The sequence below is a fragment of the Sus scrofa genome, chromosome 7, assembly GCF_054392235.1.
Source record: "Sus scrofa isolate SSC_HxYL_T2T_F1_AM1 chromosome 7, Sscrofa_HxYL_maternal_Yorkshire_Landrace_v2.0, whole genome shotgun sequence".
Lineage (NCBI taxonomy): Eukaryota > Metazoa > Chordata > Mammalia > Artiodactyla > Suidae > Sus > Sus scrofa.
Genome location: NC_139389.1, coordinates 24,305,124 through 24,366,071, shown reverse-complemented (window position 1 = coordinate 24,366,071; position 60,948 = coordinate 24,305,124). Strand labels below are relative to the sequence as shown.

The 60,948-nt window shown below is 36.9% G+C and overlaps 4 protein-coding genes and 1 pseudogene across 4 annotated transcripts; 4 read left to right on the top strand and 1 right to left on the bottom strand.

The window, feature by feature from the left end:
* Positions 1-4,569: 4,569 nt before the first annotated feature.
* Positions 4,570-5,538, top strand: LOC146401380 (putative olfactory receptor 2B3). The gene has a single exon (XM_084970488.1). The coding sequence runs from the start codon at positions 4,570-4,572 to the stop codon at positions 5,536-5,538; it is 969 nt and encodes a 322-aa protein (XP_084826614.1).
* Positions 5,539-14,818: 9,280 nt separating this feature from the next.
* On the top strand, positions 14,819-16,153 carry LOC100521732 (olfactory receptor 2B11-like). The gene is made up of 2 exons (XM_021082041.2): positions 14,819-14,840; positions 15,198-16,153. Exons 1-2 carry the CDS (start codon positions 14,819-14,821, stop codon positions 16,151-16,153), a joined length of 978 nt encoding a protein of 325 aa, XP_020937700.2.
* Positions 16,154-27,409: 11,256 nt separating this feature from the next.
* LOC110258793 (olfactory receptor 2J3-like) lies at positions 27,410-28,340 on the bottom strand (annotated as a pseudogene).
* An 11,814-nt stretch (positions 28,341-40,154) lies between these two features.
* Positions 40,155-41,114, top strand: LOC110259095 (olfactory receptor 10C1-like). Its single transcript, XM_084970355.1, has one exon. The coding sequence runs from the start codon at positions 40,155-40,157 to the stop codon at positions 41,112-41,114; it is 960 nt and encodes a 319-aa protein (XP_084826481.1).
* Positions 41,115-54,096: 12,982 nt separating this feature from the next.
* Positions 54,097-55,035, top strand: LOC146401379 (olfactory receptor 2B11-like). Its single transcript, XM_084970354.1, has one exon. It carries the CDS (start codon positions 54,097-54,099, stop codon positions 55,033-55,035), a length of 939 nt encoding a protein of 312 aa, XP_084826480.1.
* Positions 55,036-60,948: the final 5,913 nt, after the last annotated feature.

Sequence of the window (60,948 nt, the reverse complement as noted above, 5' to 3'; positions counted from 1 at the left end):
ATGTAATAATTTATAAAATGATTATATTCTGTATATGATTTTATAATTTATAAAAATGTATTATACACAAGAGAAAAATGAGTGAAAAAAACACATTAAAATAATAACAAAGAATTTTATTTAAGGTTGTATCTATGTTGATGCTCAATTCAGTTTCAATTTTATATTAGGTGATAACATATTAAGTTATAAATTGAACACATCAATTAATTTTCAAAACTATTCTTGTTCCAATCCCTACTATTTCTACTAGTTCTATCTCAGTGAATCTATGCTAACCTTAAACTTCGATGCATTAATTTATATATTGTGACATTGCATGATACAGTTTCTTAATTTGTAGATCCCTAGTAGGTTTAGTCCAAACACATACATCACAAAAATCAACGAACAAAAATACTATTTTCCCATATGCACCATCAATGGACTCAGTATTTGACCCTGAGACCACTTAAAAGAATGAGGTATATAATTTATTTAGACTTGTACTCTCCTGATTAAACAATTCCAAACTTATTTTTTATGGTTTATGTTTCATGACTATTATGTTCACCTTAGTTTTTAGATTTGTGAACGATCTACATGTCACTGTTATGTTACCAGTGCTGCTGGGAATAGAGTTCACTTATTTCCTCTCTGGACACAACGACCAATTAAACTTGAAGGGACTCTCATATCCCTGGAGCTAAAATATAGGATAGAGCATTGTATGAATAATAAGCCCTCTATTTAAAGGTACAACCCCCTTTCCATGACTCTACCAACATTACTGGTATCTATACAATCAGCTTTTCCTTGTAAAATCCTTTAGGAATCTCTGGAGAAGAGCCTGAGTCAATTAACAGTGCCTCAGTGACTGAAGACAATATCTATAATAACTGTTACTTCATCTTAAGGACTTTCCTCATTTATGTTCTGATGCTGTTCAAATTATATGCTAATTTCATTCTCAATCTATGGGCAAAGGATAAATGAATAGGAACGTCACTAGGGTTGAAAGCTCAGTAAGTCATTGAATTTATCAACCTATCTTTGGACCAGACTTCCTTCGAAACATGGCACACAGAAAGGCATGGATATCTCTCTGACATTTGGGGAAAAAAGGTAAGTAATGTCTACTGCAGAGAATTACATTACCATGAGGGGAAAAAAATCGCTCAAGATCATCTCACCCACATCCTTGCCTCTGATTGCTTCAGATTAAATAATCAAAGTGTTTGATTTGTTTCCTAGGAATTTTGAAATAAATGCCAAGTGTTTTCAGTGATTCCAAACCTCCTGTTTCATTACACTCTTTATTTTATTTTTTAATTAAAGTATAGCTGACTTACAGTGTTATATTAGCTTCAGGTACAAAGGGAAATGATTCAGTATTTTTTCAGATTATTTGCCATTCTAAGTTATTACAAGATAATGGCTGTAAAGTCCCTTGCTATACAATATATTCTTATTATTTATCTACTTCAAACGAATGTTCATTACATCTTCAAGCAAAAGAAGTCAGTGGAATTTTTAAGCAAAAAAAAAAAAAAAAAAAAAAAAAGAATTAGTAGAATTTTAGGCTTCTTCTGATTAATAGAGGATATAGAAATAAAAAAAGAGTTAAGATGACAGAGGACCAAACATGGTTGTCAAGAAGTGAGTTCATTTTTCTGATAATTTAAAGAGGAACTGATGGATGAGCTGACACTAGTGCCATATAAAATGTGGGGAAGAGTATATGTGAAAAAAAAAAGAAGTAGAAAAAATAAAATACGAGTCCTCCTATTTCCCATGCCTTTTAAACAAACAAATATCTCCCACTAGCCATTGATTTCACTTCCATTTATTGAAAACTATGATCTCAGTACCATGCCAGAAACAAAGAGAAAGTGACTTATAGTTTAATCATTTCATATTACAATATTATAAAATTATAATAAGCATTTACCACCAATAGTAATTTGGTTGCCTGCTTTACCATATACATGACAAGTGGAGATAATGATATATTATCACTACTGACAATTACTGCTAATGATTCATATTATTGATGCTATTAGTGATAACTCACATTAATTAAATGCCTACTATGTTTCAGGCATTGCTCTAAGTTCTATGTGTATGTATTGTCTCATTTGAGCTTCACAACAACTCTCTTACTATCACCAAGAGATTTTCTTTCTTAACGTGGCACAAAAATATTTGCTACCTTACCCACGATCACACACCTCAGAAATAAAATGATGGCAAGTTTTAAGTCCAGAGGCAGTGTTCTTAACAGATACCATTTTTTTTTTTTTTTTTTTGCTTTTTAGGGCATCACCCATTGCATACAGAACTTCCCAGGCTAGGAGTCAAATCAGAGCTATAGATGCTGGCCTACCCCACAGCCACAGCAGTATGGGATCTGAGCCCTACACCACAGCTCACAGCAGCACTTGATCCTTTACCCGTGTCCTCATGGGTCAGGTTCATTACCACTGAACCACCACGGGAACTCCAATAACAGATAACTTTTAGGTATTTATTTATTTTGCTTTTAGGGCTGCGCCTGTGGCATATGGAAGTTCCCAGGCTAGAGGTCTAATCAGAGCTGTAGCCACGGGCCTACACGACAGCAACACAGGATCAGAGCCACATCTGCGACCTATACCACAGCTCACTGAAATGCTTGATCCTTAACCCACTGAGCGAGGCCAGGGATCAATAACTTTTAAAGATGATTATTTTTACATTGCTAAATGGATATTTAATAAAATATTTGTGGTTGTTTTGACTTTTGTTTTTTTAATGATGAGAAAGCTGCATATTTTTTCAATTTTCACTTTTATTTTTTTTTCTCCCTCAAATTTCTTATTCATAACCATTGATCACTTTTTGTTGGATTTTTGGCCTTTCCTCATAAATGCTATGTAATAACTTTAATATTTTAATATAGTAACCATTTTTGCCACAAACACTGCACATTTTTCATTCTATATTTATCTTTTATCTTTGCTTTTTTTGTTTGTTTGGTTGGCATATGGAGATTCCCAGGCTAGGGGTCAAATCAGAGCTGTAGCTGCTGGCCTACACCACTGCCACAGCAATGCCACATCCGAGCCACGTCTGCAACCTACACCACAGCTCACCACAATGCCAGATCTTTAACCCACTGAGCAAGGCCAGGGATCGAACCTGCGTCCTCACGGATCCTAGTCAGATTCATTTCTGCTCTGGGCCATGATGCGAACTCCTATCTTTTATCTTTGTATAAATCTTTTGTCATGTGAAAGTTTAAAATTTACATGTTACAGTCAGAAAAAAGTCAAATCTCATATCCTCTTGTGTTTTTCAACTGAAAGTATATTACTGTTATTTACCAAGGAATAATGTATATCTTCAGCTAAAAACCTAAAATTAAAATCACATGTAATGGAAGCAGTTACAAATATTATAACCACATTCAGCCTCATGTAGACATCCCATGGTCAAATTATACTTCATATATCAGTCTAGTAGCACTCTCTATTTTTATTGTAAATTATATGGTATCAGTCATATCAATGACCTTGGATTTAAACATTCAAAGAAGACTGAAGAAGTTTGATCTACATAACTAAATAACTGATAACTTCCACAGACTGCAAAAAATCGACTTGATTATTTGACTTTGATGTTCCTGTTTTCATTTATAACCACTGTTGTGTTACATGTTGTCATTCTTGCTGTGCTATATGTATATTTGAGGGAAAGCATGGTATAAAAAATAGAATGGGCTTTATATCCTGCCTTTGAGCATTGAACCCACCATTACTGAGTGTGTAAATTATTCTCACTGAGTCACAGTAGAAATAAAATGTAGAGCATACCTGTTTATCAGGATTTTGTTGCGAATTATTTTAGGCACTGAGTAGTGTCAGTCACATGTTAATCGGGCAATGATTAAATGATCAGTTTTACAATTTTCATCAAGATATTTGGAGATACAGGGAGATGTCACCTGTGATCATCACTATAAATCACAAGTAAGTCATATTTTTATTTCCTTGAATCAAACCATCTAATAGTCATGATAGCTCTTTGCAGGAATGTTCATGCATGCATATCATTTAAGAAAAAGAGACAACCAAAAAAAAAAATGAAGATGTCACTAAAACAGTAGATGTGTAGAATCAATTGTAGACCTAGATGAAACTTTTAAAACCACTGCTCAGCATTTTCAGCCCGAATTAAAAGTAATTGATTTAAAAGTAGTATTTAATCTTGAAGTGCTTATTAAGGTAGCTTAGGATGTAAGAAAAAGGTAAGGAATTAAAATGTATTGAGCACTTACAAATGTCCGTGTTTTATGCATAGAAGTCTACATTCGTGGCATTTAAATGTAATGATTTACTTCTTAAAGTCACACATAACTACTAAAACCAGAAGACCTACTTTCTAACCATATGATAAGTATGTTGTATTTTTACAAGGGCTCCACTTAATTTACTATAAATTATATTTACTATGGAATCATTTATTTGATTACAATAAGAGTATCCGATAATTTCTGACTGACAATTTTCCCGTTTTATGCTTTCAGGAATGAAAAGTTAGTGAGTCACCATGAATCGGGCAAACGAGAGCTCCTCAAAAGAGTTTATACTACTTGGCTTCTCAGACAAGCCCTGGCTACAAACGCCCCTTTTGGTGCTCCTATTAGCATCATACGCAACCACCATCTTTGGCAATGTGTCCATCGTGATGGTGTGCATTCTGGATCCCAAGCTTCACACTCCCATGTATTTCTTTCTCACAAACCTCTCCATATTAGATCTCTGTTACACCACGAGCACCGTCCCTCATATGTTGAAAAACATTTGTCAGAACAAAAAGACCATCAGTTATGGTGGCTGTGTGGCCCAGCTCATCATCTTCCTGGCTCTGGGTGCTACGGAGTGTCTCCTCCTGGCTGTTATGTCCTTTGACAGATATGTGGCCATTTGCAGACCCCTCCGCTACGTAGTCATCATGAACCCCTGGTTCTGCTTCAAGATGACAGCCTTCTCCTGGCTCACTGGCTTCAGCAACTCAGTGTTGCAGTCCTCCTTGACCCTTAACATGCCTCGCTGTGGTCATCAGGAAGTGGACCACTTTTTCTGTGAGGTTCCTGCCCTTCTCAAGTTGTCATGTGCTGACACAAAGCCTATTGTCTCCGAGCTCTTTTTCTTCAGTGTGTTAATTCTGCTAATTCCAGTGACATTGATCCTCATCTCCTATGGCTTCATAGCTCAAGCAGTATTGAGAATCAGGTCAGCCGAAGGACGGCGAAAAGCTTTTGGAACGTGTGGGTCTCACATGGTTGTGGTCTCTCTCTTTTTTGGAACAGGCACATACATGTATCTACAACCACCTTCTTCCACTTCTAAGGACTGGGGAAAAATAGTTTCCCTTTTCTATGGGATATTCACACCCATGTTGAACCCTCTCATCTATAGCCTTAGAAATAAAGATATGAAAGAGGCCTTCAAGAGGCTGGAATTATTAACATTTTCTATAAGAAATAAGTGTTCCATTGTGACAACAATCTTCTGAATCTGTCCTTATCCTTGAAAATGATAATAGTCTTTTAATTGATTTTTCATTTTTTCAGGCTCTTATGATTGTATTGAATTCAGCCAAAACTTATAAAACTTGCTTCAGGAAGCAATGCTGAAGACATCTTTTCTTTTGTTAAAAAAAGATTTATTATGATTTATTTACAATGTTCTGTTAATTTCTGTTGTACACCAAAGTGACCCAGTAATACATATGTATACACCCTTTTTCTCACATTATCCTCCACCATATTCCTTTACAGGTGATTAGATATATAGTTCCCTGTGCTATACAGCAGGATCTCATTGCCTGTCCACTCCAAATGCAAGAGTTTTCATCTACTAACCCCAAATTCTCGGTCCATCCCACTCCCTCCCTCCCCCCAGCAAACACGAGTCTGTCCTACATGCCCATGATCTTTTCTGTTTTGTAGATGGATCACTTGTGCCATATTTTAGACTCCACATATACGTGATATGGTGTCTGTCTTTCTCTTTCTGACTTACTTCACTTAGTATGAGAGTGTCTAGTTCCATCCATGTTGCTGTAAATGGCATTATTTGGTCCTTTTATGGTTGAGTAATATTCCATTGTTTATATGTACCACATCTTCCTAATCCATTCATCCATTTAGGTTGTTTCCATGTCTTGACTATTGTGAATAGTGCTGTGATGAATATATGGGTGCATGTATGTTTTCCAATGAAATTTTTGTCTGGGTACATGCCCAATACACAGAAATAGATCGCATTTCTATATACTAACAATGAAAGATCAGAAAGAGAAATTAGGGGAACAATCCCATTTACCATTGCACCAAAAAGAATAAAATAGCTAGAAATAAGCCTTCCTAAAGAGACAAAAGACCCTTACTCTGAAAACTATAAGACACTGATGAAAGAAATCAAAGAATACACAAATTGGTGGAAAAATATACCAGGCTCTTAGATCGGAAGAATCAATGTAGTCAAAGTGACAATACTGTCTGAGGCAATCTACAGATTCAAGGCAATCCCTATCATATTACCAATGACATTCTTTAGAACAGAACATTCTAAAATTTGTATGGAAAGATATCTTTTCTAAGTTAAAAGCTCCTTTGCTTTCCAGAAGTTTCCTCCATGTACTTTGTTCCTTTGTTCCTTGGTAAAATTTCTTCCTATCAATGTCAGACTGTCCAAGACACTTAGATGGTTTACCTTCCCACTTATGTACTATTTGTTGGAGAACCATTTTGTCTACCACCTTAGTTAGGAATTTCCCCATCTTTATGATTAAATGACCAGCGATCCCAAGCCAAAATTTTCCCATAATCACCCCAGTCCTCAGTCACTTTACATCCTCCCATCCCTTTATAATTCCATCATATACACCTTCCAGAACAGTTTCAAGTATGCAGTTTATGTCAAATCTATCTGGCTTTAAACTAGCTAAGTGTGTGTATCTCATACTAGAAATTTAAAATATCAATTGAGTTTTATTTCCAACTCTGTTTTCAATTCATCCCATCATTCTCCACGGATAGCATTTTCCCCTTTTCTTTCATTTTCCAATATTTATTTGTCCCAAATCCTTATTTGTTCCAAGTTCTGCACCAACCAAACACACGTGATAGCCCATAAATGATGATGTTTTTTATAGAAATGTTCACTGGAATACTTTTTTCTAATATTTAACTGAATAAATTCATTCTTCTTTGGGGTAACCTCTAAATAAATATTTATTGATATTTTTAACACTAGATAGTACTAGACCAGAGGGAAAATAATTGCAGTTATTATACTGAAAACAAATTTTTTTTTTGTCCTTTTAGGGCCATACCCATGACATATGGAGGTTCCCAGGTTTGGGGTCATATCGGCCTATATCAGAGCTCCAGCAATACCAGCTCTGAGCCACTTCTGCGACCTACACCACAGCTCACTCAACACTCGATCCTTAACCCACCGAGCATGGCTATGGATTGAACCCAAGTCCTCATGGATATTAGTCAGGTTTGTTAACCACTGAGCCATGACAAGAACTCCTGAAAAAAATATTCTAATTCCCAGAGGAAATGACCCTTAAATTCAGACATTTAAATGATTAGTTGCAGTTAGTAATATAAGGACATAGATGGAACAACATTTTAGGCAACAGAGAAAGGGTTACAAAGCATTTTATAAATTACAAGTAATTTAAAATGGTTAAGAAAGAGAGTACAAGAACATATAAAAAGAGCCTGGAGATGATAACTGAAAAGTCTAGACTTTATCCAGTAATGAAAGCAGAAATGTTAGAGTACAGAAAGTACCAGCACCAGTATAAAGTAACTAAAAACCTAAGTGCAGAATACAGCTCTTATATAATAATCATGTGTTTACTAAATGAGACATGTAATAAGCAGTAAGAGATTCAAGACACAAAAAATAAATGAATATCAATTATATCTCGTGTAAGTGCCTTTTTTAAATTTCCAAACCTGTTTCTACCATTGCCATCTCTTTTTGAATATGATAGACATTTCAAACTCAACACCATCAAAAGCTAAACACCTGCTCACCCTTCACCACAAAGCTCTTTTCACTATTTTAACAAATGGATTCACCTTCTGTTTACATTTGCAAATCAGAAACCCTGAACCATATCTTATGCCATTCACTCCTTAGTTTTTTAAATCAAAGCCATTTCCAAAACATATCAATCATTCCTCTTTTGTACCTCCCATCTCTCCATTCCTTTCTATCTTCACATTTCTGGTACCATCACGTTTTACCCATAAGTTTACCAAATTATTAACCTACCTATCATTATGCACTCCTGCCAACTCTTTGAAATACACTTTTTTAAAATATAGCCAGTGATCATTTCACTGCAAATACAATCATCCCATTCTCTTCACCTGTACTGAGATTATCAGTGGCATTCTATTGTTCACTAGTTAAAAACAAATACTCACTTACTAGCAATACAGCTCTCTTCTTTTTTTCTGGCCACATCCATGGCATGTGGAAGTTCTGGGGCCAGGGATGAAACCTATCCCACAGCAGCAACCCAAGCTGCTGCACTGAAAACGCTGGATCCTAAACCTGCTGTGCCACAAAGGAACTCCCATACAGCTTGCTCGTCGCTCTCTCTGTCTTTTGCACTTACCATATTTCCTTAAAGCATAGAACCTTTGCACATACTGATCCTTCTACCTGGAATACTCCTCCCATCAATATTTACCTAATTACTAATGGCTCAGGCCTCATTAGAAAAAATTTTTGTGGTCTCTCTCTGATTCAGTGAAATACCCACAAATTTACTTGTTCATTATGTACCTCTCATTTATGGCACTTTTACTTTTAAGTGATCATTTGATAAGTGCCTTTACCTCCTACTAGACTGTAAATTCATCAAAAAGTCTACAAACAGTAAGTGCTGGAGAGGGTATGGAGAAAAAGGAACCCTAGTACACTGTTGGTGGGATTGTAAATTGGTGCAACCACTGTGGAAAACGGTATGGAGAGTCCTCAGAAAACTAAAACTAGAACTACCATTTGATCCAGCAATCCCACTCCTGGCCATCTATCCAGAGAAAACCACAATTCGCAAAGACACATGTACTCCGATGTTCACTGAAGCACTATTTTCAATAGCCAAGACATGGAAACAACCTAAATGTCCATCGACAGAGGAGTGGATCCAGAAGATGTGGTACATATACACAATGGAATATGACTCAGCCATTCAAAGGAACGAAATACCAGCATTTGTAGCAACATGGATGGACCTAGAAATTATCATGCTAAGTGAAGTCAGCCATACAATGAGACACCAACATCAAATGCTTTCACTGACATGTGGAATCTGAAAAAAGGACAGATTGAACTTCTTTGCAGAACAGATGCTGACTCACAGACATTGAAAAACTTATGGTCTCCGGAGGAGACAGTTTGGGGGATGGGTGGATGTGCTTGGGTTGCGGGGTGGAAATCCTGTGAAATTGGATTGTTATGATCCTTATACAACTACAGATGTGATAAGTTCATTTGAGTAATTAAAAAAAGTAAAAAAAAAAAAAAGAGCATGGAACAAAGTTTGGTTTTTCTCACCAAAACATTCACAGCACTTAGTTGTGGAGGCAGAAAATTAAAACATCAATTGTCAAAACTATGGATAATTTTAGCTAATATGCAAATTTTCATTTATTCTGTTAAAAGAATTTTCAGAGATGTGAAACTCTCTAGGGCTAGGAATGGTGGTCATATGAAACTCCATGGTGGGATATATACTTAAATTCTCAAAAGCTAAGGAAATTGTATTTCCCTGTAAAAATGAAAATCTAGTGATTGTCACATATAGTTATTAATAATCCTTTCTCTTTTAAAAGTTACATAAATACATTATTTATGTAATTATAAAGATAATAAGAGACATATAATAATATGAGACATATTTATGAAAGATATTATGAGACATATTTTAGAAAAAACAAACAGTTTTATGGAAAAGAGTTCATCCTTAAATTTACTATATTTAAAGTTTACCACTGTTGGCATATTAGTTTATTCATCTTTTCTGTCAATGGAGGGTTATAATTTCTTTTTTATGTGCATTATATCTTGATAACGTACCTAGATTCTTTTTTATTTAAGGTTCTTTAAATTCTATAGTGCTTTACAATTTTCAAAAGTTTCACACACGTGATTTCATAAAATCCCATAATAACCCATTTTTCCCCTACCCATATATTGCTCTCTCCTCCTTTGCTCTCCTCACTGGGAACTACTCATTTGTTCTCTACATCTGTGAGTCTGCTTCTTTTTTGTTATAGTCACAATTTGTTGTATTTTTTAGGTTCCACATGTAAGTGATATCATACAGTGTTTGTCTTTTTCTCTATGACTTACTTCCTTTAGTATAATGCCCTCCAAGTCCATCCATGTTGATGAAAATGGCTAAATTTCATTCTTTTCTGAATAGCATTCTATTGCACATATACATCACATCTTCTTTATCCGTCCATCTACTGATGGGCACTTAGGTTGCTTAAATACCTTGGCAATTATAAATAATGCTGCTATGACTATTGTGTGCATATATCTTTTCAAATTAGTAGTTTTGGTTTTTTGATTATTTTTTTTTTCAGATACATACCCAAGAGTGGAATTGCTAGGTCATATGATAGTTTTATTTTTAGTTTTTTTGAGAAATATCCATATTACTTTTCACAGTGGCTGCAGCAATTTATATTCCCACCAATAGTAAATAAGGGTTCCCTTTTCTCCACATTCTTGCCAACATTTTATACCTGAATTCTTTAAAACACAGATTAAATAGCTGTCTTCAAGTGGAAACAAAATAGTGAGATTCTAAAAATTCATGCACTTGATGGATCAGAAAAGAAGAAAAAAATTCTTAGTTCCAGATAGTAATATATAAAATTGAAGACATTGTTTGAGAAAGAGAGGTGAATTAAAATGTAATATCTAGTGATTAGAATTTTTATTTAAGAACATTAAAAATGTACCTGCTATTGAACTTTGAGTGGATTAAAATACCTCCTAATATATGCTTTTACTTGGATAAATAGTTAAAGGAAAAAAGAATAAGGGAAAAGTGAAAAGAGAATAAGCCTATTTCACCAAAGGATTATAGTTCCAAGAAATCTACATATAGAAACATAAAGAGAGTCGTGTCTTTACAAATACTGTGGATGTGGCCACTGGAACTCAAAGCAGACTTAGATCAAATAGATTAGATGCTAAGTTTTAGAGAAAGTTATACTACCAAATAAAGATGACTCTTAAGCCTTGAGATTTAAAATAACCCTTGGACACCAATCTTCGTTAAGTAGGAAGGAAGTTGAAAAAGCAAACATATTCATTATTGCTCTTTTCAGATATAGACATTGAGGTTAACAGACCTACAAAAAAATAAAAACCAATAGTATGAGGAATAACTGGTATAAAGTAGCTGGGGACCTACTTCAATGAGTAGACCATGGGAATATTTCACAGCTCAGAGTTGGAACTCTTCACAACTGCTCATGGTTTTCAGAATTTCTGGATAACTTTGTTCTTCTATGTATCTCTAAAGTTTTCTCTTTCCCAGTGGGGGTTCTTTATTGGCCATCTTCTTCCAGTTCTACTGATTGAATTTTGGGGCATGTGGAGGACAGATAACTTGTCTATTTAATTCACAGGTTTATTAGCCAAGCAGAGACCCTGAACTTTGAACTGCATCTTATTAATGGATGAAAAATGTGTATATGTCTCTTTTCAGAAGGAGACAGATGTATTTTCTGTGGAGGAAGAATAAATGAAATATTTTGTGACTAAAAGGCAGACAGTGGTAATCTTGAAGGCTGACCACAGATATTTGGTTTCTCATACCTTCTAGGAATAGGGTAGGATTAAATTTTCCCTCCTGTTGAACTCAGTCACGGTCTGTGACCAGCTTTGTTAATCAGTGTGAGTTAAAGTCACAGCCTTCAAGACTAGGATAGGGAACAGTTTCACCTAATTTCATAGAGACAGAGAGAGTTAAACAAAATGAGAAGGCAGAAGAATATGTTTTAAATGAAAGAATGAGAAACAATCCCTGAAAAACTCCAATGAAACAGGGGTAAATAATTTACCAGATAAAAAGTTCAAGGCAATAGTAATAAAAATGTTAACTAAGCTAGGTAGGGAGTGCAATATAAGAACACAGACTTTCACCAAAGAACTAGAAAATATAATAAAGAAATAGTCCGAGCTGAAGAATACAGTAACTGAAATGAAGAATTCAGTTCACTAGGGGGAATTAACAACAGATTAAATGATACAGAAGAATATATAAGCAATCCAAAAAATAGAATAATAGAAATCAGCCAATCAGACATCAAAAACATTTTTTGTTGTTGTTGTTTTAAATAAGAATGGTTTAAGAGAATTCTGGGACAATGTCAAGCACACTACCATTCGCAATGCAGGAATCCCAGAAAAAGAAGAGATAGAGAAAGTGTCAAATGTATTTGATGAAATTAGGGCTGAAACCTCCCTGAACCTGAAGAAAGAAACAGATATTCAGGTACTGGAAGCACAGGGGTTTCCAAATACTGTAAGATATCACTCATATGTGGAATCTAAAAAACAAACAAAAAACAAAACAAAAATAAACTCACAGGTACAAACAAATTAGGGTTACCAGAGGGGAAGGGTTTGGGGGCATGGGTGAAACAGCTAAAAGGGGTCGTGATGGCAACTAGACTTGTGATGGTGATCACTTGCTAGTGTATACAGATGATGAATTACAATGTTGTACACCTGAAAGTTACGTAATTTTTTAAAAATAATAAATGAAAATCTGTTTTGCCACATATCATATTGCCCATTGTGCATTATTTCACTAACATTTCAATCATTCTGTAGCCAAGTTTACTGAGACACTGAGAATAAGCACCAATCTCTTATTTCTCTATTACAAATAAATGTCATTACAGCAAATTTTTGTAATTTTTCAATGTTAATATTTGAAGCAATGGAGAAAGTTACGTGTAGTGGGCATTTGAAAATATTTATTGATTGAATAAATTAATGAAACTCTGTAAACTGATTTCTTCTTGATACAATTTTTTATTATTTAAATCATTTGTGAGGAGTTCCCGTCGTGGCGCCAGTGGTTAATGAATCCGACTAGGAACCATGAGGTTGCGGGTTCGATTCCTGCCCTTGTTCAGTGGGTTAAGGATCCAGCGTTGCTGTGAGCTGTGGTGTAGGTCGCAGACGTGACTCGAATCCCGCGTTGCTGTGGCTCTGGAGTAGGCCAGTGGCTATAGTTCCAATTAGACCCCTAGCCTGGGAACTTCCCATATGCCTTGGGAGCGGCCCAAGAAATGGCAAAAAGACAAAAAAAAAATCATTTGTGGAACTTTAACATAGTCAGTGTTAGGTCAATCTATACTATGCTAGGCTATTGGAGGAAAAATATTTGAAAACAAGAAATTTTAGTTCCTTAAAAGTCATATTGGAAGGTGACTGCTCCTTCTTTCTCTATGTAAAATTAAAATTACTCAACATGTATTATATCAGGAAATAATATCCCAAGAAAAAGTATAAATAAAAGAAAATTGTATCTTGACACCAAAAATAATTGTCTCGAATTTTCCCTGAAATTCAAGTAAATAGTCTATGAAATTATTGAAGTAGGTTGGCTTTTCTGGGATTCTTTTAGTCCTGAGCTAATTTTCCACAACAGGAAAAAATGCCAAAATTTATCATTTCATTGTACTGGGCAAGAAGGAACTTAGCAGTATTATACCCTCTAGGGAATTTCTAGTGTTTCTTGACAAGAATTTCCACTGAGGTTTATTATCTCAATGGAAAAAATGTACCACAGCTGTATAAAGAGTAAAAACACTTCCTTAACAATTATTTTAGAATAAAATAGGTTTCCACATCTGAACATATTTAGGATCCTTCAAATCAAATGAATAATTTAAGGACTTATGATAAGAAGACACTGAACACAGAGAGAATATTCAATATTTACCTCCAACTATCATTTCATCCTGATGGAAAAAAAAAAAGATCAGTGTCAATTTTTGCAAGAAAGGGAAATACTACCATGTAATATCAACACTGATTTAAAGAAGGTATTGTATGTGAGTGGGAGCGATCTGTTCAGCTTAATCGACTTTACCATTTTGCACAACCTCATGCACTTTGTGATAAGAGTGATAAGAATAATTTGGGGAAATGAAAGGGAAGAAAACGCAATCTTTACAAGACTTCTTTTGGCAGAGATAAGTACAATGTTAATATTTGGATACAACCTAAAGAAAAATTAATTAGAAGATACAGATGCATAAATCAACCTGGACACTGTACTCAATGAAAATAACTAACCCAACATAAAGTATTACACTTGCAAAAGGGTAGCCACACATATTGAACTAATTAATTCTCATGGCACAGAAAGATTGTTGTGATCATTTCTGCTGTACAACAAAGTGACTTGGTTATACACATACACACATTTATTCCTTTTCAGATTCTTTTCTCATAAAGCTTATTACCGAATATTGGGTAGGCTTCCCTGTGCTATACTGCAGGTCTTCATTGACTGGGAATCATTTTAACCGTGTGTTTTCTTCTATGACAAGTTTTATCTTTGCAAAAGTCATTTTATGATTTGAGATACAGGACTAAGGAAAAGCGCTCTCTCTTGCTGTTTCTATATGAAGCAGACCAATCCAGCTAGAGTTCTGAACTTACCTAAATAAACTCAGAAATTCAACCAGAGAATAATAAGGTTTAGCAGACTAAGGATGAAAGAAATGAACACATGTGGTAAGTCAGCACAGGTGATTTTGGGGAAACATTCTTCCATTTCATTATTTTCTCAAATATAAGAAAAACTGTGGTATCCCTTTACTTAATCATTATTCTATAAAAATTTTCTATATTACATTCTCTAGGTAAAATATAGAGATTTGTTAATCTTCTTTTAGATGTACTACAAAGTAATAATTTGGGGCATTTTGATTCATAAGTTTTCATCTTGCAAGTATCAATTCACATCACTGGAGTTACATCACAGAGAAAATCCCTTCATAACTCACTTTATTTAACTGAATAAGTTGACCATCAAGAATATTTAATACTGAAATATACATCTTCATTTTGACTTAAGTCCATGAACAAGAGCAACGACAGTCTTGAATGCAAGAAATGTAAGTACTCCAAAGGTTTTCATTCTCTTGGGCTTCTCTGACCATCCCTGGTTGGAAATGCCACTCTTCATAATAGTGCTTGCTGCTTACATCCGCACACTAGTAGGAAACATCTCAATTATAGTGGTATCCAGAGTAGATCCGAATCTTGACAGCCCTATGTACTTCTTCCTTTCCAACCTCTCCTTTCTGGACCTTTGTTTTACCACAACCACCATCCCTCAACTGCTGCTAAACCTCTGGGGCCCAGATAAGTCTATCAGCTACGGAGGCTGTGTGACTCAGTTTTATATGTTTCACTTTTGGGGGGCCACCGAATGCATCTTCTTAGCTGTGATGTCCATGGATCGTTACATGGCCATCTGCAAGCCTTTGAGGTACCCAGTCATCATGCATCAGCAACTCTGTATCTTCCTAGTGGTCATGGCATGGCTAAGTGGTTTGGTCAACTCCTTGCTTCAGTCATCCCTCACCATCCAGCTGCCACTTTGTGGCAACAACAAGGTAGATGATTTCCTGTGTGAGGTCCCAGTGATGATCAAGATGTCATGTACTGATACCACATTCAATGTAGCTATGCTCTCCATTGTGGGAACATTCTATTCCCTCGTTCCCTTGTCACTGATTCTTGTCTCCTATGGGTTCATCGTAGCTACAGTGCTCAGAATTCAGTCCTCAGAGGGAAAGAAGAAGGCCTTTAACACATGTAGTTCTCATACTATTGCTGTATCTCTCTTCTATGGGCCAGTAATTAGCATGTATGTGCAACCTTCTGCTGCTAACTCCCAGGATAAGAACAAACTCATGTCCCTATTCTACAGCTTGGTGACTCCTATGCTTAATCCTTTTATTTATACTTTGAGGAACAAAGACATGAAAGGGGCAATGATGAGGCTTCTTGTCTCATTGTACCATCAAAGAAGAGGATAAACATAGCTATTTTTGTACTTCATACTTTCCATATAGGACTTAGAAGAGCCTCTGTTCTAAATTACCTCTTGGTTGTGCCTCGTCTCAAAATTATCCCCAAAGACGTAACTTTTTACTATGTAGCTATCATAAGAAATAAAATAAATATATGGTACTAAATTTAAACTAAACTTATAAAAATATTAAAGATTCATATCTGTATAAATTGTGTCTTAACAAACATATTGAAAAATTTTCTTAAATAGATGTTTAAAAAAATATCTCTATGTTACAAGTTTTCCCAAGTATAGGCACATTTGATGCACCTGGTCCTATTTGCTAGAAAGACTGTTTTTCAGCTTTGGTACACATCAGAATACTTATACTTTAAAAATCACAAACATGACTCCACTGCAGATATCTTGCATCAGAATTTTGAGAAATCATGTCCAGAAAACTATTTTTAAAAACTTCCTCAGTTAACATCAATTTAAAAGTAGAATTTGTGAGGACCATCACAGGAAAATATTTTTGAGATATTCTTTAGAGACAAAAGTCAGACAGGATCTGACATATGGGAAAAGATATAGCTCATCTACCCACTCACCACCCGCCCCCCAAAAAATAGAAGATAGTTTGTTGAATATGTGAAGAATCTCAGATGCTCCAAGCTTTTAAGAAAAATTGTAAACCCACAGGCAGAGAATTTAAAATCACGACTCCTAGCAAATGCTAAGGCAAATGCAAAAAGACCAAGCTGAATATCTAGAAGATACGCTTCCTAATAATTAAATGTTCTATTAAATTCAGCTACGTACTTTGATCAGTAGTATCATTTATGTGCAATAAAATTTTCAAAATTGGTTTCCTAAAACTAAATTATACAACAAAGAAATTGATAATTGAATTGTTACTATTGATAACTGAATTATCAGTCTGAGTAAGCAAATATCTTAGAATACCTTAAAGCGAACCAAAAGCAAAAAGAAGAAACTGCAAAAAATATGTAAGAAAATATATGATTTAGAGAAAAAACACATAAAACTAAATACAAACAATAGGACTGGTAGTTGGATTAAAGCAGTAGATGGAAGAGAAACAATTAAGTAAATATTAGGAAAAATGCTTGAGAGTGAGATGTTCCAGCCATACATTAGGCACCCCAGTCCTGAAATCTGACAATGGGAAGATAAACCCCCTTAGCTGGTTTGGAAAACAGTGGGGCTTACAGGAGGGCTGTAAGAAACCAAGACTTCACTCTTAAAGAGAGAGCAGTCATCCTGTCAAAATGCAGAGGCTGCAGACAGAAAACTGCCTGGGTGTTTTGTCTACAAAACACCTTGGGAGGAGCAAAGCTAGCTCCAGGGAGGAAACCACTTTCAGGATGGGAGTGAAAGCAGCTCAGTGGCATGGCACAACCACTCCAGCTCCAATCCAGCCTCCATGGATACTGGAAAAAGAGTGAAACCAGCACAGAAGAGCAGCCCCAAGCCCTCAGGCCCTGGCAAGGACCCATTGCAACAATCCAAGGTATCCAAGGTGGAGATAACCATCACACCCAGCAGAAACCCAACTCAGTTGGGGCTCCTCTTACAGCCGCCTGGGCCCCAAACCTACCCCCAGTAGGATGGTAACAGCCAGTGAGAATAGGAGAAACGCTGATTCCCACTTGGCTCTCACTCTAGCCCTTCCAACTCACACCAAGGTGGCAGCTGCCAGCACACACCAGGAGAAGATGTAGCCCATGTTCACCTCAGATCCAGCTCTTCCACCAAAGCCACTGGGCACATGCAGAATTCACAGGGATGCCTCAAGACTGGGATAGGAAGCTGTTTCACCTAATTTTCATAAAGACAGAAAAAGTTAAACAAAATTAGAAGATAAAGGAATTTGTTCCAAAGAAGAAGAAAAAATCTGAAAAAAAGTGAGTGAAACAGACAAATATGAACAAATTAAAGTTCAACAAAGAAATCAAAACTATTTTTAAAAACCCTAATTTATGAGAACAATGACAGCTCTGAAGAATTCAATAAACAACTTCAAAAACAGACTCAACCAAACAAATGAGAGAATTGGTGAATTATAAGACTTATTTAAAATCATACTGTCAGGAGAGCAAAAAGAAAAAAAATTAAAAAGAAAGAGAAAATCTATGTGAATTATGGAATACCATTAAAAGATACTATCTATGAATTACTGGAGTCCCAGAAGGAGTAGGAGGGAGAAAGTAGCATAAAGTTTATTCAACAATTGTAAAGATATACTCAGTCAACATCAGAGCACTTAAATATATTAAGCAAACACAAACAGAACAAAAGAGTAAAATAGACAACAATGTAACAAGAGTAGGGGACTTTAATACCTCACTTAGAATCAAGAATGGAACTATCATTAAAACAAATCAATGAGGACACAGGATTGGAAATATACTTTAATCCAAATGAACCTAACAAACATATATAGAACATTCCATCCAACAACAGTAGCACAAACATTCTTATCACGTGTACACAGAACATTTTCCAAGATAGATTGGTCATATGTTAAGTTACAAAAGAAGACTTAGCAAATGTAAGAGGATTGAATTCATAGCAAGCATCTTTTCTGACCACAATGGTATATGAAACTAGATATCAATGACAGGATGACAACTGGAAATTTTACAAGCATGTGGAAACTAAACAACACACACCCGAACATCCACAGGTCAAAAAAATCAAATGAAGGAGTTCCCATCATGGCGCAGTGGTTAACGAATCCGACTAGGAACCATGAGGTTGCGGGTTCGGTCCCTGCCCTTGCTCAGTGGGTTAACGATCCAGCATTGCTGTGAGCTGTGGTGTAGGTTGCAGATGCGGCTCGGATCCCGCATTGCTGTGGCTCTGGCGTAGGCGGGTGGCTACAGCTCCGATTGGACCCCTAGCCTGGGAACCTCCATATGCCGCGGGAGCGGCCCAAGAAATAGCAACAACAACAACAACAACAACAACAAAATCAAATGGAAAATCAAAAAAATATTTTAATACAAATGAAAACAGAAATACAAAATACCAGAGTTCCCATTGTGGCACAGAGGAAACAAATCCTACTAGTAATCATGAGCTTATGGGTTCAATCCCACTGGTCTCACTCAGTGGGTTAAGGATCCAGTGTTGCTGTGAGCTGTGGTGTAGGTCAAAGACACAGCTGGCATCCTGCATTGCTGTGGCTACAGTTCCGATTCAACCCCTGACCTGGGAACCTCCATATACTATAGGCTCGGCCCTAAAAAGCAAAAAGAAAAAGAAATACAAAATACCAAAACTTACAGGATGCAGCAAAAGCAGTTCTAATTTCCAGTCTATTTTATTGATAGTTATTCAACGTTTAGTTGTAATTTTGGTATTTTCATGAGAGGAGGTGAGCTTAAGTCTTTCTACTCTGCCATCTTGTCCCAATCTCCAGCAAAAGCAGTTCTAATAGGTAAGTTTATAAGGATAAAATGAAAGAGAAAGATCACAAACCACCAACATACCTTTACCACAAGTAACTAGGAAAAGAGAAACAAACTAAGTGCAAATTTAGAAAGAAGAAAATCATAATGATCAGAGTAGAAATGAACAATAGAGATACCATAAAAGCAAAAAAAAAAAAAAAAAAAGACCAACGAGACAAAGAGTTGGTTTTTTGAAAAGAAAAACAAAACTGACAAGCTTTAGCAAGAGTAACTGAGAAAAAGAGAGAGTGCAGAATTATTCACAATAGTTAAGACATGGAAACAAACTAAGCATCCATCAAAAGATGAATGTATAAAGAACATTACTTACATAATATGCAGTTATATATAGTTATATATAATTTATTGTTATATAACATTATATATATATATATATAATGAAATATAATTCAGCCTTGAAAAAGAAGGAAATCTTGCCTTTTGCAAAAACATGGATAGACCTTGAGAGTATTATGTTAGGCGACATAAAGCAGAAAGAGAAAGACAAGTATTATATGTCCTCACTTTGATGTGAAATCAAAAAAACCTCAGAGAAATAATAAGTAAAATGGTAGCTGCTAGGGACTGGGGTTGGGAGAAACAGAAAATGTCAAAGAGTATAACTATCAGCTTTAAAATTATAAATTAATATCTGCGATCAAGACAACAGAGGAGTAGGACATGGAGCACACTTTCTCCCACAAACGACATTAAAAAAAATCTACATGCACAATGATTGGTACAAAACATCTACTGAACACTGGCAGAAGACTTCAGACTTCCAAAAAGGTCAATCTCCACATAACTAAGTAGAACAAAAGGGGAAAAGAGAGAGAGAAGGAGGAGGAGGAGAAGGAGAAGAAGAAGAAGAGGAAGAAGAGGAGGAGGGGAGGGGAATGGGAGGGCAGATGGGGAGGATAGGGGAGAGGGAGGAAGATAAGGGGAAGAGGAAGAGAAGAGCAGAGAAAAAAAGGAATCAGGAAGAACAAACAAAACCTAAAGTCAGCAGAAGGAAGGAAATCATAAAGATCATACACACACACACACACTATATATACAAGACTCCTATATCAAAACATTGTGGTAACTACAAACCAAAAATCTACAGTACAAACACACACACACACACACACACACACACACACACACACACACACACACAAATAAGAAAAATCAATTAGGGAGTTCCCATCGTGGCTCAGCAGAAATGAATCTAACTAGTATCCATGAGCACAGCTGTTATCTCTGGCCTTGCTCAGGGGTCGAGGATCCAGTGTTGCCATGAGCTGTGGTGTAGGTGGAAGATGCAGCTTGGATCTGGTGTTGCTGTGACTGTGGTGTAGGCCAGCAGCTGCAGCTCCAATATGACCCATAGCCTGAGAACCTCCATATGCTGTGGTTACAGCCCTAAAAAGACAAAAACAAAATAAAAAACAATTAAAACACAACACTAAAGACAGTCATCAAACCATAAGATAAGAGAATAAAAGAAGGGAAGAGAAAAAAACAACAAAAACAAATCCAAAATAATTAACAAAATGGCAAAAAGAACACAGATGTCAATAATTACCTTAACTGTAAATGGAATAAATGCTCTAACCAAAAGATGTAGCCTGGCTAAATGGATACAAAAACAAGACCCAAATATATGCTGGTCTATAAAGAAGATATAGTATATGCATGTACAATGGAATATTATTCATCCATGAAAAAGAATGAAATAATGCTGTTTACAGCAACATGGTTGACCCTAGAGATTATCATACTAAGTGAAGTTAGACAGTGAAAAACAAACATCATATGATATCACTTATAAGTGGAATCTTAAAAAAAAAAAAGATACAGCAGAAATACTCACAGACTTTGAAAACAAACTTATAGTTACCAAAGGGAACATGTAGGGGGAGGGATGGACTGGGGATTTGGGATTGGCACATGCACACTGGGATATATGCAATGATTGGCCAACAGGGACCTCCTGAATAGCAGAGGGAACTCATCCAATATTCTGTGATGATCTTTATGGGAAAAGAAACTGAAAAAGAATGAATGTGTGTATATGTATAACTGAATCACTTTGTTGTACAGTGGGAATTATCACAACACTGTAATTCAACTATACTTCAATAAAATTTTTAAAAAAGAAAAAAAAAGTGAAGAAGACCTAAATAGATATTTCTCCAAAGAAGATATATGGATGGCCAGTAGGCACATAAGAAGATGCTCAACATCACTAATTATTAGCAAAATGCAAATCAAAACTATAATGAGGTACTACCTCACACTGGTCAGAATGGCCATCATTAATATGTCTACAAATAACAAATGCTGGAGAGGGTATGGAGAAAGGGGAACTCTCCTACACTGTTAGGGGGAATGTAAATTGGTACAACCACTATGGAAAACAGTATGTAGGTTTCTTGGAAAATTAAATCTAGAACTACCATATGATCCAGAAATTCCACTACTGGGCTTATATGCATACATAACCATAATTCAAAAAGATGCATCTACCCCCATGTTCTTTGCAGCAGTATTCATAATACCCAAGACATGGAAAAAACCTAAATGTCCATCACCTAAATGTCCAATGAATGGATTGATATGGTACCTATATATAATGAAAATCTACTCAGCCATAAAAAAGAACAAAATAATGCCACTCACAGCCACATGGATATAACTAGAGAATATCATACTAAGTGAAATAAGTCAGAACAAGAACGACAAACACCAGATGATATCACTGACATATAGAACCTAAAATAGGGCACAAATGAACCTAACTACAAAACAGAAACAGACTCACAGACATGGAGAACACTTTTGCAGTTGCCAAGGGAGAGAAGGGAGAGCGTGGGATGGACTGGGAGTTTGGGGTTAGTAGATGCAAACTATTACATTTAGAATGTATAGACAATAAGGTTGTACTGCATAGTTTATCCAATCTACTGAGATAGACCATAATGGAAAATAATATTAAAAAATGAATGTGTATGTATATATATATATATACACACACATACGTATATGTATGACTGGGTCACTTTGCTATACAGCAGAAATGTGCATAACATTGTAAATCAACTATACTTCAATTAAAAACAATAATAATAAAACAAAATGAATAAATTTGGGGTATCTAATTTACACCTGGTGACATAATTAACAATACTGTATTATATACTTGAAAGTTGATAGGAGAATAGATCTTAAATGCTCTTACTACAAAAAAAAAGTATAATAAGTAAGGGAATAGATGGGTTAATGACCATGGTTGTGGTAAACATTTGCAGTATATACATGTATAAATCACCACATTGTACACCTTGAACTTATGTTGTACATCAATATATCAACAAAACTTAAGCAAAAAATTAAAATATCAATAAGTAAAACTCAATATCAAATAAGTAAAGGAAAACAGAATTTACCTAATTTTAACAGTCTGTCCACAAGGTTCTTATGAATACCAAATGAAACATAGTAACTTTATAGTTGAGAATCCTGGCCCACACCATGTTATCCAAGTGTTCAAAATTCATATCACCAATAATAGAAAAATAAATGTCAGGTTTTTTTTAACAAGATGCACTCGAGAAGTTCCCATCGTGGCTCAGTGGATAATGAACCCAACTAGGATCCATGAGGATGCGGGTTCAATCCCTGGCCTCACTCAGAGGGTTAAGGATCTGGCCTTGCCGTGAGCTGTGGTATAGATTACAGACACAGCTTGGATCTCACGTTGCTGTGGCTCTGGAGTAGGCCAGCAGCTGCAGCTCGGATTTGACCCCTAGCCTGGGAACCTCCATATGCTGCAAGTGCCGCCCTAAAAAGCCAAAAAAAAAAAAAAAAAAAAAAAAAAAAAAAAAAAAAAAAGATGCACTCAAGCAGATATAATATCACTGCTGTGAGGTATTACTGTCAAAAATGAACATTCTCATTCTGCATAAACACTAGTCAAATCTAAATTGAACAGTATTGTATGATGCAAGTGACCTGTATTCTTCAAAAATATTAAGCTCACTAAAGGCAAAGAAAAACTGAAAAATGGTTCCAGATTAAAGGACAGAAATATAACACTTAAATTCAATTTGAAATCCTGGATGTGATCTTTAATTTAGAAAATACTCTCAGGAACACTTAGGACTAGGTTGCATTATACTCTGTAATATTTCAGAAAAATATTGAAATGCACATTAATATTACATTATTATAGACAGAATATCAATGTACTCATAGCAAAATATTAACATTGTGAAATCTGATGAAAATCTATAGGAAATCTATACTCTTTTTTTATTTAAGTTTTATTGGTACTGAATTATAAATAGAATATGGCAAATTTGTACTTGAAAATTTATTATGCTTTATACCACTTGCTGTTGTCATAGCATATGATAACCAGTGGCCTTTCAGCTTCACATTTGTAAAAAGAGATACAATATGTGACACTGAGGCCAATAAAAAAGCAGAGGATGAGTGTATCTGGGCTGGAAGCCAGAGCTAGTTTCTGTGATTATCCAATGACATATTTGTGCCAATCATTTTGCACTGCTGAGATAGAAGCTACAATTGAGCATGTATTTAGGGAATGTGCTGCACAGGAACAGGTGCGAGATGAAGTGGACAGAGATTGGGAGACACTGTCCAGATAGGGAGTAGAAATTTACTGGTATAAAAAAAGTAGGTGGTCCTTCAGTGCATTTAGCCTCCATTCTTAGCTGAGAAAAGGCTGGATTCATTGTTAGCTCTTCAGTAAAGTTGTCTGTGACCCAAATTAATGTGTGCCGTGTGATTGTCAATTTACCTAATATTGGCTTTAAGTTTAGGGTTGGCAATGGTAGGGTCTCAGACCTTCTAGTTTACCTTCGGTGTGTTGGCCATAAGAAAGGAACTCAGGGAGTTCCTGTTGTGGCACAGGGGAAACAAATCCAACTAGTGTCCATGAGGATGGGGGTTTGGTCCCTGGCCTCACTCAGTGGGTCAGGGATCAGGCGTTGCTGTGAGTTGTGATGTAGGTCGCAGACACAGCTCAGATCCCATGTTGCTGTGGCTGTGGCTGTGGCTGTGGCTGGCAGCTGCAGCTCTGATTCAATCCCTAGTCTGAAACTTGCATATGCCATGAGTCAGCCCTAAAAAATACCAAAAAAAGGGGGGGGGACTTCAGGCAAATCTACTGTCATTACTTGATTTGTTATATACAAGTTATTTAAGCTTAGGTAAGTCATACATCTTCTTCCCTTCAGTTTTCTTATCTACAAAGTGAGAAAAAACATACCTATACCATGCCTGTGATAAAATTGCAAAAGGTTCATATAAATAGTTTGAAAATATAAACAATAAAAAACAATATCATCTTGTTCATCTTTAGCGGAATTTTTGAAACATCTTTATTTTAAATTATAAATTAAATAGAATATATAATAATATGGCTAGGATTAAGAATCATATATGCTAAAATTATGCATTCCAAGAAAAATAGTCTACACATAGAAAAATATATTTATATGTTTTGCAAGCAGAAAGGGAAGAAAATAGATGGAAAATTTCAAAGTTTTTTTGTTAGATAGTATCACAAGAGGTGTCCCAACCAATAAGATTTCGATAAGTATAAGATGGTTCAAAGAACTAAGCTATGTTTTTTAAGTTTCTAAAAGTTTTTTGCTCCATGATGATCTATTCTACATGACCCCATTATTTATTAAAAGTTCTTTTATATACATGCTTCTTGTTCTTCATTTTTTGAACAGTAGGTTAAGGACAAATTAATATATACCATATTATTTTTTATACCTAGTTGGAGATAAAGAATCACAGACAACAAAGAAGACAAATATACCGGAATCAATGTAATTGCAAACCACACAAAAAAATTGAGGGGAAGTTTGGGGATATGTTGTGCATTTTGAAAATTTAGGGAATAGGATTTGAATCAATCATATCCAAACTTTAGAGGCCCCCAAAACTATAACTGACATTTGAGTTACATAAAAATTCAGGTGTTGCCAATATTTTACTTTACATTGAATTGTCCTTTAGCCTTATTCCACTTTAGCTCAATATGGGTGCCATTTTAAATGTTATATTCATAGTACACTTATTTGAGTGGGAATGGTGGCAATAATATAGGTAACAAAACTGTTACTTTAATTAAAAAAATTATTTATGGAGTTCTTGCTGTGGCATGGTAAGTTAAGGACTCAGGGTCACCGCAGCGGTGGCATTGGTCGCAGGTGCAACTCGGATTTGGTCTCTGGCCAGGGAACTTCCAAATGCCATGGGTACATTCAAAGAAAACATTTTTTATTTATTTGAAAAAATATGTAAATTGATTTTCATAACAAACTTTCTAACCACAGATATTCAAATCAGATCAAGATTAAAAATTAAAAAGCTAACATTTTCATATAGTTATCACAAAATTTTTCCAATACATTTTCTTTTTTTTTTTTTTGTCTTTTTGCCTTTTCTTGAGCCCCTCCTGTGGCATATGGAGGTTCCCAGGCTAGGGGTCTAATCAGAGCTATGCCAGAGCCACAGCAACTCGGGATCCGAGCTGCATCTGTGACCTACACCACAGCTCATGGCCACACCAGGTCCTTAACCCGCTGAGCAAGGTCAGGGATTGAGCCCGCAACCTCATGATTCCTAGTCGCATTTGTTAACCACTGCACCACGACGGGAACTCCTCCAATACATTTTCAAGTTATTCTTTCAAGTACCTAACAGATGTATCAACTCATTTTTTCAGAGCCTAGTACTAATTCTGCCTCACATATTCCGTATTTCTTCTTAAACTATGCAGTCATTCTAAGCACTTAAGTCATCTAACAACACCTAGCCTATGATGACCATTACTTTACGAGCTACACATCTACAGCTTTACAGCTTATTTCCACCTCCTTTACACATCTCACTACCTTGGGGAACAAAGAGAAATATGAGATGCTTACTTCTGCTGCATTATTTCAGAGGCCTTCTTGCTACAACTCATAAACGTTATTTTCTTACTATGATAATGGGATATTAAAGAACACAGACCAGGAGTTCCTGTCATGGCTCAGCGGAAACAAATGTCACTAGCATCCATGAGGACGTAGGTTTGATCCCTGGCCTCGCTCAGTGGGTTAAAGATCTGGCATTGCTGTGGCTGTGGTGTAGGCTGGCAACTGCAGCTCCAATTTAACCCCTCACCTGGGAACCTCCATATGCCATGGGTGCGGCCCTTAAAAAAGATTAAAAAAAAAAAAAGAATACAGACCAAACTTCCTGACAGTGGTAACTAGTATTCAAAATAGAATAATAGTGTTGGAGAAAATATCTAAAGTATTTCACTATGTCTTTTGTTAAACCAAAGACAAAAGTCAAATGTTATGATAAATTCTGCCTACAAGGTAAGAAATTAAAAGACATGTTCTAGGGTTTTTTAAATTAAGAATATCATCTTTCCATAGGAAATTAACCTGAATTTTATCAATTTTTACAACAAATTTTGTGTTGCATTTTCAATTAAGAAAAAGATATTTTGATGAGGTTTGTGCACTGAAAAAATTAACATTGACATTTTATCTTGATTTTACATGGCTATTTTCTCCACTAGAGAGTGATTAGTATTTAGGCAGATTGCATTTAATTCATATCCACTACCACAAACTCCATGACCTGTGACAGTATATTCTCAATAAGTACTAAGAGAGTGAAGAAATGGGAGTGGTTGATGAATAGATGGAAGGATGAACCACTCACTGGTGAAGAGATGCTCCATTATTCTATTAATGTCACAGATACACAGGCTCACCTCACCCCATTAATCTTTTTACTGCCCCTCTTACATCTTTGTTTCTCAAGGTGTAGATTAAAGGGTTGAGGCTAGGTGTGACAACAGTATAAAAAAGGGCAATGAACTTTCCTTGGTCTTGAGAACTTCCGGATGATGGCAGGAGATATATGCACATGGCTGGAATGAAAAACAGGGATACAACCATAAGATGAGATCCACATGTCCCAAAGACTTTCTGAAGTCCAGTTGTTGACTGCATCCTCAGCACAGCCCAGGCAATGGCACCATAAGAGCTGAGAATAAGGATGAGAGGTATGAGAACAAAAATGGAGCTTGTGATCATGAGGGTCAGCTTATTAGCATGAGTATCAATGCATGACAGTCTAAGCAGTGCTGGAACTTCACACAAGAAATGATCCACTTGGCGATGTCCACACAGGGGTACCCAAAAGGTAAGGAAGGAATGAAGTGCTGAGTTGGTAAAGCCACTTACCCAAGAAGCCACAGCCAACAGATGGCAGAAACGAGGGTGCATGAGGACAGTGTAATGCAAGGGTCTACATACAGCTGCATAACGGTCATAGGACATCACCACCAGTAGCACACATTCTGTGGATCCCATTGCAAGGGAAAAGTAAAGTTGAGTCATGCAACCTACATAAGAGATGGTTTTTCCTGGGCCCCAGAGGTTGACCAGCAACTGGGGGATGAAGCTGGTAGAGTAGCAGAGATCCAGAAAAGACAGGTTTGAGAGGAAGAAGTACATGGGAGTGTGCAGATGGGAGTCCAGGTATGATACGATAATGATGAACAGGTTGCCTGTCAATGTCATCAAGTAGAACATCAAGACAACCACAAAGAGTACTACTTCCAGATGAGGCCAATTAGAAAAACCCAGTAGAACAAAGTAGCCTTCCAAAGTTGCATTGATTTTTTCCATCATCATTCATTTCTTATTACCTGAGAAGAGAATCACATACACACCCAAAAAAGTAAGGAAACTGTCTACAAACCACAGGAAAACATGAAAAAGAAACACAATCCAGTTTGAAAGGCCTACCACTGTTCAATTCTAAGACAATTTGGCCACTAAGTGAAACTGTGATGGTAATAAATGAAAAAAAAAAAAGAATCCACAAACTAATACCAATAAATTTAAAAAGACTAAATAAATAGTAGGGAAGATAAAGCTATTTCTGTCACCAAGATCCTAAATGATAAATAGAGAAGTAAGAGAAGAGTTAGAAAAACACAAATGAATGCTAAAAACTAGTGAAGGAAGACATGATGAGTAATTTACATTGTCTAAAATATCCTCCACCAAATTATTTGTTAATTACAAAATGAAAAGTGGTAGATTTTACAACAGAAAACCTGATGGACATCACCACAGCCCAGTAATCAATGTTAATGTCACCAATCTTGAAACAAACCAACATCATGTGACTATTGATACAGTGTGTTGAACACAATATAAAATCACTTCAGTCATATTACTGCCAAAAATGCACAGCCTGATTTTAATAATGAAGAAGCATGAGACAAGAGATGAGGTGGATAATATAGTCGGCCTACACTCTTCAAAAACACCAAAATCAATGAAGAATTCAAAATGAAGATAGATGATAGATAGATAATAGACACATAGATGATAGATAGATGGATGGATAGATAGAGAGAGAGAGAGATAGGGAAATGAGAGAGAGGATGGGTAATAGAATAAATCTTTTTCAGGCAGAATATAAACTATTGCTTAATCTGATTAAAAGGTTAATAGTATATAATAATATAAACTACTGCTTAATCTGATTAAAAGGTTAATAGTTCTTTATACCACTTTTTCAAAACTTTTCTGTAAATGTGATATTTAACCAGAATATAAAGTTGCAAAAATTATACATAAATTTTTTTCCATATATGTGTGACTGAGTTCCCATGCTGTACAGTGGGGGAAAAAAAGTGTGTTGGGGGAAATAACAATTTAAAAAAAAGTTACAAAAAGTAAATATAATTTTTTTAATTTTTATATTTCCTCCAGATATTTGTCCTATAGAGAAAAAAAGTTGTATTGGGGAAATAGCAATAAAAAAAATTGAAAAAAAGAAAAATAACTTCTTAACTATTGAGTTCTTCTCATTCATCCAAGGGTGACATCTGGGTAAACAGTAACTTAAAAATTTCCTAGCAGACCTAAAGAAGAAAATTTCCACGAAACAAATAATCTTTTTTTAACAAATAGCTTTAGTTTTCTTTTCATCATTTTTACACAATTTCCATTTATGTGATTATAGAAAACAGAATAACTGTAATCCCAATAATCTTATATATAAATTACAATGAACAATATCAAATCTACTTATTATTTCAAGGTGTTTATATGGGGTGAAAAATATTGAGCTTCAATTAAATTTTCTTATAGAAAAACTTGTTCTTCCTATTTGTTTACTTGCACTCACAGTTTATTTCTAAACTGAAAACTAAATAGAGATACCAAAAAAAAAGACACAGGGACACATGCACATCAACTTATTATTCATGATACAAACAAAGCCGAAGGTCTTAATTCACATGAATAGATCTGTGAAAATAGACAAGGAGATAGTGATTAAATGCCTAAAAAGACATGTGAATATAACTGATTTGAAAAGAGAAATTTTTAGCAAAAAGAAGATATAGCTTCATTGAGAGAGCAAAGAAGCAAGGCAGGATGAGAAATTGAGTAAACTGACTACTAGTGTTTAAAGTTGAAAGTGTATATACGTATATCACAGGGCTGAGAAACTGGAACATAGGACCTCAAGAAGGTTTCTACATTATTTCTTTTTATTTAGGACAATAACTGAAACCATATTTAAATTCTAATCATAACTATTAATGTCTACATATAGTTTTATTCTCCAACTTAGAGAATTCTGAATATTTATGGAAACCATTAAATGACTTTATCATCTAATATATTTTGCCTTTTTAGGCATTCAACAGACCTTCTATTAGTGAGGTATTATTTCATTGCATTTTTATTTTTTAAAAAATTCCGCAGCCAACAGAAGACTCAGGGCCTAATTCTTCAGATTGTGGTAAAGATCCTGAGGATCCTAATATATTATATCCACTTCCCATCAGTTATTTAAAACTCTTTTTACAAGGAGAATCAGTAACAACCAAGTCTACGTTACGCAGCTGCCCTATGTGCACAATCTGAGCATGCACCTCTCTTCTGAAGGCTCATTTACAAGACCTTCTGCTCAGGGCTAAGCACAAAGTTGGTGAGCCTCCTGATAAAAATGTAGAACCTATAAAATGCAAACAGCTCAGTTTACTATGGCTTATCATCGGAGCAAACTCTATATTTTGCATAGAGAATCTTACATTTCTTTTTTTTTATATTTACTTATCTATTTTTAATTTAATTTTTTATTACTCAAATGAATTTATCACATCTGTAGTTGTATAATGATCGTAACAATCCAGTTTCACAGGATTTCCATCCCATAACCCATTTTTGTTAAAAAAAAAGTGCATTTCATAAATAGTTATAACTCGTAAGTGATTCTTTTTTCTCTTGTGGGTTTTCAGTCTTCCATAGGAAGGATTAACACTACCTTTTGTTATGTAGCTATTGTAACAAGGCATAACAACTACCATTTAAATATACCTCCTTGGAGTTCCCATCTTGGCTTAGCGGGTAACAAACCCAAGTAGTATCCATGAAGATGCAGGTTCAATCCCTGGTCTCATTCAGTGGGTAAGGATCCAGCATTGCCGTGAGCTGTGATATAGGCCATAGACGTGGCTGGGATCCTGCATTGCTGTGGCAGTGGCACAGGCCAGCAGCTGCAGCTCTGATTTGACTCTTAGCCTAGGAACTTCCATATGCTGTGGGTACAGCCCTAAAAAGACCAAAAAAAGAAATGTTTAATAAATAAATATCCCTCCTTCTCTCTGTAAATGCTTTGCCTCATTCAGTGTTGCCACATCACTTCTGCTTCCCTCCTTTCATAGACAATTTTTTCCCCTCACACTTTCTAACAAGCTATAACCAAAAAAAGAAAGAAATCATAGCAGAGCCATTTGTGCTTACCTCTTTGAGAGTCTTTTAGTTGTTCACATTTATAAGTGCAACTCTTGAAAAAGTTGTTAGCAGTAGGTAATTGGTTGAGTTTCAACAGGAAAGTTAGGAACAATTTAACTACAAGACTGTAAGACTGATTTGGGCCTTAAAACTGTTAATCACTAACTAATTATTACTAATCTAGACTACTTTCTACAGCTCAGAAACCATGCAAGATGATCAGACAGTAGATTACTTATAAGAAATTTTTTGTAATTAAACAGAAGATTAATGTAAAAAATTATAAATCAATTATAATGGAAAAATAAATATCACATAAAAATAGAATTATTATGCTATGGAAGGAGAGTAACTATAAAAATGTAATTAGAACTCTAAATGATATCTTTGACCAAGAGACAGTATCCAAGAAAGGACAAACTTGGAAAGAGGCACTTCCCGCCCAAGGTTAAAGTTCAGACCTCCCCAAAGAAGGTGTGGTTGAGCATGATGGATGATGAAGAAGTTCACTATGGCCGAATCAAAAATAGGAATGGTCAGTTAGTAAATTACAAAGATTATTTCAATTCAAGGTCACTGACATTTGAGGGATGACGGGAAAGTTCCAAGATTCTAAAAAATTTCCCTAGAATAGGAGCTAGTATATCATGAGAAATACAAAAAGAAATGCAGGTGTTGCTTCTTCTAATGTAGATATAATTTTCTTCTTCCTTATACAGCTGCATGAAACAGTAATTAAAACAAAGAAGCAGCTATATAATATATTTACTTGTTGCATGACCCATCCTTAAGCATTCTTACAGAAGTGAGAAAGGGATATGAGATAAGACACAAAAAAAATAAAACTACCAAATGTAAGTAGAGAAAGGGTAGGAACTTCATGGTTAAATTTCTTCTTACCAGAGGAGTGGGAAATAAAGATCTCATCAATGGTTGCTTTCACAGGTTATGGAATGAAATATCTCTTCTCTTTTTTTAAAGTAAGACATCTTGGAAGAAATATCATGTAGTAGACATGAGTTTCTCTTCCCCATCCCCATATCACTGGTCAGCTTATTTTTTTTCCTACTTTAGTCCTTTAATACTCTTACCTAGCATTTAAGTAACATTCAAACAACTCCCTTCACTTCTGTCCTTCCTGTGTCTGTCCACATTACCTTATTTGTCCACCTGATCTATGCTTCTTTATGTGTGGAACCATCTGATTGCTGGTTTTCATCTCTTTCAAATCACCAAAATAAATGACTTCCTAGATCATACATTCTAATTTGCGACATCAGAATAGGAAAGCAGAGGCTGAAAATTACTATGATTATCACTGCTACACAAGAGAGAGTTGTGAGTCTACCAAAAAGATCTCGTGTGTCAAGGGATGAACCTCTTTTCCTAGAGCAAATGGTGCCTTTATGGAATCAAAAGAATACTGCAATTTGCCTTCCTTGAATGGGGCCACTGGGAGAGCAAATCCCAAAGTAGCAATTAATGCCCTTCAAGGAGTTGTCCTAGTTAGAACAGTTTCTTGCTTCTTCCCAAAGCAGTGCGCAAACGGCCAACTGAAACCATGTGACTACCTGACTGGTTTCATGAGACTGCCCTGGTGTATGCCCCACTCTGAGCTAGACAAACACTCATAGCTCCACACTGGAGGAAGCGCTGCCATGACCAAGGAAAAATCTCAGCAGGAGATGCTATGACAGCTCAAAACCTAAGTGGCATCTGAGCAGGGAGGGGGCAGCCATTACTGGCACTTACACAGACAGCACATCAGAAACAGATCTCTGGAGGCTAAAAGACCACACCAAATTCACAGACCATTGCCAAATAAACACACCAGCCTCTCCGGCTCAAGCACTGCTCCCCTTTGGGGCTGAGGGGGCCAGTGCTGGGAAGAAGAGCACACACAAAATGGAAATAGAGCCAGCTTGACCCAACCCTCAGGGTTTCTGCTCCAGCAACTTGGGTCCCACCCAGGCCCCCTATACGGTGGTGATGGCCACTGGGCAGAGGGTAAGTCCTGGTTTACACCTAACTCTGGACCCAATCCCTTCATCTCTAGCCCCACCTCCTACCAAGGTGATAGTTACCAGCACATACTGAAGATCTGACTTTGCTCACATCAAGTCCAGTTGTTCCATCAAAGCCACTGGACACCCACAAACTGTATAGGGATGCTCCCAAATACATGCACCTGTTCAAGACTGCTGAGGGTAACCGTTCACCTAGTTTCATAGAGACAGAGGGAAGTAAGCAAAACGAGAATACAGAGAAACCTGTATCAACTGAAAGAACAAGAGAAAACCCCTGAAAAAACAACTAATGAGACTGAAATAAACAATCTATTAGATAAAGAATTGAAAGCACCAGTATTAAGAATGTTAACTGAATTAAGGAAAAGAATAGATGAAAACAGTGAGAAGTTTAACAAGGAACTAAAAATTTTTAAAAAGTACCAGTCAGGAGTTCTCTGGTGACCTAGTGGTTAAGGATTTGGGGTTGACCCTGGTGTGGCTCAGGCTTGATCCCTGGCCCAGGAACTTCTGCATGCCATGGGTCAGCCAGAAAAAAGAAAAAAAAAGAACCAGTCAAAACTGAAGAATAACTAAAATGAAAAAAAAAATGAGAAGGAATGAACAGCAGACTAAGTGATAACAGAAGAATGTATAAGTGATCTGAAAGATAGATTAATGGAAATCATCAAATGAGAATAGCAAAAAGAAAAACAAATTTAAAAAAAATGAAAACAATTTAAGGAATCTTTGGGACAACATTAAGGGTACCAATGTTCATCTTACAAGGGTCCCAGACAGAGGAGAGAGCGTATAGAAAATGTAAATGTACACTGAACTACCATATGACCCAGAAGTCCCACTCTTGGGCATATATACGGACAAAACTTTCCTTAAAAAAGACACATGCACCCGTATGTTCATTGCAGCACTATTCACAATAGGCAAGACATGGAAACAACCTAAATGTCCATTGACAGATGATTGGAATAGGAAGATGTGGTATATATACACAATGGAATACTACTCAGCCATAAAAAGAACGAAATAATGCCATTTGCAGCAACATGGATGGAACTAGAGACTCTCATCCTGAGTGAAGTAAGTCAGAAAGAGAAAAGACAAATACCATATGATATCACTTATATCTGGAATCTGATATATGGCACAAATGAACCTTTCCACAGAAAATAACATCCTGGACTTGGAGAACAGACTTGTGGTTGCCAAGGTGGAGGGGGAAGGAGTGGGATGGACTAGGAATCTAGGGTTAATACATGCAATATTTGGGATGGATAAGCAATGAGATCCTGCTGTATAGCACTGGAACTATATCTAGTCACTTGCGATGGAGCATGATGGAGCATAATGTGAGAAAAAGAATGTGTGTGTGTATATATATATATATATATATATGTATTTGTGTGACTTGGTTACTTTGCTGTACAGTAGAAAATTGACAGAACACTGTAAACCAGCTATAATGGAAAAAATAAAAATCATTATTAAAAAAAAAGAAAACGTAAATGTGGAGCTGCATCTTATAACAAGCAGGGCTGGAGCATTCCCTAGGCTCAGATTGGGACATGAGCTTGGAGGACAGGCTTGTGGTACTGGCCAGTTACTCAAGCAGTTTTCAATCCTTCCTCTCCTCATGCTTCAGGAGCAAGTAAGTGTGCATGTGCTCCTCAGAAGTGAAGTCCGGGCCTCCCACAGCCCTTCTGGTAGTCCCACTGGCCCTCCAACCAGCCAAGGGGGGCTTGTCTTCCCTGTGTAGGACCCCAGGGCTGGGGTGCCTAATTTATGGCTGGAACCATTCACTCCCTGGAGAGGATCTCTGCCCATGAAATCTCTCTTTTCCTCAGAGTCCCCTCCCCAGAGGCACAGGTCCTGACCTGATGGTTCTCTTCCATATGGATATTTCTTATAGCCTTCATTGTGCAGAAATCTTTCTCCCAGACTCCAGTTAGTTTTCAGTGAAAACTGTTTCACACGTAGATGTATTTTTGATGTGTTCATTGAGGAAAGGAGTCCCCTATCCTCCTACTCTGCCATGTTGTTCTCCTCCTGTGCATAATTCATTTAATGGGGCTGCAATAAGGAGGATTTTCGATCCGAATGACAACTTCCTCTTCCCTGGTCTTTCTCCTTTGCCATTATATCATGTCAGTAAATAGGTATTCAATACTTTACCCACTTTTTATTTCATTTAAAAAAAATAAATATTCAGGGAGTTCCCGTCGTGGTACAGCAGAAACAAATCCATCTAAGAACCATGAGGTTGCGGGTTCGATCCCTGCCCTTGCTCAGTGGGTTAACGATCCAGCGTTGCCATGAGCTGTGGTGTAGGTCGCAGACCAGCTTGGATCCTGCGTTGCTGTGGCTCTGGCATAGGCCGGTGGCTACAGCTCCGATTAGACCCTGAACCTGGGAACCTCCATATGCCACAAGAGTGGCCCAAGAAATGGCAAAAAGACAAAAAAAAAAAAAAAAATTCTGTACCTTACAGTTTTTCATCATCCTAGCATATATCTTTGACTCTTAGGCTTTCTTTATTACTTTTAATAGAAACTAATGTGCTCTTTGTCACACTCATGTGTAACTATAAAATTATTATGATTTGTTAATTTGAATCTTTTAAAATAACCAGAATAGGAGTTCCCGTCATGGTGCAGTGGAAAGGAATCCAACTAGGAACCATGAGGTTGAGGGTTCGATCCCTGGCCTTGCTCAGTGGGTTAAGGATCCGGCGTTGCTATGAGCTGTGGTGTAGGTCACAGACCCAGCTTAGATCGTGTGTTTTTTTGTGGCTGTGGTGTAGGCCAGCAGCTGTAGCTCCAATTAGATCCCTAGCCTGGAAACCTCCATATACCGTGGGTGCAGCCCTAAAAAGGTAAAAAAAAAAAAAAAAAAAATCAGAATAAGTACTAACTGCTTCTATATAATATATGAAAGCTACTTGTCATTTTCATATTTATTTTTGATTATGAATTTTTAATTCAAACAAAAATTTTAAATCTGAGCATTTCATATTAATAGCCAACAGTGTCAAATATTTGGCTCCACCTGTACATGTCACTTGAATTAATATCACATTGTGCACACAGTCTATGACAGCAGTTATATATGATAGCAGTTATCTATGATAGCAGTTATCTATGATATAGGTTACTCATTATATTCTATATTTATTTTTACTTTTGTTTTTACATTACCTTTTATATATATTCATTTTGCTTCCTAAATGTTCATAATTAACAAAAAAATAGAGACAGACAAGTCCACTGCAATTCCTGAGAGACAGAATCAAACTACTTTCTGACATTCTAGTGAGAAGAAAATATGTCTCCTGGGAAAGAAAGGCATGATAAGGATTCAGAACAGGGGGAAGGAATGAAGTAAAACATATTCATATTCCTTTTTTTCAGATGAGAAAGGTTAAAATATATGTCATATAATCAGCACAGACCTGCATGCTTGTGTGTGAGTGTGTGTGAGTGAGTGTGTGTGTGTGTGTGTGAGTGTGTGTGTGTGTGTGTGTATCTGAGGGCATTGCTGGGAAGGACATAATGCTCCCTCAGGAGACACAATATTCCTGGAATCAGACAAGGTCCTGATGACAACAAAAGCTTCTCAGTGCATAGTCTTAGAAGTGAGGACTGGGGAAATTTACATCCTCTGAATGTGGGGAGGTTATAAGGAGAGCATGCAGACAAAATCAGGGAGTGGCTACTCAGAAGCTAATATCATCTACTTTTTTCCCTCAAAAATTATGATTAAAGGTATGTGATATAAAGGATTTCTTAAGAGGGTTCTATAAGATGGATTAAAGTGTAAAAATAAATAGCTAACACTCAAAGCATTATTCAGTTCTGGACATTATTTTAATCAGTTATTTTCTCCTTCTCTGAAGACTATAAAAATTTACTCAGTTTACCAGTGACCCAGTCAGAAAACTGCTGTAAGTTATTCTAAATTAGTTATTTCCCAGGAAATAGACATATCTCTTATCTTTGGGTAATTGGAAATGCCTCCATTATCCTGTACCTGTTATTTCCATCAAGTGATAAAACAGTTTCTGCTAGCTTATGTTAAGGCATCACTTCGTTAAAATACTAAGTGATGCTGAAATAACTATGGATAAATGGTGGGAAGCAATGGGATATCATCTATGCAATATTTAATGACCAATTTACATAAATTATATCTACTATTCAAGCATTTTGGAAATGATAATTTTAGCATAATGAAGATTAATATTTATTGAGTTTTTATTGTATTCTGGGCACTGTACTAAGTGTTTCAGGTAAAATATCTAATCATTATCTTATGTTTTCCTTTGGCTGATAGGAAATAAACATTTCATTATGAAAAAAGAGATTAAGAAGGGACTGAGTCAGTTAAGAACAGTCCTAATTATGTGGAGCTGACTCCGAATGAATGAATTCTGCTGGATTATTTCCAAAGCAGAGCTGCAGAGAATGTGCATGTCTTGGATCTTGGGCTGGGTAAGGTGACACATGAAGCAAAGCCATGAGCTACTAACTTTATCCTTTCTCCTTCTCGATGTATTTCTTTCAGATATCCAGCTATCATTAAAACTCCATCTCAAGATTTAAACCTGCAGAATCTTGTCAATGTTCAATGACCACTTGACCTTTCATTACACTGAGCAGGAATCTATAAAACAGTTTATCATTGGGCATGAAACGCCTATATCTTTAGATTAACAAAACAGTGCATATTCAGGTGGTGACTGATTCTTAATACAGGTTATTTTTATATAATGGCAATAGCAGACAATATTGTATGCAGAGTCCTATGAGTTTGTAACATGAGACTTCTAAAGGGCAAGGGTTTTTGAGGGTGATAAAGTACACTTTAATTTCTTATTTTGAATTCATCATTGCCTCTACAATGTTGGCACGTTTAACACAAAACGACTCAGCAAGAAAGATGGGAAGGGCTTCATCATCCTTCCTTCATGTGGACATGATAAATCAGAAACTTTAGGTCAAGAAAATATTATCAGATGGGAGACAGAGAATGTTCATGCCAAATTGTACTGCCTGGGATGCTCCTTTCTGCAGACCCCTGACACCTGCTTTGAATATCTCACGCTCTTTCTGTAGGCAATGATTAAAATTAAACATTCTTGGTATGTACACAAAGCTGGCCTCTAGTACATGGATCTCAGGTCAACCAACAAAAGGTCAACAGAGAGCAAATCCAGAAAACAATAGAAAGTGTAATGAAAAAAATCTGATTTTACCTGATGTGAAATTATTCTAAGTGAGAGCGAGGAAGAAGAGAATTTAACATTTGCTTGCTTTCTCACTTCTAATGAGACCTATACATTTACTTCTATAGTATTTAATATTTACTTCTAGACAGAGTATCCTTCTTTGACTGTTTAAATATTTAGAAGCATTCACAGATCTTCACTATCTCAGATATCTCAGTTTTTCAACTGTCTCTGAAGTTTGTGAGGTTTTAAAAAGTACTTACCACAGGACGTCTTTTTAATTCACCCTGCGGGTCTAAGAATATCACATGACTAAGAGCAGGCATCAGCCTTTGTGCAGTCAGCCCACACTGTGGGCCATCCACCAGCAGGTTTCTCTCATTCCCACACCCTCTGACACCAACCCACAGCACAGGCATTTGCTGTCTACAGTCTAAATGGCGAGACATATTTATGAAATGAAATTTTGTGATGTCCCTAGTTAAGAAAGAGTCAGGCATTTGCCTTTGCTGGTTGGAATTTCCGCCTTGTTCCTTCCATCAGAGTCACCGGGGAAACTTGCAATTTGTCCCAGATCCACAAAGACAGAATGAGTAAGATATACGTTTATGTTTTTAACTGACAAAAGGGATGACAATTTCTTCACATCCAGAGTTTTCTATGCAACTGCATAGGCTATGATTGAGAAGTCAGGACATCTAAGAAAATATTTGGGGTTAAAAAAAAATAACTAAACTATTGTCTGTTTTCTTTGCCACAGCCTTAACTGAATTGAGTTGCTATGTGGGAAACGTAGATATTAAATTTTATAATTAAGTCAATCACAGTGCAAGGCAAATGCTTAATAATACTTTAACATAAGTGTAACTGCTTTATAATAAAATACTTGATGTGCGAGCAACTTTTTCAACAGTCATATACGCTGATGGTCCCTGTAATCGTGCAGAGTTGCTACTTCACATTTATGAATTTTGAATCAGTCTACTTCTTTCCATCTTTTTTTACATATTAAATCCAGGACCTACAATAGTAACTGAAAAATACTTTGAAAATACTCTTTGCTCAATAAATAGTGTTTAATAAATGAGTAAAGAAAGCAAGTCAGTGGCTAAAGAATAGGAAAGAAATAGGTAGGTATGGGAGGACCTTTATTTGGTAGTATTTGGCAAATGATAAAAAAAAAGAGAGGAGAAAGAATTTTACTTAATTTTTTTCCATTATATGTCTACTGACCAGATATATTTCTGACAAATCAACCAGGATAATAAACATACAATAGGATTTGGTTTCAAGATGAGGGTAACTTCCAAACTTTGAATTTTAGAATAGCAGAAAAGATATCTATCTCTCTGGCTCACGAGAGTTTGTTAAGAGTAAGAGAAAGATTCATCTTTCCTTCTGAAAGACTCTTGATGATGACCTTGCCTTCTTTTTTTCAGGCATGACCTTCAACTGTTCCTTGTGGCAGGACAACAGCATGTCTGTCAAACGCTTTGCCTTTGCCAGATTCTCTGAGGTCACTGAACAGTGTTTCCTTTTGTTTACCCTCATCCTGCTCATGTTCTTAGCATCACTGACGGGCAATGCTCTCATAGCCACTGCCATCTGGACCAACCCGGTCCTCCACACCCCCATGTACTTCTTCCTGGCCAACCTGTCTCTCTTGGAGATCGGCTACACGTGCTCTGTCATACCCAAGATGCTGCAGAGCCTTGTGAGCGAGGCCCGAGGAATCTCTCGGGAGGGGTGTGCCACACAGATGTTTTTCTTCGCATTTTTTGGTATCAGTGAGTGCTGTCTTTTGGCCGCCATGGCTTTTGACCGCTATATGGCCATATGCTCCCCACTTCACTATGCAACACGAATGAGTCGTGGAGTGTGTGTCCATCTGGCAATGGTTTCTTGGGGAGTGGGATGCATGGTAGGCTTGGGCCAGACCAACTATATTTTCTCCCTGGACTTCTGTGGCCCCTGTGAAATAGACCACTTCTTCTGTGACCTCCTGCCTATTCTGGCACTTGCCTGTGGGGATACCTCCCATAATGAGGCTGCAGTCTTTGCTGTGGCCATCCTTTGCATTTCCAGCCCATTTTTACTCATTGCTTCTTATGGCAGAATTCTAACTGTCGTGCTCAGCATGCCCTCACCTAAGGGTCGCCAAAAAGCTCTTTCCACCTGTTCTTCCCACTTACTTGTAGTAACACTCTTCTATGGCTCAGGATCTGTCACCTACTTGAGACCCAAGGCTAGCCATTCACCAGCAATAGATAAACTCCTAGCCCTCTTCTATACCGTGGTGACATCCATGCTCAACCCCATCATCTACAGTTTACGGAACAAGGAAGTCAAGGCAGCTCTTAGGAGAACTCTAGACAAGAAAAAAGTATTGACTCATAGGTAGATACAAGAAGACGACACAAATTGCTCTTTGAAAAAGATGCACACTCAATCTAAGAGAAAAGAAAAGAAGAGGGAAAGAAAGAAATGTACTTGCCAATCTTTTGTAAAAACCTCCTTTGGATTAATAACTCTTCATATAATAGTGGTAATATGATAAAGAATGGAGAACTGTGACTGCTACTGTGACAACTCATAGTATAGAATGAATAAGTTCTGCCATTCTAACATACAGCATGGTAACTGTAGTTAATAATACTGTATTATATACTTCAAATTTGCTAACAACGTAGATCTTAAGTGTTCTTACCACACACACACACAAAAGACAACTATATGAGGCAATGAATGTGTTACTTAATTGTGGTAATCATTTCACAATGGATACATATATTGAATCCTTACATTATACATTTCAAGTCTTAACTCTTGACAATTTTATTTGTCATGTTTATCTCAATAAAGCTGGAAAAAAAAGATGTGATAATTCTACTGATGTTCATTAATGACCAAAATGTGTATTTTACCATATATGCCCATTTTACCAAAAGATATCTAATTCCTTGAAGACCAAAACATTAATACATTGTGGTTTTTATTTATATCTGTGTGCAGTTCATTAAGAATGGAAATAATATGAACATACAAAAGTAATTACTTAACAGTTATGCAGAAGAAATAGGCAGGAATTATCTCTAGGTATTAGAGATGATTATTTACTAATCTAGAAAAAGTGAATGATTTACTAAAAATTAATGTAGGTTAAAAACAATTTGTATAACATGAGCTTTTGTTTAGTTTACTAATTTTGAAGAGTTTTTTCATGTTTGAAAAGGTCAAAAACTAGACAGTTACATGTAAAATAATAAGATAAAAACATTTCCCCACCTCGCATATAAAAACAAACTCAAAGTGAATGAAAGACCTAAATGTAAGACCTTAAACCATAAAGCTCCTAGAAGAGAACATAGGCAGAACCCTCTAATGACATAAATCATAGCAATACTTTTTTGGATCTGTATGCTAAGGCAAAAGAAATAAAAGCAAAAACAAACAAATAAGACCTAATTAACCTTAAAAGCTTTTGCAAAGCAAAGAAAATTACCTACCAAACAAAAGGACAACCTACTAAACAGGAGAAATTATTTGCAAATGATATTTCTGATAAGGGGTTAATACATTAAAAAGCTCATACAACTCAATATCAAAAAACAAACAACTCAATCGAAAAATGGGCAAGGAGTTCCTGTTGTGGCTCAACATGTTACAAACCTGACTAGTAACTACAAGGATGTGGGTTCAATCCCTGGCCTCACTCAGTGGGTTAAAGATCCAGCACTACTGTCAGCTGTGGTGTACATTGAAGACATGGCTCAGATCCCATGTTTCTGTGGCTGTGGCGTAGGCCAGCAACTACAGCTCCAATTACATCCCTAGCCTGGGAGCTTCCATATGCTTCAGGTGTGGCCTCCAAAATGGGCAGAAGACCTGAATAAACATTTTTTCAAAGAATATATATAGATGGCTAACAGGCACATGAATAGATGCTCAGCATCACTAATTATCAGGCAAATGCAAATCAAAACCACAATGAGATATCACCTCATAGCTATCAAAATGGCTATCATCAAAACAATACAAATAATGAATATTGGTGAGGATGTAGAGAAAAGGAAACCCTTGTATACTCTTAGTGGGAATATAAATCGGTGATTCCTTATGGAAAAAAATTATAGAGTTTTCTTTAAAAAATTGAAAAGCAAACTGCCATATGATCCAGCAATTCCATCTCTGGGATTGTATCTAAAGAACACAAAAACATTAATTTGAAAAGATACAGGCACCCCAATGTTCATAGCAGCATTATTTACAAAGGCAAGTCATGGGAACAAGCTTAGTATCTATTAGCATTTAAATAGATAAAGGAGATGAAGGAGATGTGAACATTATAACTGTGTGTGTATGTGTGTGATAAATATTTCATGTTATCACTTACATGTGGAATCTAAAAATCAAAAGAAATTAATGTATATAACAAAACAGAAACCGTTTCACAAATATAGAGAACAAACTGGTGTTTTCCAATGGAAAGAGGGAAGAGAGGAAAGGCAAAATAGAGGAATGGAATTAACAGATATAAACGACTATGTATAATATAGATAAGAAACAAGGTTTATCGTCTAACACAGGGAATTATAGCCATTATCTTATAAAAATTTTAACAGAGTATAATCTGTAAAAATATTGAATCACTATGCTGTTTAAATCTTCTATAATATTCTAAAACATCAATATTTCAATAAAATAATAATAAATATAGGGGGAAAGGGCACACTAATAGCTATATCTATATCAGAGCATATAGACACAAAGACAAGAATTGTTACTATAGCCAAAAAAATTTATGATGATAAATTTAGTCTATCCATCAAAAAGTTATAGCAATCACAAACATGATGCATCTAGTAGCAGATTACCAAAATACATAAGGAAAAAACTAACAGAACTGATTGGATAAATAGACAATTCCACAATAACAGTTGAACTTCAATACCCCACTTAAAATAATGGATAGAACAATTAAACAGAATATGAGCAAGTAGAGAGAGACTTGAACAACATAAACAAAATAAAACTAACAGACACCTACTGAACACTTCACCCAACAAAGCAGAATACATATACTTCTCATCACATACAGAACATTCTATAGAATAAATCATTTGTTAGGCCATGAAACAAATCACAATAAATTTAAAATGATTGAAAGTATGCCCTCTGAGCAAAATGAAATGAAACAGAATGGATAACAAAAATACTGTACACAGAAATCGATTACATTTCTATATACTAATAATAAAAGATCAGAAAGAGAAATCAGAGAAGCCATCCCATTTACAATCACATCAAAAACAATAAAATACCTAGGAATAAACCTGCCTAAAGAGACAAAAGACCTATATTCTGAAAACTGTAAAACACTGATGAAAGAAATCAAAGATGACACAAACAGATGGACAGATAAACCATGCTCTTGAGTTAAAAGAATCAATATTATCAAAATATTGCCATACCACCCACAGCAATCTACAGATTCAATGCAATCTCTCTCAAATTACCAAAGACATTCTTAACGGAACTAGAACAAAATATTTTAAAATTTGTATGGAAACACAAGAGACCCTGAATAGCCAAAGCAATATCAGAAAAAAAAACAAAAATGGAGGTATCAAGCTTCCTGACATAAGACAATACCACAAAGCTACAGTCATCAAAACAATATGGTACTGACACAAAACCAGAACTATAGACCAATGGAACAGGACAGAAAGCCCCCATATAAACCGAAGTAACTATGGTCAACTAATCTATGACAGGGAGGACAGACTATATAGTGGAAGAAAGATAGTCTCTTCGATAAATGGTGCTGGGGAAACTGGAAAGCCACATGTAAAAGAATGAAATCTAACACCACATACAAAAATAATTCAAAAAGAATTAATACCTAAATATAAGGCCAGATACTATAAAACTCCTAGAGGAAAACATAGGCAGAGTGCTCTTTGACATAAATAACAACAATATCTTGGAGTTCCCATCGTGGCGCAGTGGTTAATGAATCCGACTAGGAACCATGAGGTTGCGGGTTCGATCCCTGGCCTTGCTCAGTGGGTTAACGATCCGGCGTTGCCGTGAGCTGTGGTGTAGGTTGCAGACGCGGCTCAGATCCCACGTTGCTGTGGCTCTGGCGAAGGCTGGAGACTACAGCTCCGATTCGACCCCTAGCCTGGGAACCTCCATATGCCACGGGAGCGGCCCAAGAAATAGCAAAAAGACAAAAATATCTTGTTTGATCCACTCCTGGAATAATGACAATAAAGACACAAAGAAACCAATGGGCCCCAAACAAATTCAAAAGCTTTTGCACAGCAAAGGAAACCATTAAAAAAATGAAAAGACAACCCACAGAATGGGAGAAAATCTTTGCCAACAATGCAACAGGCAAGGGCCTAATCTCCAAAATTTAGAAACAATTCATACAACTCAACAACAACAAAACAACCCCATTGAAAAATGTGCAGAAGACCTAAATAGACATTTCTCCAAAAAAGACATACAGATGGCCAACAGGCACATGGAAAAAAATGGTTAATATCACTAATTATTAGAGAAATGCAAATCAAAACTACTAGGAGGTACCAACTCACACCTGTCTGAATGGCCATAATTAAGAAGTGAACAAATAACTTCCCGTCATAGAGCAGCAAAAACAAATCCAACTAGGAACCATGAGGTTACAGGTTCAATCCCTGACCTCTCTCAGTGGGTTAAGGATCTGGCATTATCGTGAGCTGTGCTGTAGGTTGCAGACATGGCTCGGATCTGGCATTGCTGTGGCTCTGGTGTAGGCCGGCAGCAACAGCTCTGATTAGACCCCTAGCCTGGGAACCTCCATATGCCATGGGTGCGGCCCTAAAAAGACTAAAGACAAAAAGAAAAGGTCAACAAATAACAAATGCTGGAGAGGACGTGGAGAAAAAGGTACCCTCCTCCACTGTTGGTGGGCATGTAAACTGGTACAACCACTATGGAAAGCAGTATGGAGGTACCTCAGGAATCTAAATGTAGAGCTACCATATGATCCAGAAATTTTACTCCTGGGCATCTATCTGGACAAAACTTGCATTGAAAAAGATACACGTACCCCTATGTTCATAACAGCACTATTCACAATAGTCAAGACATGGAAGCAACCTAGATGTCCATCAACAGAAGAATGGATTAAGAAGATGTGGTGCATCTGTACAATGGAATATTACTAATGCCATTTGCAGCAACATGGGTGGAACTAGAGACTCTCATACTAAATGAAGTAAGTCAGAAAAAAAAAAAGACAAATACCATAGGATATAAATTATTTGTGGAATCTAAAATATGGAAAAGATGATCCTATCTAAAAAACAAACAAACAAAAAATGCAGAAACAGATCATGGCCAAGGAGAGCAGACTTGCGGCTCCCAAGGGAGAGAGGGAAGGGAGTGGGATGGATGGGCATTTTGGGGCTTTCTTGGATGCAAACTGTTAATTTGGAATGAATGGGAAATGGGACCCTACTGAACAGCACAGGAAATGTGAGTGATTAAGTCATCTTCCTGTACAACAGAACTTGCCAAAACATTGTAAATGAACTACACTTTAATAATAATAATAAAATAAAAACTATATTGTGAAATATACAAGTATGTAGAAATTAGACAATGCACTTCTTCTTTTTTTTTTTTTTTTGGTATTTTTTTGTCTTTTTAGGGCCACACTCGTGGCATATGGAAGTTCACAGGCTAGGAGCCTAATAGGAGCTGTAGCTGCCAGCCTACACCACAGCCACAGCAATGCCAGATCCTTAACCCACTGAGCAAGGCCAGAGATCTAATTTATATCCTTGTGGATCCTAGTCGGGTTCATTAACCACTGAGCCATGATGAGAACTCCCAGAAAATAATCTTTTGATGAAACTTAGAAAATTATGCTATAGAGAGCCTGGGAAGTAAATTTATATTGAGTATTCCTTCTTAGAGGGATCTTTAAGCTCAAAAATGAAATACAGGAACCAACTAGCCATGATGAAATCTGGGAAAGAATATTTTAGGTGGGAGAAATGGTGATTCGAACGTTCGGAAGCATGGAACGATATTGGTCTGTCTGTAAATGGAGAGTTATATCAGCTATAATAGATGGCACGCTCCACCTGGGAAAATGAGGGAAGTTGAAAAAAGGAAATATTGATCAAAGGTGTGAGAAGGATTTAGAACACCAACAAGGGGCGTCTATATGTGTACTGTACATGCACTACCCTGGAATTAGCCACAGTGGATGTCTGTCACATACCCAAGGCCTGAAGCAACAAAGTGGGGAAGTGGTACTGGAAACCAGAAAAAAAGAAACCGTAATACACAGCTATCTCCAAGAGCTATGACTTTTGCTTGAGCAATACAGGCTGCCTCATGTGTCCCAGCTGAGAGGGAGCCAAGGGAAAATAAACCAAACTAGCTGTTCTCTCTTTCTCTAATCCTCAACTGGTGACCCCCATTGGCTGAAGCCAAACAGAAGCCATATATCAAGGACTCCTTTTGATTCAGACTCTTGAGTAGAGCATAGAGTACAACATGCATAGTGGGACAAAGAGCGGATCTGGGGCGAGGGAGGAAAGAGAATGAAATATACCTGTCACACTTGTAAAGTGAAACAATACACACCCATGTGATACTAGTGGTTTCCTTTACAGAAAGGACAGTGAGATTATGGGCCATGAGAAGAGGCTGTTTAAAGGGAGATGTATCTATTTGTACATGTTATTCAGTACATTTGAACTTGCTTCTCAAAATAATGTACTCACGGATTGTGTGTGTAAATTTTAAATCTTAGTGTTTGTATTCAAATCAGACTACTATTATGTGGAATGTTGTGTGTGCGTGTGTGTTTGAGAGAGAGAGAGAAAGAGAGAGGGTGAGAGAGAGCAAGAGAGGCTGTTAGTCTTTATATTAGAAGATCATTAAATATTTTAAAGGATTTTTAATTTAATTTTATTCCACCTCACTAGAAAGACCACTTATGGTTTTTCTTCTCTCTTCAACTAATTTTGGTGTTCATTTATTTATTCTGTTTGACCAGAAATATTACATCTTATTTGATATATTCTACAAATGAACAAAGTAAGATTTCAAGGACTTCCCATTGCAGTGTAGCAGAAATAAATCTGACTGATATTCGTGAGGTTGTGGGTTCAATGCCTGGCCTTGCTCATCGGGTCAGGGGTCTGGTGTTGCTCTGAACTGTGCTGTAAGTCGCAGACGTAGATCAAATGCCATGTTGCCGTGGCTGTGGCTGCAATGTAGGCCAGCAGCAATAGCTCCAATTTGACCCCTAGCTTGGGAACTTCCATATGCTGTGGTGCAGTCCTAAAAAAAAAGATATTCTGGAAACTCACATGAAATTCTCCACAACCATTTACTCAAATTAGCTTTGGTCTAAATGAATCCTATTTAAAAGTTTTGTCCCACAACTACTAGAAAGAGAAATTAAGAAAACAACCCTATATACAATTGCTTTAAAAAGAATAAAATACTGGGAGTTCCCGTCGTGTCTCAGTGGAGAACAAATCCGACTAGGAAACATGAGGTTGCGGGTTCAATCCCTGACCTTGCTCAGTGGGTTAAGGATCCGGCATTGCCATGAGCTGTGGTGTAGGTTGCAGACGCAGCTTGGATCTGGCATTGCTGTGGCTCTGGTGTAGGCCAGCGGCTACAGCTCTGATTCGACCCCTAGCCTAGGAACCTCCATGTGCCGTGGGAGCAGCCCAAGAAATGGCAAAAATAAAGACAAAAAAAAAAAAAGAATAAAATACCTAGAAACGAATTTAACTGAGAAGGTGAAAGACTAATACACTGAAAACCACAGGTCACTGAAAAAAGTATTGAAGTTTAGAGTTCCCATCATGGCTCAGTGGTTAATGAATCTGACTAGGAACCATGAGGTTGTGGGTTGGATCCCCTGCCTTGCTCAGTGGGTTAAGGATCTGGCGTTGCCATGACCTGTGGTGTAGGTTGCAGACACGGCTTGGATCTGGCATTGCTGTGGCTGTAGCATAGGCCAGCGGCTACAGCTACAATTAGACCCCTAGCCTGGGAACCTCCATCTGCTGCAGGAGCAGCCCTAGAAAAGGCAAAAAGACAAAAAGTAAAAATAGAGTACTGAAGTTCAAACAAATACATGGAAATATACCACACCCATGGACTGAAAGAATTTATTTAAATGTCCATATTACCCAAAGAAATGTACATATTCAATGAAATCCCTATCAAATTCCAATGACATTTTCCACAGAACTAGAATAAATAATTTTAAATCTTTGTATGGAACTACAAAAGATCCTGAGTAGCCAAAGAAATCTTAAGATGAACAAAGCCAGAGATATCATGCTATATGGTTTCAAACTGTACTACAATGCAGTAGTAAGCATTGTATGGTATTGGCATAAAAACAGACATATATATCAATATAACAAAACAGCCCAGAAACAAACCTGCTCACATAAGGCTGATTAATTTATGTTAAAGAAAACAAAAAGAATGGGAGAAAGACAGGCTCTTCAACAAATGGTATGGTAAAAATTTGAAAGCTACATGCATAAGGGTGAAACTGGACCACTATCTGATACCATACACCAAATTAATTCAAAATGAATTAAACATTCCAATGTAAGACCAAAACACATAAAAGTCCTAGGAGAAAACACAGGCATTAAGCTCCTGGACATCACTCTTGGCAATAGTTCCTTGGATATGACTCCAAAGACAATGATAACAAAGGCAAAAATAAACCAATATGTGGAATCTTAAAAAAAAGCAAATGAACAAACAAAACAAAACTAACAGACAACAAAGAACAGAATAGAAAAGACTGGTTGTTGCTAGAGGGGAGGAGTGTTGAAGGGTGGAAAAGAGAGGTGAGAGGACAAAAAGTATAATATCCGGATATAAAATAAGTCATGAGGGTGTAATGTACATCATGGTGATAGTGTCAATATTACATTGCAAATTTTAAAACTGCTAAAAACGTAAATCTTAGGAGGTGAAAGACTTATATGCTGAGAACTAGAAAACATTAATCAAGGCAATTAAAGAGGAGTCAAAGAAATAGAAAAGATAGTCCATGTTCCTGGGTTGGAAAAATTAATATTGTAAGAATGGCTATACTACCCAGAGCAATCGACAGGTTCAATGCAATCCCTATCAAATTACCCATGACATTTCCACAGAACTAGAACAAACAATCCAAAAATTTATATGGAACCACAGAAGACCCAGAATTGCCCAAGCAATCCTGAGGAACGAAAACCAAGCAGGAGGCGTCGCTCTCCCAGACTTCAGGCAACATTACAAGCCACAGTCATCAAGATGGTGTCGTACTGGTACCACAACAGACATACAGACCAATGGAACAAAATAGAGAACCCAGAAATAAACCCAGATACCTACCGTCAATTAATAAGTCCACAAATACCAAATGCTGGACGGGGTGTGGAGAAAAGGGAACCTTCCTGCACTATTGGTGGGAATGTAAGCTGGTAGAACCACTATGGAGAATATTATGGAGGTACCTTAGAAAACTCTACATAAAACTACCATATGACCCAGCAAGCTCACTCTTGGGCATATATCCAGACAAAACTTTCCTTAAAAAAAGACACATGCACCCGCGTGTTCATTGGAGCACTATTCACAATAGCCAAGACATGGAAACAACCTAAAAGTCCGTCAACAGATGAATGGATTAGGAAGATGTGGTATAGATACACAATGGACTACTACTCAGCCATAAAAAGAACAAAATGAGGCCATTTGCAGCAACACGGATAGAACTAGAGAGTCTCATCCTGAGTGAAGTAAGTCAGAAAAACAAAGACAAATACCATATGATATCATTTATATCTGGAATCTAATATATGGCACAAATGAACCTTTCCACAAAAAGAAAATCATGGACATGGAGAACAGACTTGTGGTTGCCAAGATGAAAGGGGAGGGAGGGAGTGGGATGGATTAGGATTTGGGGTTAATAGATGCAAACTATTGCCTTTGGAATGGATAAGCAATGGGATCCTGCTGTATAGCGCTGGGAACTCTGTCTGGGCACTTATGATGGAGCATAATAATGTGAGAAAAAAGAATGGATACATGTATGTTTAACTGGGTCACCTTGCTGTACAGTAGAAAATTGATAGAAACTGTAAACCAGCCCTAATAGAAAAAATACAAATCATTATAAATGAAAAAAAAGAAAGAAAATAAATCTTAAAGACCTTATCACAAAGAAAAAAAATTGTAACTTTGTACAGTGACCAATGGTAGCTAAATTTACTGTGATCATTTTGCAATGTATGCAAATGTCAAATCATTATGTTATATACCTGAAATTAATGCGTCATTGTATGTCGATCATGCTTCAATTTAAAAAATCATGAGAATAAATGAAACACTTAAAAGGGAAAAAGTGAGGGAGTTCCCTTCATGGCTCAGCGGTTAACAAACCCGACTAGGATCCATGAAGGTGTGGGTTCAATCCCTGGCCTCACTCAGTGGGTTAAGGATCCAGCATTACCATGAGTTGTGTTATAGGTCACAGACACAGCTAGGATCTGGCATTGCTGTGGCTGTGGCATAGGCCAGCAGCTATACAGCCTGGGAACTGCCATATGCTGCAGGTGGGGCCCTAAAAAGCAAAAAAGAAAAAGGATGGGGGAAATGAATAAAATAATAAAATAAAATTAAGTTTCAGTGTTTGGGGAAATCAACTTATTTTAAAACAAACCTAGCAATAGAGGAGACTTGCTACCAACCTATATTCAGTAGGTAATTGTACATAAGAAGCATTTCCATGGAGAACCCAGTCCCAAGGAACTTTGCTAACTCATCTGGGATAAGCGTAAATGGGCTGTTTGAAAATAATGCCCAAGAGTCTCAGGATTTTAATAAATTGCAAAGCACTCTCAATATTATCTACTATTGTCTTCCTAATAAGGGCTTTTTTCGTTCCAAAGATCATGCCTAAATAGTCATCCGTGTACTATAGGGTTCTCTGTCATTCTCTGAAAGTTTGAAAAATTCAAGTGTGTTCCTTCATAATTCCTTTTCTTAAATTATTTTTATCAACATAAGGTAAGTAAAATGACATTTGATTTAAAAACTACCCATTCTTAGGGAAGGTTGAAATGTATGTATATGATAGTACTAAATATACATAGGGAAATCAGAGCATTTCATTTCTGGAAGCCTCCTCTAAACTTTGGAAATAACTAGTTTGGTGCCCATAGAAAGCAACTACATTTTTTTTTCTTTGTAATCAGATTCTCTCAGTCTATCATCTAAAACTGTCTTAAAAGCATGTAAATTTTAGTAAACACTATATCTGAAAGATATTAAATAACTGAATGAAATGTATAGCCTTCATTCAATTATGTGAGCTATTTAAATACGCAATAAAAATTTGGTGGATTAATTTGTCCATGTTTTATCTAGATGTTTTAAAGTCAGATAAAAATCTCACTTATTCTATAACATTTTCCTAAACATACATTAAAAATAACTGTAAATATAAATAAAATACTGTTTGATGAAAATGATGTATAAAAAGATACAATAGTGGAGAGACAAAACTTTAAAAAATCACAGATAGGAATTCCCTGGTGGCCTATCAGTTAAGGATCTGGCGTCACCACTGCTGTGGCTTAAGTCAATAGATGGGTGAGAACTTCCATGTACCTTGGGCACAGCCAAAAGAAATAAAAAGTTCCAGATAAACAAATTCCTATGCCGTTAAATAAGGATGTGAAGTCACTGGTAAATCAAAAATTGGAAAAAAAGAAGATTAAAAATTGGATAAAGAAGTCATGGTATACAAGAATTAAAAGTAATGAAATATCATGAGAATGACATAGAAAAGATCAGAGATCTAGCACAGAATTAAAGAGCTTACATATAATCTATGGAACCTTGCAATCTGAATTTATAGCTTCACAATCTCAATAACTCATTTAAGGAATTGATAACTTTTTGATCTTTAGAAGCTCCCATAGTTATTAGCAGACAATAGCGATGAATGATTAACAATATCTTAAAATACGGATACTAAAATTTCCTTTGTCATAAGGTTTGGGGATAAGTACTAAATGATTTGTGGGTGTAAATGCTCACTTTAGTGTTTGGCATAAAGGCCCATTAAGGATTAGTTGGAATTATTATTATATTACCTCATTGGACACAACAGACCTGGGGTTATTTTGGAATTAAGAGCCATAGTGATATCTTAGCCCTGAGGAGCTTTGTGTGACACCTCACACGATGGATTTGAGAACTTAGAGAAACAGAGTATGTGAAAATTGTGCCTTGTAAGCCTACATGTTGCCCCTAAACTTTTAAGTCTCTGGTCCTCAACGGAAATACAATGTTGTATTTGTAGCTACATACAATTAAGTAAAGCATTGATAAAAGACCAAGGTCTTACATAAAAATAACATAAGTCCCCCGATAAAGAAAAACTCCTACAAGATAGGTAATAAAATTTGACATGAAAAATCAACTGCGTGGTTTGAACGAAGTAGTTATGCAAGAAAATGGATATCCAACAACAAATGTTTGAGTTGGGGGAAACATGTTTATAGCTAAATTCTCTCAGTTTATACTTCAGCCAGCTGTCATCAAAGTGTTTAAGTTTCTTGCTCAATTCTAAATGACCAAGATGGATTTAAATATTAAAAGCCTTCTTAGTCCCCATGGAATGATGTAATTATTCAACTATAATAATATACTTGCATCTGGACAAGCCTATCTTGATGATGCCTAAGGGCTAGGTTTTCTCCACCTCCTCCTTGTGCTAGAGCTAACTGCACGCTTTCATACTTCTTAACATTTCAGTAAGGCCTTGCAGCAGGGATTCAAAAAAAGACCTATCTGATTCCTAAGACACAGCCACATCTACTTTATTGGTCACCTGAAGATAGGAACAAATAAACTTCATTTTAACTGCCTCCTTAGCAGATATTTCTGCAAATCAAAGTATAAAAGCATTACTTTGGAGCATCTGAAACACAGTCGCTTCTGCTTGGCATTCAATCCTTACCAGAGCCCAAGGACATGCTCATTGTCATCTTTATCACACAGAGTACTAGATTCCATTTCAGAAAGGTTCGGTTACTTGCTTAAGGTAGCTGTCTTTATGCTGTAGGGTCATGAGGAGAAATTAAGTCCCCTGGTGTCACATCTTTTAATTATCCTCCCCCACCCACCCAAGTGACTGCACCCAATCTTCTATGAATGGATGCTTAATTGTGTGCATATAGTCCCACTATACACAATTGCGTTTGTCATTTCTCAAAATCTTTCTACCTTTCCTGCCACTGCTCCGATACAGGGGAAGCAAACTGCAGATAATGGAACGAATTAACAAAAGCCATCCAGAAGAGTTTATTCTACTTGGCTTTGCGGATCGTCCCTGGCTGGAGCTTCCTCTGTTCATTATTCTGCTTCTAACATACCCCATGGCCATGGTGGGAAACATAGCCATCATTCTGGTGTCCACCTTAGACTCCCGTTTGCACAGCCCCATGTATTTCTTCCTCACCAACCTCTCCTTTCTGGACATGTGCTACACCACAAGCATTGTCCCTCAGATGCTGTTTCACCTGGGAGGATCTGAGAAGACAATCAGCTATCTGCGCTGTGCTGTTCAGCTTTATTTCTTCCACATAATGGGAGGCACAGAATGTCTGCTTTTGGCTCTTATGTCTTTCGATCGCTACGTGGCCATCTTCAAGCCACTGCACTACACCCTCATCATGAATCGGCGCACCTGTATCCTACTGGTGGCCACTGTGTGGCTGGGTGGAATGACCTACGCTGTCTCAGAGGCCACTGTCACATTACACTTACCACTGTGTGGTCACAACACACTGGATCACTTGATATGTGAGATTCCTGTTCTGATGAAGGCGGCCTGTGGTGAGAAGGGCTCCAATGAGCTCACACTCTCTGTGGTTTGCATTTTCATGTTAGCTGTGCCACTATGCTTCATTCTTGCTTCCTATGCTTCTATCGGACATGCTATATTTAAGATTAAATCTTCGGAGGGAAGAAAAAAAGCCTTTGGCACATGTTCCTCCCATCTCATTGTAGTTTTCTTCTTTTATGGCCCAGCCATTAGCATGTACCTTCAGCCCCCCTCCTCCATCTCTAGGGACCAGCCCAAGTTCATGGCTCTCTTCTATGGAGTGGTGACTCCTACACTCAACCCTTTCATCTACACTCTGAGGAACAAGGATGTAAAGGGTGCCTGGGGCAACCTGGTGAGGAGCGTTTTCACTTCCAAGTGATAGTTCGCAGACATCGAATGACATTATTTGACAAGTGAGTAGATACATAGGAGTTTCTCTGACAAATCATTCTCATCTCATTTTTCCTCAGATCATGTTATTCTTCTTGCAAAATATGTCATATTTCTAATGCTCTTTCTAATGGTGTTAGACAAGGGTGATACTTGGCTAGTATACCCCAGTTAGGCCAATCCGTGGAAATACACTTCAAATAGTCTACACTGGTTAATACATACTGAAATAGTAACTATGTCAAACAGTATTTAAAAAGTACTATATATTACAATACAAACTAATTAGTTAAAGTTAATAATCATAAGACAGCATGGTAACCATTCACCAATGGATTTCCTATGACAGTGCCACCTAAGAACAATTTCATCACTCTCGGCAAGACTGGTCACATCCAAGTGGGCAGCACGGTGCCAGTGTGCATTCCGAGTGAGGCATTCTACACCTCAGACCAACCGTGAGTCTCAGAAGGCAATCAACCTCAACCTACGTAGATCCTATTGCTTCTTTAGAAGCACACTGACCCTTGTTTAACTAACAAGTGTACAGGGTTTGTATTTTTACCTAAAGGATCTATTGTTGAATATTAAAATGGACAAAATGTGTGCCTAAGTTTCTTAACATCCCTTTTAAATATTATAAGCATGAACCTTCTGAGAGAATCATGAACCACAACCTGGAAACATTTTGTGCATAATGGAAATAGCCCGGAATGCCTTTTGAAATCCTTCAAGAATCTTTTACAAGAAGAAGCAATTTGTATTTCTAGAAGGGAAGGCCACTTGCTTACTTTAAGCAATTGAGTATCTCTTTGATGCTCACAATCTGTATCATGACAAATTCAAAGTACTGAACTGAGCTCTAGGGTTCATATCTAACAAACTTTTGTCACAAAATTAGTTACACTTTTAGAGCAAATTAAAGAGTTTATGGTTACTTGCTGTTAAATTAATAGGATGAGAAATCAACGTAATGGTTGTGTAGTGAAGAAACTAGCAGCTAAGAAAAACAAGAACCATTTAGACTTCTCTGGCATGGGTTCGGGTATGATCAAAATCTAAGCAAACCACTGGATGAAAAGTTGCATGTTATCCTGAACAAGAAACAATTTGAAATCATATCTAATGTTTGATTTAAAAAAGAAAAAAGCAGATCATAGGATGCTTGATCCAGTTCTTGAGACAAACAGACTTTGGTTTCTCTCATTTGGAAAATATTCTAAATAATTTTAAAATTTAGTTGTTTAAATAATTCAATATTTTGGCCTGAGTTTTGGCCTGAATGCCCCCCAAAAAAATTTTTTTAATTTCACACACACACAGGGCAATGAAGGTAAAAAATTCTGTGATGTTAGATAATGTCTCTGATCATTTTGAGTAACGATATCCTTGATCACTTTGCTCTAAGCAGAAATTGGCACAACAGTGTAAATCAACTGCACTTTAATAAAAAAGAAATAATAAAGACACCCTTTGTCTTACTTAGTCTTAAACACAGAGGAATGTGATAATTTTCAGTTTGGAGGGCAAAATCCAGGAAGATTTGTGTCAAAAGCTTAGCGATGAGACTGTTGAGAGCTCTTCAGATTACTTCTTTATCTTTTACGTCTGTAAAGACAACTCATTTCAGAACTGGGCTTTCCAGACTCTGAAATATCAGGGCTTCCTGAAGGAAATACACACAAACATTTAAGCATAAAGAATATTGAGTGTAGTGGTAGGGGGAAAGTCACAGAAACATGTCCTTTTTACTAAACTACTTCACGTTTCCGCAGCATGTACGTTCAGTATATTCCAGCATGAAGAATACTGTCAGGAACCATTAAGAAGCTCTGTTGAAGGAAGTACATATTACATGTGAAGTTTAGCGTGTACTCTATCCTTGATGTAAAGCATGAGCAATCTCAAGAGTGCTTTCTCAAAGAAGTTGGTCAAAAGCTTTTCTTCTTTTCCCAACCAAGCAAATCTTTCCTGAAGAACAAAAGGAAGACAGCAAAATATTTTCACGTTTGTTCTAAAAGATCCTAAAAATGTAGACATGTATTTAGGACTGTCTTTAAGGGAGAAGTCAAAAAGGCTTCACTAGTTATTTTGTGACACAGCAGGTTAAGGATTCTGCATTATCACTGCAGAGGCTTGGGTTGCTGCTATGGCACAGGTTCGATTCCAGGCCCTGGAATTTCCACATGCCGTGGGTGCAGCCAGAAACAAACAAACAAAACCTTACCTATGATTTCCTTCACATTAGAGGTGTTCTCAGATCTGCAGAGTATAACTCCTATGCAACAAGTGCATCCTGCTCTAAGGGACAGGATTAAAACAAAATACATGCAAATCAGGAGTCCCCATGGTGGCACAGTGGTAATGAACCCATCTAGTATCCATGAGGACACAGGTTCGATCCCTGGCCTTGCTCAGCGGGTTAAGGATCCGGCATTGCACCATGAGCTATGGTGTAGATCACACATGCAGCTCGGACCCCAGGTTGCTGTGGCTGTGGTATAGGCCGGCAGCTACAGCTCCAATTCGACCCTTAGCCTAGAAACTTCCATATGCCACAGGTGTGGCCCTAAAAAGCAAAAAATAAACTAAATAAAATAAAGTAAATGCAAATGAGAATTCTGGTTCAATAAACGTCTTACAGCTACCATAAATCCAATGTCTACTCAAAAGGTGATATTCAGAATTCCAATGACTTGGAAGTGTCCCAGAGGCCACTAGGGCAGGAGTGGGGTAGGGGTGGAAGAGGGGGGAGATGAGAGGAGTGAGAAAGAGTTTCCACTAAAGCACACTAAGAGACAGATACATAAAGTTAATCAATGTGATCCTTGATTCGATCTTTGATTTATTTATTTTTTGCCACACCCATGGCATGTGGATATTCCTAGGCCAGGAATCAAACCTATGCCACAGCAGTGACCCAGTCGATGCAGTGACACCACTGGATCCTTAATCCACTGCACCACAAGGGAACTTCCTCAATCTTGTCTTTGGGAAATACTCTCAGGAACATTGAGGAATAGGTCGCATTATACTCTGTAATATTTCCGAAAAAAATATTTTAAATGTACATTCATATTATATTATTATAAACAGAAGATAATAAAATCCCCTGGTAAAAATTAACAATGTGAAATCTGGTGGTGCAATATACTAAGTCTCTATACCATTATTTTTGCCATACTTTTTATTATCTTAGTGGTTGAATTGTTATTGGAATATGATGGACTTAAATTTGAAAGTTTATTATGCTTGAAATCACTTGAAGCTGTCATGACATACGATAACCAGTGCCCTTCTAGCCCCACATTTGTAAAATAGAGATATAATATGCGAAGCTGAGACCAACAAAGGAAAAGAAAACGAGTGTATCTGGGGTGGAAGCCGTGCTGGTTTCTGTAATTGTTGATGGCATGCTTGTGCCAATCATCCTGCACTGCTGAGACATACGCAGAAGAGATAACTGAGCATGTGTTCAGAGAATATGCTGCACAGGAATAGGCATGAGAGGAAGTGGACAAAAACTGGGAGACAAGAGCTGTCTGGAAGGGAAGGAAAATTTTACTGGGATAAAGAAGAAGCTGGTCCTTCACTGCATTTAGCCTCCATTCTTAGCTGAGAAAAGGCTGCTCAGTTCTTCAGTAAAGTTGTCTGTGACTCAGATTCATGTGCGCTGGGTGATTGCCAATTTACTAATTCTTGGTTTTAGGTTTAGGGTTGGCAATGCTAGGATTTCGGACCTTCTAGATTACCCTGGGCATCGTTGGCCATGACAAAGGGCCTCAGAACTACAAAAATCTATTGTAGAGTTGTGGTCGTGGCCCAGTGGAAATGAATCCTTCTAGGAACCATGAGTAGTGGGTTCGATCCCTGGCCTTGCTCAGCAGGTTAAGGATCCGGCATTGCTGTGAACCGTGGTATAGTTCACAGATGTGGCTCTGATCTGGCGTTGCTGTGGCTGTGGTGTAGACCAGCAGACGTAGCTCTGATTAGACCCCCTAACCTGGGAATCTCCATATGCTGCAGGTGAGGCTCTAAAAAGCAAAAAAATTAAAATTAAAATTAAAAATAAAAAATCTATTCTCATTACCCTGATTTCATCACATAAAAGTCAGTTAAACTTAAGCAAGTCATGTGGCTTCTTTCCTTCAGTTTTTGTTGTTGTTGTTGAAAAGCCAAAGTTAGGCTATTTATTTTCTCTCTCTCTCTTTTTTTTGTCTTTTTTTTTTTTTTTTTGTCTTTTTGCTATTTCTTTGGGCCGCTCCCGCGGCATATGGAGGTTCCCAGGCTAGGGGTCAAATCGGAGCTGTAGCCACTGGCCTACGCCAGAGCCACAGCAACGCGGGATCCGAGCTGCGTCTGCAACCTACACCACAACTCACGGCAACGCCGGATCTTTAACCCACTGAGCAAGGGCAGGGATCGAACCCGCAACCTCATGGTTCCTAGTCGGATTCGTTAACCACTGTGCCACGACGGGTACTCCTCTCTTTTTTTTTTGAAGTATAGTTAGGTTCAAATTACATAAATTGTAAGTATACAAAATACAGTGATTCACAATTTTAATGGTTATACTCCATTTATGGTTATTATGAAATATTGATTATATTCTATGTGTTGTACAGCATATACTTGTAGCTTATTTTATACACAATTGTTTCTACCTCTTAATCTCCTACCACCACGTTGCCACTCTCCTCTTTCCTCTCCCCACTAGTAACCACCAGCTTGTTCTATCTGCGAATCTGCTTATTTTTTGTTACATTCATTAATTTGCTGTATTTTTTAGATTCCACAAATAAGTAGTATCATACAGTATTTGTCTTTCTCTGCCTGACTTATTTCACTTAGTATAATACCCTCCAAGTCCATCCATGTTGCTACAAATGGCAAAATCTGATTACTTTTTATGGCCATGTAGTATTCCATTGTGTACATATGTGTCTGTGTGTGTATATATATTCATTCCATGTGTTCCTGATCCATTTTTCTGTTGATGAATGCTTAGATTGTTTCCATATTTTGGCAATTATAAATAATGCTACTATGAACGCTATGGTACATGTATCTTTTTAAATTAGTGGGGTTTGGGGGGATTATACTCAGGAATGGAATCACTGGGTCATAGGATAATACAGCTGTTCTAATTTACATTCCTACCAATAGTGTAGGAGGGTTCCCTTTTCTCTATATCCTTGCTAACATTTATTATTTGTGTTATTTTTGATGATAGCCATCCCAACAGGTATGAGTCAATATTTCATTGTGGTGTGTGATACAACTGCATAAGATTCACATTAGTGGATTGAAAAGTTCAAAACAATAAACACAATAATGTATGTGTTAATCTTTGGGGGAATTTTGGTAGCTGACCTTTGTTTTGGATTACAAATTAACTGGAATATCATGGTAATATGGCTAGGATTCGATATCATATAGGCTATAATTATAGCATTCCAAGAAAAATAGTCTATACAAATTTTTTAAATTTATGTTTTCAAGCAGAAAAGAAAGAAAACAGATGCGAAATTTCAACTTTTTTTAAAGTTAGATAGTCAGAGACTCGTGTATTACAGGAAGTGTTGGAACGTCCATAAGCACAAGGTGGTTCAAAGAACTAAACTACATGGGGGGGGAGTTTTTTTTTTAATTCCCCCCTTTTGTTTGGCTTTTAGGGCTGCATCCACAGCATATGGAGGTTCCCAGGCTAGGAGTCAAGTCAGAGCTGTAGCCACCAGCCTACGAGACAGCCATAGCAACGTCAGTCCCGAGCCATGTCTGCAGTCGACACCACAGCTCACAGCAGTGCCGGATCCTTAACCCACTGACCAAGGCCAGGGATCAAACTGACAACCGCATGTCTCTGCTGCACCATGACAGGAACTCCTATCCCTTTTTTAAT

Bases quoted from the DNA above. Each gene is read 5' to 3' on its own strand.
- LOC100521732 (XM_021082041.2), top strand. From the start codon at position 14,819: ATGAAAGAAATGAACACATGTG. The intron at 14,841-15,197 runs GTAAGTCAGCAC...CATGAACAAGAG, and splicing joins GAAAGAAATGAACACATGTG to CAACGACAGTCTTGAATGCA.
- LOC110259095 (XM_084970355.1), top strand. From the start codon at position 40,155: ATGACCTTCAACTGTTCCTTGTGGCAGGACAACAGCATGTCTGTCAAA.
- LOC146401380 (XM_084970488.1), top strand. From the start codon at position 4,570: ATGAATCGGGCAAACGAGAGCTCCTCAAAAGAGTTTATACTACTTGGC.
- LOC146401379 (XM_084970354.1), top strand. From the start codon at position 54,097: ATGGAACGAATTAACAAAAGCCATCCAGAAGAGTTTATTCTACTTGGC.